The sequence below is a fragment of the Phalangium opilio genome, unplaced genomic scaffold (assembly GCF_054372755.1).
Source record: "Phalangium opilio isolate 3A_F unplaced genomic scaffold, DU_Popi_V2 ptg000031l_1, whole genome shotgun sequence".
NCBI classification, from domain to species: Eukaryota; Metazoa; Arthropoda; class Arachnida; order Opiliones; family Phalangiidae; genus Phalangium; species Phalangium opilio.
The window spans coordinates 2,204,421-2,273,459 of NW_028324158.1; the positions used below are offsets into that span (position 1 = coordinate 2,204,421).

Consider the following 69,039-nt stretch of genomic DNA (forward strand, 5'->3'; position numbering starts at 1 on the left):
TTTTGCTTGAGTAGTTGTTATATTAAAATTATAAAAGTTATGGGCCGAAAATAATAATTCCAAATACTAAATGTATGTCAGTATTTGCTTAAACTATACATGGAGTATGAAATAGATTGGCAGAAAGTTTTTGTATATTGGGACATTAATTTGCTGCTACATTTGAGAGAATTACGCGAATGCACATTTAGATATTAATATAACGTAATCGCATTTTTCTGCTAGTTTTTTAACCATTCTGATACAAAAATAAAGTTTATTAACAGATTTCTGCAACATATTCTAGCCTTAAAAATGTACTGGTTTAAGTGGAAACTTCTGGGGCATTTAAGTTTAACCAAAAGCTTTTAAACCAAACCCAGTAGCATTGATTGCCGGATTTCTAATCTTTTAAGTCTTCACAGAATCGATAACGGTAGTGTGGGATCAGAGGTGTCTTAAACGCGAAACTTCTCCGACTCTAAAATAGTGAAACAACATTACATCCAAATATTATACTGAGCTACGTATAGCCGGCTCAAAAACTAATATGCATTGAGCAGTTAATCTGTTTTGATAAATCTACCTGTCTTCAAAACCTCTTTTAATCCGACCACTAAATAAGTTTTCCTTCTCTAATCAATTTACAACCCACCTGTCTAGTTAACCGGTTCTACATTTTGCAGTGATTGGCTAGTGAATTTAGTCTAAGGCTCCTACTGTATGAACCAGTATTATCGTAGCCGGCCCAACCATGGAGCAAACCAGGAATGTCGACTCTGGCAGTTTCCGTTAATGTCCGGTAGAGGCATGGCAGACGCGTTGCAGAAGCTAGTGCTTCTAGCGGCCTCTAGTTTTCTTACAAAACATAATTAGATGTGCGGAGGGCAAGGAACTAGTTTCCCCAATCTTAATATCCCCCCGTACGAAAAATGGGGCGCCAAGGTCGCGTTTCGAAAATCGGTTATCATAGGCAAAAGCAATAAGTCGACTCTCCCGGTTTCCTCCATGGCCCAACTGTGTTTTACAATAAGTTCATAAGATATGTTCCATAAGTTTGTCACTGGTTACTGAGATCTTGTCATGAAGTGACGAAGGTAGTGTCATACTTATGGAACATATCTTATAAACTAATGGTTTTACCAGAAGTAATATAATAAACCTCCCTACGGGAGGGAAGTATGCAAGACGCCAAAGGCGTAACGTTAAAACACGCGAGACATCCTCGAACCGAAAAATACCATATTCAGACACTATTGCGCATGGACAAGGAACGGTAAATCTTAGTCCTTTGATATGGTCGTTGGAAAGGGAAAGAGGAAAAAGCGCTTCAATCTAGTGTAGCCTGCTAAGATTTCGAAACGACAATTCTACAGGGCCGGTAGGCCCTTGTAGATATGACTTAATACCGTTTTGTAACGTTAAAGTAAAATTCACATGCTTTTGTTAAATTTCCTATGGAGATTAACATGGGGTTTTTCGTGATTTTTCCCCACCGATAACTTAAAAACTACAGCGAAGATACTTTTCGGAATTGTCTTAAATTAACAATTAAGTATTCAGGGTGTGCTATCAGCCAGTTTGATCAAAACAATTAAGTCTAAGTATGTTAATTTTAGTTAATTACAGAAGTACGGCTTTGACCATCGTGATTGGACATAATAATTAGCTAGATCTCTTGGAAAACTCAGTGCTAACACGTATCTATGGTGCAGTGGTTATCACGTCCGCTTAACACGCGGAAGGTCCCAGGTTCAAGCCCTGGTAGATTCATGTTTTAACCATCGTGATTGGACATAATAATTAGTTAGATCTCTTGGAAAACTTAGACTTACCACGTGTCTGTGGTGTAGTGGTCATAATAAATATTTAACAATTATTTCACTTCACTTGGTTTAATAATGTGATATAGGTAGCGTACTTTTTCCCTACTTTTAAAACCATTAATCTAAGTAATATTAGAAGTTCAACAGATTGTTTAAAAAAGATGTTAAGAGCCACTGTAAGCGGTGCATAAATGCCTAATATTTCCAGAATACTTGCAAATAATATTAGTAAATGGCGTGAATTGATCATAGAAATGGGGTTAAAGTACACCCTAAATTATGTCTTTTTTGGCACTGGAAAAAACAGCATATATGGTGTTTGAATGCACCATTATATTTTAGAGTGCAAATGTATGACGGTAAAGCAAACATAATTATTCAAAATTTAATTACATTAAGACTGAAGTGACAGATATTATATAAAAACGTCTTGGTTTGGACCAAGGCCGAAAAAACAAACGATATGTGTGAGGTTTATCAATTGACTGAAGTTTCAGATATTGAAGTTTTTTTCTAGTTATTTTTATCCACTCAATCCTTAATAAATATTTAATTCAATAAACTGATTTTACTGTTAATCGATCTAGTCCCTCTAAATTAATTGAAAAAATTACATATCTACGCTTTTTCAAGAACAATTAATTTCATGGTAAAATGTTTTCGGAAAATGGAATTGTTCTTGAAAAGGCGTAGATATGTAATTTTTTCAATTAATTTAGAGGGACTAGATCGATTAACAGTAAAATCAGTTGATTGAATTAAATATTGATTAAGGATTGAGTGGATAAAAATAACTATAAAAAAATTTCAATATCTGAAACTTCAGTCAATTGATAAACCTCACACATATCGTTTGTCTTTTCGGCCTTGGTCCAAACCAAGACGTTTTTATATAATTTTACTATGATGTTCATGTGGCTCCAATTATGATATGCACCAATTTTCATAATTTTTGAAGAAGAATGTGGAATACATTGTAGATGGCATTCCGGGCGGCCATCTTCCAAGATGGCGGTGAAAGGTCGCGCTCTATAGCAGGGGACTTTTAGTATATTTTTTGTTGGGTCAAAAACAACACATGTACCAATTTTCATCTTTATGTTCAAATGTTCTAGGTCAAGCCCTTTTTTAGCCTATCTGTCCTGGCCTATAATGCTAGTTGCGAATAAACAGTCACACTGTCACATTTGAGAATTTAAGCTGACACTACATTTAGCAGTCCTTACGCGTACGTGTAGCTAGTTCTGCAGTGAAAGGATCTCTTTATTTTAAATGCGCTGTTTAAATTTGCATCACGTACGAGTAAGTATGTGATCATAGCTTACAGTTTCTACTATTTAAGCGATGATGGAATAAATATTTTGTTAAATTATTGTAGAGGTCATTCTCACGGTGGACTTGGAAACGTTGTGTTTTTTCTTCTATAACAAAAGGGTCAATCGAATTCTTACTGACTTCGTAATAAAATTAGTTTTAAATGTGACTTCACGCATCGAAGGACCCCACCCTCCCGCTCGTCACGGACCGGCACAAATTTGCAAACCCCCTCCTCGCCATAAGAGTGTGACGTAGCTTATGGACGGTCCCTAAAGATATTAATAGCAAGTGTTAAATAAGAAAACAAGAACGCATAATTTACATCTAATATATTTTCCAAAATTTACAGCTATTTAATTTCATATGTGTATACAAGTAACTCGAACCAATTTAACGTAAGTGATTCTAACATGTCTGTGATTTATAATTGAATGCATTTTTTACTTGTTTATGTGTTAAGGCTAGTTTCTAGTATTCCACATGACCACGCTCATTTCATAGTGAATAATAACGTTTTACGTGAAATGGGAACTAGCCTTGAATGGTTTAAATATATTAAGGGAATAACAAAAAAACATTAATTTGCAATGTGTTACTTTGATCATCTTAGTATTAAATTCCAGTTTCTTTTGGTGTTCTGTTACTAGTTAATGATTAATTTAAATTTTGTTATTATCATGATGTATATATATATGACTTGCATACGAAATGAACAAACATTCGAGTTTAAAATTTTAAGAAATTGTAAAATAAAAATATAGACCATAAATGGCTTCCAATAAGAACTTTTAGGGTGTAAAATCAAACCCCATAAAATATATGGTTTATTATAAAATATTACAGGGTTATTTTTTTGGTCAAAACTGACCTACTCAGTGAGTGTTACGTGTCAAACCATTATTTTATACAGTGTAGTGCTGCAATGGGGCGAAAAAGACTTGTAATCGCGGTGCAATTGGGTAAGTGGCTGCGATGGGGCAGGAGAGACCTGTAAGTGGGCTGCGATGGGGCAGGAGAGACCTGTAAGCGGGCTGCTGTGGGGCAGGAAAGACCTGTAAGCGGGGTACAAAAGGGCTGGAGGGAACTGCAACTGGGGTGCAATGGGGCTGCACTATAAAAACTAGGGATCTAAAAATGGAGAGGTAAAAAAACAAAACTAAACAAAGTTTTTCGGGAAACATTAAGTTTAATCTACAGCTTGATAATATTGACTGATAAACTTAAGAAAGTGAAATTTTATTCTTTTTTTGATCTCGCTTTTATATGCAAAATGAGAAAGGCAAGTTACCCATTTATTTACAACAGAGAAAATAATGTTTTCATTTGATTGGTCTGTTCCGAATAGTATTTGGAGTCTCGAAGACAAAAATGGGGGCAACGTGCAAAGGAATTCAAAGGATCAGTGGTTAAGGTGAATGGTGTAAGAAATAATTTTCCTCCAGTGTATTCATAACGTTTTCTCAATTATTATTTAAAGAAGTTGACAAAGATCTAAGTCCTATTACTGTAAGAATATGGTAAGACTCGGATTCTAAAATAATCTTCCCATGTTAAAAACAGTTCATATCCCTATAAGACTCAATACTACTTAGTTTGCAATAAAATATGCCTTAGTTATTTTCTCGAAAATCAAACATTTGAAAGACAAGACCCGCAATATTCAGCAAGGCAGAGAACTTTGAACACTGCTTGAGAAAACTCTTTCCGAGCTTGAACTTTCCGAACTATCGCTTGTTAGTTTTACTTTTAATTTCCAGCAACAATGATTATTGTAGCGTGTCGATACCATTAAATATCAAATTTTATTGATACAATGGTCTAGCTAAGTGACTCGCGATAGAAACACTAATTATGCGACGAAAAACTGTCTTTTTTTGTTGTAAACGCAATAGTTGATGCTATGATCAAACCAACTATTGGCCTAGTTGAAAATACTCAGTAAACAGGAGAATGGTTAATAAGGGATTCTGTGGGTGATGCGTATGGTTTTGTAGACACTGTTCTTTTTCTTATATTTTCTATTTATGGAGTAATATCGTTCTAAAGGACTTACACGCATAAGCTATGGTGCTACCATGATAACTTTCAACATGTGAACGTATATTTCGAGAACGAGAGTGACGATGGATGCGGAGAATCCGAAGAGACAGACGCGGAAAATGACCATAAAAGCGGAGACGTTGATGACGACGAACGCATCAGGGGTTTCTGTTCTCTGACAGGGATGCAATTCGTTTTTCAGAGACGGGTTCAGATCCTCGAAGCAATCGCCCTCGGTCAGTTGGCGCAATCTGGCAAATATGGTCTTTAAACCAAAAATCTAAAACTTCGAGGAAGACACTAACCTCTTGTTGATGGTCTTGAAAAGCGTTTCAGAAATGTTTTTCTTGAAACACAACACCCCATACGTTATCGTTAAAGGCTGGCTAAGTTTCATTTTGCAACTTCCAGTCTTTGCGTACCGTGTCTTGATAATATTCCAGTGAAGAATTTCTGTAGAAACGATAAATATTTCTCGATTTTCAATTCCTGAGTGAATGTCATCGTTTTCCATTAAAGGGCCATATGTCTGGTAACAGAAATCTGGATTGGCATCTGCTCGTTTTACCACTTCAGCATATGCCGTGTTATGTAGTGCATTTTTCTAAATCGACAATAAAAGAATTAAAAAAAAAAGATTTTTTAAACAAGAGATAACCACAACGAAACCACGTTTCCTATATTTTATAGTTTTTTCAATTTCTTCCTTTGAGTTCCTATAATATCGATAATATTCCTATTTTTTCCTTTTATTATTTTAAATATTTTGTGCGCTATCACTGTTGGTTTTATTACATTTCACTCAAACAATTTGACAGACAGTAATGCCGTTTTCCATTATCTACTAACAGTCAGCGACCATGGGTTTACAATACTAGTTAACGCTTCTGTGATTCAGATTTTCCGATCGTGTTTTTAGTTTTATTTTAGTATTCCATGAGGTATGTAGCTAAAGCTATGAAGTCCTCTAAAATATTTGTCACGGATCCTGTGACGTTTTAAAGTTATAACAGAATTTTTTTGAGATATGTTGCATAAGTATGACGCTTCCGATATTTCGAAATGCTAGTGACTTAATGAGAGCTAGTTCAAAAACGACGGGAGAATTGACTACACACCGTTTTCTAGTCAATCTTCCTGTTTAGTCCGAACTAAGCTTTTGACAGCGCCTCACCAGGCGTCGCTTTACGAGAATCTATGCCGTTTCACCTACGCCACCTTATGTCAAGCTCTCAGTAACCAGTGATAAACTTATGGAACATATCTTATGAACTATCGGTTTGTAAATCATGTCTTATTACTTGCAAAGCATTTGCACCCTATATTTTGCTATTTTTTCCATGGAAATTTTCCCATATTTTCCTGTTTTTTTTAATTAAACATCTCCTATAATTTTCTATAAAGCAATTGTAAATCCTATTTTCCTATAATTAATGCAAGGCTGCAAGGCTGTGACGTAGTCACCCTGCGAAGGACTTTTATTTACCGAATAAGAAAGTAACACGGAAATCTTGTATTAACCTGACCTGAATGAAACTAGTAAATGCCGTGTTTTTCGACAACAAGGGCTTCGCGCTGGGAAAGTGAAATACATCGTCGATGGTGTCGAAGGGAAGTGCTTCAGATATGCTCGAATACTGCGACGTCATTTCCGAAGATACGAAAACCAACAGAACGAAAGACACCAGACTCCACGAGACCGAAAGAAAACGAGCGACCCCGTTACATTTTAAACTTTGAGGACCTGAGATTGAAATTAATTTTAGTTTTGAAATGTACAGTGTTACCTTATTACTTCTTACTCGTTCCCAGAAGGCATTGCAGCAAAAACATGAAGGGCAGTTCGGATTTCACTTTGCCATATTGAGAGTTTAGTTTACCCGTCATGTAAATAATCAGAACGACACCAACACACCCCACAATTATCTAAATTCAATTTATATCAACGCCTAAAACTTGTAAACTTAATGAAAGTGAAGCTTTACGTATTTGGTTACAATTTAATTGTGGAAATTGGGAAAGAAAAGTTACCCATTTATTGACAACAGAGAAAATATTGTTTTCATTTGATTGGTTTGTTCCGAATAATATTTGGGTTTTCGAACTCAGAAAGGGGTGCGAAGTTACAAAGGAATTGAAACGATCTGTGGTTAATACCAACGGGATAAGTGAAAAATCTCCCTCCTGTTTATTGGAAACATTTACTCAATTATTAATGAATAAAATTGACCAAGCATGAACTCGTATTACTATAAGAATATGGCAAGACTTGGATTCTAAACGAATCCTTCCATGTTACGTGGCATTTAACCTCGGTATAAGACTCAAAGCGAAATTATTTTCGAATCAGCACGCCTTAATCATACTCACAATAATTAAACCACAAAATAACATAGTATGCTATTTACACTATATAAGGCTTAACACAAAACCGTATAATTTCGCTACAAAGAAGATTAAACCTTGTTAACATATTCTTATTATCGAGAATGAATTCTATGTTCAGAATTTATTTGGAATTATACATTTCTCTGGAGCATTCCTAGTAGCCCATTCCACGAATTATTAACTTTCGATCCCGCAAACTTTTCAACATTCGGGATAAGTGTAACGCTAAAAAAACATTTCCATGATTCTGGCTACTATGAATATCATAAACGCAGACCACTAATTACTTAAAATTGTGAAACATTTGCAAAACATGCAGAAATTTGATCATGTAACCAGATTTCTCTCCTCGGTCATTTAAAATCAAATATGGTGGGAACTGGTAAAAAAAGTTAATGTACTCAGCTGTAGTGTATGAAGGGCAAAGGCTGAAACTAATCTAGTTAATTATCTTAGTTCAAAGAAGTCCTTGACTAGTAACAATATCTTTGAACAACATTGAATTTTGAAATGTTTTTACTTACTTTACCAAAGGGTGCTCTATAGTATTTTGCTGTTTCGTCGTTCATCATTATTACTTTTTAATTTCCCAATTGTAGTCGACGCAGTCTCGTATAAGGAACAATTGCAGAAGAATGAACTTATTCAGGTAATTTCATTCCTTCTCAAGTTGCGCCGTATTTTAACATAGCAACCACACAGTATTCATATTGCGTGTAGAATTTAGGGATTGTGCCTCGTACAATGTGAGCAGCCAAATAAATAATTTGAAGGAAATCTTAATAAAATCCTTTGCGCGTTTGAACTCGTTTTCCGAGCTTTAGCTCAGGTATGTTAGTTTTAATTTGTGGCATGAGTGAATATTGTAACCCGTTGAACCATGAAAGTCTAAGTGGTTTTCCTAAGCTACGAAGGAATTAGAGCAGGGATAATGGCTCTCTTTTTCTTTGGAGGAAAAACATACTTCGGGATCGATGACTTGTCGACTGTTTTTGAAACTCGAACCACTCATTGCTAAGCAACCAGTTTTTATTCTCATTTGTTTTTGACGATTGTAACATATTGGTTTTAAATGCTCGCGGCCTAATATTCGTAAATTTTTCTCAATTTTTCATTCTAGTCCGTGCAGCGTTGTGAGAGAAAATAAATCCATAAGATAGTGAAATATGTTATCACAGTCTTGAGTATTTTTTGGGATGTTTCTCAATTGAGCCCCCACAAGTAGAAGTTGAACATCAGTTTTATTCTTCAGGGCCGGTAGGCCTTTGTAATTATGACTTGACACCAGTTGTAATGTTAAACCAAAAAATAAGCTTTTTAGGCTTAGCGTCCCATAGAAAAAACATAAATTTGAAATGAGACAAGCCTTATTGAAAAATTACAGCGAAGTTAGTTTTTGGAATACTTTTAAATTAACAAACATTTTTTGAATGAGAAACTTACCTGTTATGTTTTTTAATAATTGAAGTCTAAGTATGGGTCATTCACAATTTTTTGTCAGATGTCAGCATAACCTGATAGCGCGCTTAAACCTATTTCTCCATTTAAGTTCTCCTTGGAAACAAGAAGGGCCTTGGTTTGTGCGTGCTTATAGCAGACGAAAGTAACGCAACGCATAATTATTACTTTGTTATTTCATTCGAGCTTGAACAACTTTATTTGGATTTTATATTTAACTATAACACCCATAGTAAAAAACTTCGTTATCAGGTTGAATTTTCGTCTATTAAAGTAGTTCAGGTAAATAAAAGTAGTATTCAATTGTCACTTCTGGCCCATTGCCATGGGCTGGCGTGAGAAATTGGCGTGAAAGTCGTGATGTCAGACTTGGCGTTGACTGGTGGGGAAAATTGGCGTGCAATCTCATGATGGCCACTCAAGATAAGGTTATCTATCCCTGTTGGCGTGTCTTATCATATTTTTCGAAGAAAAATTAAATGAATGGTCTCAATGATAAGGGATCCACTGATAGGGATTTTATCTTGTTATTATAATATATGATTTGACTTCCTTATATACTACGATTTTGGGGCGAGTTAAAGTAAATGCATGTGATTATGGTGGTTGAAACCCACGTCACGTGTTCGGGAGGTTAGGTATATGACTAGATGACATAGCGTATGAAATCCCTTTTATTATTAACGAAGTAAGCGGGAAGCATAAAAGTAGACGGTAAAAAGAGAGTACATATTTCAGATACGACAGTGTACCTGATTCCTCACGAGGACAGGAGAAACCACGAATTTCGTAACCTACAACGTTTTAGAATGCAAATAAAGTGTAAATACGAACACATACTTTCTCCGATATTGAAGTTGAAAACTGAACGTATCGCAAGCCTTGTCATGGCCGGGGTTTTTAACGCCATGTTGACTCTACATGGAAGAAAATCGCGTTAAGCCTATCATATCTTAAAAGAACGCCATGTTGGCGCGGTTAGAATCCAATCATACCATAGAAGGAGGTCACGTGACGATACAGTATAAAACATGAAGACAGTTTGAGGATAGGACTTTCTACAACCCGTTAACCTTCCTTGATGTAAGGATCCAGATCTGAAATTTAAAATCTAAGTACAATTTTCAAGTTCTCTTTCAATATATTTATGGTAGTAGGTTAAATTCTCTACCATTTGTCGATATAGATTGAAGTATGCAACACCGGTTTACCCGAGGGGCTATCCACTCCTGTAGTCTGGTGTACAAAATATTTGGAGACCGAAATGAAATCCCAAAAAAGTCTTTAAAATCAGCTGAAGTCTTTTGAAATATGATTTTTTTGGGTGAAGTCTGAAAACTTAACGGATATTTATATTCTCATGTGAAGTCCGCAAAATTACCTTGAAGTCTGTTGAAGTCCGTGAAATTATTGAGAGACTTCTCTGAAATCCGTTTCAAATCTTATACGTATAGAGCGAAGTCTCAATTATCTCGTGTAGTCTCCTGAAGTCCGCGTGAAGTCCCAACATTATCGGCCTGGCAGTTTCATACCACCAAGGAAAAAGCAGCGAATTTTGAACTGATGACGTCAAAAAGGGATTTTTTTTCGGGGAACTATTGGAGCCACGTGTCCCACCCCCGAGAGCCCACTTCATAGACTAAAAGCAATCCCTCACCTTCTACCGTATGAAGCTAAACGGGGAAATAACATGGGGTGGCACTCTCTTTAGTTACCATTGAAAATATTAACTTTTAGGCGCAAATCGAGAGCAAAACGCAGAATTAAACTCAGTTTAAGCATGGTTTAAACATACGGTAAATGTTACAGGAATTCTTACTGAGATTCTTACATCATGCCGACTGAATAAGAAAGAAACTTAAGTGCTGTTAAACAGGTGAATTTATAAATACCACCTATGATATGTTTCGCGAAGAGTGTCTGGTTCTTTTAGCGATGCATTCGCGAGTGTATTCGCAATTAAAGCAATTAAATATTAGCACTAAATCGTGATTATTATGATGGACCGATTCAAATTAAATTTGGTTTATGTCAATTTCGAAACTTGTTCAAGAATTTGGAAACGTGATTAATAAGCGGAGCCTTATCATGATTAATAAGTTCGAATATAGAGCTTGGCATTATCCATCCGTTACCCGAATATTAGTGATTAACTGATATTTACAGATAAAAGTTGTGGATACAATGCGATTTAACATAAAACTTTTGTGGATAATTCTCGAGTTTGGATGAAGATAAAACAACGCGGATAATGGATAGATGCCAAGCTATAGTTAAATAAGTCTTTTCGTGATTAACAAGTTGGAAATGTGATTAATAAGCCTTATCGTGATTAACATGTTCGAAACGTGATTAATAAGCCTTATCGTGATAAATAAGCCTTTAAATAATACCAAATAACGATTTAAATTTAAATCGTAATTTATGAAATTCGTGGTAAAATTAAATCGTTATCAAATAATTATTTTGTCAAAAAACTTCTTCATCTGGGATTAATCGTTATAAAATAATTTTTTTGTCAGAAAACTTCATCTGGGATTTGATCTGTTCTTTCGTTCTCATAAGGAAATTGACAAGAACTATTTATACATCCCGTCCTGAATAAATATCATTAATTTCAGACTGGAATAAATCGGCAAAACATGGACGATAGGTTTTGGGAAATAATTAGGTGCGATATGGGTGTTGACGTTCCCATTTATTTAAACAATTTGATAAAGATGACGGGGTTCGACAACCCTTATTCGATAAGAAATATGTCGTCAAAAGATATAGAAGACATGGAAGCCTTTGGCCGGGACAAAAGGAAGCATTTTTTAGGTCCGAATGCTAAGCTTGAAGATCATTATGGCATGTTTTCTGTAAGGCCTGAGAGTTTCAGGATCCAGCCAGGTCATAAGCGTCTTCTTGATTGTATAAAGAAATATGTCGAAGATAAACAAGAAAACTATTTTGGTAAATTCCATCTGTTAGGCCAAAATAGTAACGCCCATCGCAAACCTATGGAAAAATCCAAAAACAATATTGCACAGCTACGTCAAAAAAAAATGGGGTAGAGGTCAATTCAGAAGGAGATGAACCAAAGAACCAAAATGACATGTCTCATTCAAAATTCGAAGAAAAGGTTAAAACCTTACTGTGTAGTGCTGTAAAAAACTGTTTATTAACCGACCCTCAAAATGTTGCACTTTTTTCAGAATTTCATTTCTCAATAATGGAACTCACACCAAGTAATGGAGTTGGAGCTGTTACTTGCCCTGTCTGCGACATTGGTATCAAAATTTCAACATCAACTAGCAAGAATGGATGTGTGAGGTGGATTACTTCGAATTACACAAGGCACATTAAATTTCACCTCAAGAAAGCAAATTTTAGTCAGGTCAACAACAACCAAACCCAGAAAAATACTATCTTTGCTCATTTTCCTCATCTGATAAGAAGAAATTATACAACAATTTATCCAATTCGAATGCAGAAGACACTTCAGAAAACTTCACAACAGACCAGAGCTCGTGCGACAGTTCCAGAATAAATACTCTTAAGAGACACAATGAAGGGATTTCCGAGCACAGTTCTGATTCGTGCAGCGAGAACAGTGCACATCCGGCCAAGAGAAGCAATGTAAAAGCTTCGGGGGAAGAATTAAATGGCATGGTGAAGGGATCGACCATGCCCCTGACCCCATCGGTAATTCGCCAAAGGTCCCAAAAGGAAAGTGGAAACAATTTAAATACAGCAGATCGGAACGAGCACGACGAAAACTAGAAATCCATGATCCTAATCAACCACCAATCACAGATTATTTTGATGTATTAAACGCCATTCAAAACTTGATAAAGAAAAACCACGAACTGAACCACTGCTTCATGAAGCTCTTGAACCGCGACCAAGACGAATGTGAAACCCGGCCGGATAACTGTAGTTCAAAGTTAAATATTTTTTTGGTAGGTATAATTAAAAATGCCGATGAAAATAGCAAAAGAAGTAAAGAAGGAAAACGGTACGATGAAACTATAAAACTATTCTGCGCGTATCTTTTCATGATTGGAGGACGACTGCTTTACGAGACCTTACAGGCTAATCTAGATTTGCCAACGGTTACTACAATTCAAAGGTGTCTTAATGAAAAAGGGCCCAATATCATCGAGGGTAAACTTCGAATGAGCGAGCTTAAAACCTTTCTAGTTCAAAAAAATCTTAAAAACAAAGTATGGTTAAGTGAGGACGCAACTCGCATTACGGGAAGAATAGAGTACGATGTTAAAACCAACCAAATAGTTGGTTTAGTCCGACCGACAAACAGCGTGACTGGATTTCCGGAGTTACTCTCTTTTCCAGCTGAATCAGCGAAACAAATCGAAACCCATATTAAAAATCGGAGCTCCGCATCTCTAGCGTATGTTATTATGGCCCAACCGATAGAGGAAAAATCACCCTCATTTTGCTTATGCCTTTTCGGCACTGACAACAAATTTACAGCCGCAGACGTCATTTCAAGATGGAGAACAATTTTAAACAGGGCCAAGGAACACGGCATAGAGGGGGTCGGTGTGTCTTCGGATGGTGATAGCCGCCTTCTTAAAGCAATGAGATTTGCGACTAAGCTGCCAGTGCCAGTATCACGCTGCCCTAAAGAAAGGCAATGGTTTCTAGAAAACTGTGACCCAGAAATCGTTTGCGTTCAAGATACTATCCACGTTGGAACACAATTCAGAACCAAACTGCTGAAAAGCTCCAACATTTTGCCATGTGGCGAGAAATTAGTCTCACTAACACATCTCAACGTCCTCATGGAAACATTTCCGAAAGATCAACATGGGCTCTCTAAGAGTGATCTTCAACCTAAGGATAAAATGAACTTTCGAGCAGTAGAGAGAATAAGCTCCCAAAGAGTTCTGGATAGTCTAAGAAGTCTGCCTGGTACCGAAGGCGCCGCGCAATACATTGTGTTAATGCAAAGATCTCTCAATCCTTTCTTGAGTAAAGAAATTTGGTACGTGGTTTTCTTTCTGCGCATTTGGAGGTCCTGGATTTTGCAACACTCCAAATATACGCTCAAGGACAACTTTATTTACTTACAGCACCTATGCTTGTTTAGAACTGAACGCCCATGCCTTGGCTATTTTAATGGAAAAGTTTAGGGAAGACGAAGACTTTTTCTTACCTTGGTTGTTCAGCAGTCAAACCTGCGAAAGCTTCTTCCGAGCCACTCGTTCCATGACAAGCACTTTTTCAACCGTCGTGAACTTCAGTTTACTGGACATTTTACATAGACTGAAGAGAATACAGTTTCAATTAGATATTATAAGCCAGTGTAGCGAACAAAACTTTAGTTTTCCTCGTAGAAAAGTAAACAACCGACTTTTAACCAGGAATAACGCATTACCTACCAAGAAAGAAATTGACAGGCTGGTCCTTGGAGCTCAGTCGTCTGCCATTGCAGATGCCGCTGCATTGGGTATGTTTTCTCCCCAGAAAATTATTTGCCTACTACCAGCTGTGCCATTAATTAGGGATGAAAGCAGAGAAGTTAGTGAAGATGAAGATGGTGACGGTCAGTGCATAAATATCGTTTTAGAAAATGGCGATTGTAGTGTTGGCGAAGATTTAAGTTTAATCTTAACATCAGGCGACTCTAATTTAAAGGATTACTCTAAAGAGATCGATGTTGTTAATCTTCCCAAGGATAGTAGATTTGTTTCCTTGAAAACTAATGAAGGAAGGATAATTGCTGTCCGTAAGACGTTACTTTGTTGGCTCTTAAGAGCTACAGAAAATCAGTTAAGTAGCGATCGGCTACAACGTGTGTCACAAGCGGTATGTCAAACGAATACTGGTACTGTTGTTCAAAATTCTAATGTTAATGCCGCAGTTAAAAAAAACGATGTCTTTATTGGAGAATGGGTTGCTTTTCGAAAGAAAGATGAAAATAGTTTGCTAATTGGTTTAACTCTGGGGTTTAGCTATCTGAAAGGAAGCGGTAAGGACCGAGAGTATTCGAAAAGCAGTGCCCCTGTGAAGGGACCCGCTGAAAACTCAAAAGGCTTGGGAGTACTATGCAACTAGTATGACTACGACAAAAATGGGCTTTTGCAACCTATGGATATGATTTCACATGGATATTATAGCATCGAGTATTACGTTTTTACAATTCAACAATCCAAGTTCGCTAATGGCCGACTGTGGATATCCCAAATTAGTTTGAACGCTTTAACTAATGAAACGAGAAATGCGAATAGCAAATTAAAATCGGGACGTAGAAGGAAACCATGTAAATAAAATACCTCAATAAAATAAATTTTTGTCCTGGCTACTCGTCATTATCTGCTTTGAAAGGCTTAAACAAAGGCACGTAAATAAGGTGTGCTCTCCTCCAACAACTAACCAAACGTTACCTTTAATTGAAACTCCACACAGAATTTAAATGAAATTCCATATCTTAGTAAAATCCAGAGAGTCTTTGTGAAATTCAGAGTCTTAGCGAAATCCAGAGAGTCTTTGTGAAATTCAGAGTCTTTGTGAAATTCAGAGAGTCTTTGTGAAATTCAGAGAGTCTTTGTGAAATTCAGAGAGTCTTTGTGAAATTCAGAGTCTTAGCGAAATCCAGAGAGTCTTGGTGAAATCCATAGAGTCTTAGTGAAACCCAGAGAGAGTTATTGAAATCCAGAGAGAGTCTTAGTGAAATTCAGAGAGTCTTAGTAAAGTCCCGAGTCTTATTGAAATCCAGAGAGTCTTAGTGAAGTCCCGAGAGTCTTAGTAAAGTCCCGAGAGTCTTAGTAAAGTCCCTAGAGTCTTAGTAAAGTCCCGAGAGTCTTAGTAAAGTCCCGAGAGTCTTAGTAAAGTCCCGAGAGTCTTAATGAAATCCCGAGAGTCTCAGTGAAGTCTGTAATCTGGTGTAGAGGTTTTAGCTAAGTGGTCTGCCCCTCGGGTTAGCGTGCATTTAAATACATGGTGAAATCTTAATTTACCATGCAAGTAGATAATAGAAGAAGCAAGAATAGGATGGATCGCTATAAAATGTTATGCACTTTTTTGATACGCTTCATTTAGCCATAAGCTAGCTGATAGCGAAATAATATTATAGAGAAGTTTAACAGCAAAAGTATATCTCAATAACCTAAGTAAATCTCTATTTTTTTAAGTTTAACTCAATATCATATTTGTGAGACTACTTTGAGTAGCGCTCAAATATAAAGTATTTCCTATATAAGTGGAACGGCATTTGTAACTAATCTTTATTTTAACTAATGGTTCACTTGCGGAATCATCATTTTTGCTATGTTCAGTGAGATGTTTTATATTACACTTAGCGATTTCAATACTGATTGCCGTATCGGCAACTGTTGTAACGGGTAAACTGTCATTTCGGGAAACCGCTATTTAGGGAACTGCTGATATAAGGACCGTTATTATGGAATCCGCTCATACGGGCACCGCTCATCTGAGGGCTTCCCCGCTTGGACATAGACACATGTATTTCATTGAATTCTGAGACACTCTGAAACATTTTGACCAAAGCCACTAAACCGAGAACGCTTGGGCAGGGACACCTAATCCCGCTTGTATTTAATTCAAGTTTATAGCTGTCCCACGTAGTGCAATGGGATTTTGGCCGAAGGGTTGCCCAAGAGTGGGAGAGCTAAGTTTACTTTAAAATTTGAGGCTGAAAAAGAACTTAAAAGTCAACTTTATTCCTTTGAATAAAATTAAAGGGTTGGTCGAACTAACGTCGATCAGCAGTAATTCGTCGGATTAATGAACTGATTTTAACAAACAAAATTATTACATAAGCGTGACTCACGCGAAAGTGAAATAGAACTATGGGCAAGAGAAACCCAAAAAGACTATTGATAAAACTTTTTATTTGAAGGGTTAGTGAGTTAATTGTAAAGGGCTAGTATTTCAATATGGAACTAAACATTTCTAATTAAATTTTTGTGCAGAGTTATGACATACATTTACAGTTCACAAAACAAAATAAGGTTAATAAGCAAAATCAGTTTAGTTATTTAGTACTTAATTTCTTTAGTTAAAGTTAAGGTCAACAAAAATCATTAACACTTACTACTCGGAAACTTACCTCATACAATATTTGCATTTCGTGACACGTTTCATTTTATAACCGACTGTTTCACATAATATATCAAAGTGATGCCAAACATTGATGCGGGTATAAGGAAGCCACGATGCGTTAACCTATACCGGAATATTCGACATGATGACAATGAATAATGAAACGAAAATGGATCGCAACTAAGTTATGAAACCATAAACGAGTAGCCAAAATGTTGGATATAAAAACATGAAGATTTTAAACTGTCAATGAGTTCTGCGGATATTACTTCAGAATATAACGTATTGTTGATATATAATTTCTATTAGTTTAAAAAATTCTTATGAGTATTAAAAAGATGCGTAATAGGTTGCAACGATTTTTATGGATAATAAAGTATATGACGAAATTATTTTCTTTTATCTTTAAAAAACGCTATATACGAATGAACGCCGACATTTATTTGTTGATACGCCTTGTTAATATTTTATTGGTTGTTATCAAGTCTAAAGTTACAATAATTAAACTGATAACGTATTTCGATTATCACTGTTTGTAACAGTAAATTGAATAAATATATACTTCTTTTGTTTGTTTATAGATATTTGAATATAAACAACTTCATCGTCTATTTCAGTTACAATCCATTAATGCATATCATATTATGTATAATGACATGATAGTCATCATTATTCAAATGGCTTATATTATAAAAACTCCGAGCCTGACATTCAGTCAAGTAATTAACCTTGTTCTTATCGATACTGTTTAGGTCTTGGTTAAATCCAAGACGCGTTTTGATTAATCTAGTTTGTTGTGAAGCCAAGAAAATGAAAATGATGAGTATAAAATTTCGAGATAGATAATAACACCATTTTAAAATTATGTATAATGTTAGGCATATAACTTAGCTAGGTAAAGGCTTAATTTTATGCAAAATCTATGAAAATCCTAAAATCTAGTCACTGCCTGATTATTAATGATTGATTATCATAAAAATCTAAAAATACTGCATGAATTACTTCTTTGGAAAAGTTTAAAATGCTGTGAGATTTACTAACTAAGCAGCCGACGCAATCACGAGATCAGAGAATGTATTCCTACGTTCTACGCGGCCCTATTTTTGTAGCCTTGTTTACGGCCGTATAAGTGCGCGCGGACTTTCGCGGTACGAGGATGACTCGGGAAAAATTCGCCTTTGTACACTTTCCTCCCGTAGGGAGGATTCTTATATTACTTTTGGTTTTACTAATATGTATACCAAAAAACTCTACTGATTGCCTGATAATAAACGACCTGTATTAAGATGCTAAATTTTGCAGGGGCGTTACAATTAAGAAATAGGTACATTCTTATTTTTAAATTCGCGGTTTTCTTTAAAAATGGATGTCATGAATGTAGAAATGGTTCATTGCAGAATAACTTCCGTACTTTTCAACCTATTACAATAATATGTAGTATCCAGGTTAACCATATTTTATAGGCGGGATTTAAGGAACAAATTTGCTGCCATCTTTTAAAATGTCGGCCCGAATAGTAACAAAAATATTGTGACGTGTGGCTGACGGTAAATACCGCGTCCCTTTGCCGCTAGTCCTTCTAGATGAAAATAGTAAATTAACCAATCGGTTTGGTATTAATTGAACTATGCAAGTAGACCTCCGAAACATTTTTATTTTAAAATGACCTTTTCAAGCAAACGTTTCGTATGTACACTCGCATAAACTTTGGTAGAGATCCAAATAGCTTTTATCCCCCTTAGATTCTTAGAACCGAGTGATTGATTATGATAGTAATTTTAAACTGATAAAGATTCTTCAAGCGCAATGTTAGGAAACTGTTCTACAAAAATCAAATTACGTTTTAGGAGCCTAATTGTCTCAGTTATATAGATTAGCTCATTTCATAGAGTGCTTAAAAGTACCAATCTTATTTAAAAGATGCGTATGGTGTGCCTTTGTTTTTGAGAACGTACCGTTGGTATAATATTGCACGGTTGTGGAGAAACTTTAATGTGATATAGAAGATTACAGTTACTATCAGGAAATTATGCTGGTGAAACAGGGCAATCTTGTTTCCCCATCTCGACTGTGTTACTGAAATAATTCTCAATGTGATCGGGTACTTTAGTAAGCGCATAACTCAAGTTATGACCCAAACTATCCAATATCTTTAAATACCATGGTGGGATGAGAAACGTTACCCGCGTGAACTCTATGATTTCCTCGTGCCTTTATAAGCCTACAAGACTTAACAATAAGTTAAAGAAGACGAAAAATACATTTTTTTTTATATATTTTTCTCAACTCCGGGTTACACGAAAACAAGGTAGGAAAATATGAAAAAAATTAAGGCTTGACTTTTTAGTGCTGAGAGAACAAAGGTTTGGAGAAATAGAATTTTTTCGGAGTTTGGTCTACCAAGGTCTCTTCCTTTCGAGCAAGGTTTTCTGGCGTGAACCAAAAGATAAGAAATAATAAGAAAAGAAGTTTATAAGTTGCTGAAAATCCCAGGGCATTTTATCTAGAAACGGAAACCGTTGATGGCAGCTTGCGAAAGGGAATAAGAAAACGCAGGCCGAGACGACTAGGAAATAGTGAAGGGACAAAAAAGGGAAACCCTACTATATACGTAGCTTCACTAGACCCTATATCCAACCCTAGTCTCGGCTGCCAATTCTAGCGTACTCAAGCAGCCAGCCTAGAAAACGTTAGTCTTGTCTGTACTACACCACACATTTTTCAATTCCAAGGGGACTCGAGGACACTATTTTCTTGAAATTGTATATACGTGTAGTCACAAATAACACGATTGTATAAGTGACAAAAAAGAAAGATAAAAAACGCTTCTTTCATGGACAAAAAAAAAATACTTTTCGAAAATAAGCGTGCAAAGGCATAGATCATCCTCAAAACAGAATTACAATACTAACTGAAGAAATGATTATCTTTGAAAAACGTTTTTCTCATAGTCAGTAATAGGCTCGCTTCGAGATTTCATTCGATATCAAATCTAGCAAATAAACGGATATGAATGAAAAAGCACAGATTTTCATCGACTCTTCTAAACGCTAGCTTCTCAGAAAAACATCCAGCAATTATCTTCAAATTATTTTAAATATATATCATCAACTATTTTAAAACATGTAAAACTCCAAATGGATCAAGATTTCATCAAGTTCAATGCTTCAGAGATAACCACAGAGTTCGAAACTTTAATTAAATAGTGAATTTTAAACTAACTTGCGCTTTAAAACTTTAGCATGTTTTATTGTGCATAAATGTAAAAAATTTCTTAAATTAGTCAAACCATGGTCAATAAATTCAATTTATATGATTAATTAAAAAATATTATTACGCTTAGCAGTCTAGTTAGTTGTTACTTAAAATTAGCATTTAAGATAAAGAAAAGCATTATAATCAGTTATTTCTTAAAAGTATTATTATCAGTTATTAGTTAAAAAGTCAATTGCTAGATACAGAAAAGTATAATTATCAATTATTACATAAAAGTTGAATTCTAGATACAGAAAAGTATAATGATCAATTATTACTTAAAAAGTTAAATTCAAGATACAGAAAAGTATAATAATCAATTATTACATAAACGTTGAATTCAAGAAACAGTAAGGTGATATAATAAGTTATTACTTAAAAGCCACATTTTATGTACTGAAACGTTTTACAATCAATTCATTACTTAAAAGTCACATTTTAGATACAGAAATTTAATATAGTCTGTTACTACTTGATAGTCACATTTTATATAAAGTATTATAAAAAATTTATTACTTAGAAATAACACTTCAGATACAGAAATATTACTAAAACTAAAAAACTATAGATACAGAAAAGTAATATAATCAGCTTACACTTATTAAATAAAATTCCAGATACATAAAACTATTATAACCAGCTATAACTTGGAAATCCCATTCTAGATACAGAAAAATTATAAAATCAGTTTTTACGTAAAAGTCACCTATTTGATACAGAAAAGTATTATAATCAGTTCTTATGTAAAATTCATTCCATTCTAGATAGATAAAAGTATCACAATCGGTTAGTACTTAAAAGTCATATTCTAGACATAGAAAAATAATATAATCAGTTATTATTTAAAAGTTACATTTATATACAGAAAAAGTATTACAATCACTTATTTCTTAAACACCAAATTTCATACACAGAAATGAAATTATTCTTACTTAAAATTCATCTTATTCTAGACAGAGAAAAGTATTTTAATTAGTTATTACTTAGAAGTCAAATTCTAGACACAGTAAAGTATTATAATCAGTCATTACTTATAAGACCCTGGTTTTCCACAGACGCAGAAGAGAACAGCCATCATTCTGCGTGGAGGCGATTAATATGTTGGGCAGCGGCGAATATCCTCTTCCGCTTATTACCACTCTGACAAGTTCGAACACATCCATGAGGCGCGGCTTAATGTAATTAAAGAGTTTCCCATGGGAAATCATTCTTTACCCCCGCCCGCCAAAGTCTCGGCCAAAGTATTGCTTTTTATTAACGGTAAACATATTTCCCCTTAATGTAAAAAGCGACGAAAAACCACGCAACGAAGAGTAAACCTAAACAAGTCGTCCTAATGTTAGTTAAATCACTCGATCATCTAACTTATTTTCACTTTTACTGAAACTTAGAAGTTAAGTTGATTGTGGCGCGCAAATGTATTTCTTTCTATCAATGCGGAAAGCATGTACAGTTTACACGGCAGTTTCACGCTGAAAGGATCTTCAAAATTTCCATTTGCTATATAGATTTTTCGTGGACAAACAGGATGAAATCGCAAGCTGTCCACCAATTGGGCACTGAAGCAACTTACATAAGAAGGAGACTAGCATATAGGGTCGCGTGACATAAAGCCTCGTTTTGGGATTTGAAACTTGTTTTCACTTTCATTTTTGAATCTCTTCCAAGTTCTACCATAATTTGGGTGGTAAAATAGTGCGCGAAATGAGATTAATTCCCAAGTGTGCCAAGAGGTTGACAAAAGCTTCTTTTACACACGTTGTAACAAACGTTTTCCTACTTTCCAGTTAGTATTTTTACCATATGTTATCCAGTTTTTATGGCTATCAATATTTTAGTTTTTACATCGCAAACTCTGTTTTCTCCGGGTATTCGTAGCGCTGTAATTAGATTTTTTAACGCCAAATAAATTTTGAATGTAAAAGTCATATTTGTGTGTAAAGATTTTTTTTAATTTTATTAGAATGAGCGTAAATAGCAGTAGTCTTTCAAATTCAGTTAATTTTCCAGAACTTACAATGTCTTTTAATATATTTATTTACACTGATCAGTGAAAATTGAGGAACTTCTAAAAGACAACAATCAAATATCGAAAGGCATCGCGCCAAGAGAGAAATATTCCCAGATATGCATTGAAAAGACGGAGGTCAAAAAGAACAATTTCAAAAGTGCGGGAATTTAAATATTTAGATCATATTTTTGAGAAGAAAAAAGGATAATTGTTCATAATTTTTATAAATGTTGTGATTAAACACAATTTATGCAATTTTTCAATAAATGTGCAAATGCCCCCAGATATGCAGGTGAAATATTATGGACGTACTGTGTGGGCACAGATTATTTTTCACTTCATATGGTTTGAAATAAGCGAACATAACTGTAGTCTTTTAAATTCAATTAACGTTTCAGAATTTATGTTTTTTGATTATTTTTATTTTTGACGCTCCGAGGAGAACCCTAACTTATGCTATGAAAAGATGATAGAAGTCTCCATTTATAAAACTGAAAAAAAAAATCCATTTAATTATTTACATTATTTGAGTAGTATAAAGAATTATATTTGGTAATTTCTATAAAAGTTTTGATTGAAGAAAACTAACACAATTTTTAAAAATGTCCCCGATATGCAGCGAAAATACTGTGTCCCCATATATAAAAATCAGATGTGTGTAAAGATTACTTTTAACATAATATAGCTTAGAATAAGCTAAAATAGCTGTAGTTTTTAAAATTGTGTTAATTTTGCAAAATTTACGATTTTGTTTAGATTATTTGTTTTATTTTGAGACATATATATGGGAAAACTAAGAAACTGCAAAATTTCAACTACTCTATATCGAAAGACAATGTGTCATATGAGATAAGCCCCTAGATATGCAATAAAAATGGGATGGAGTTAGTTCCCACATATAAAACTGAAAAACTATGATGGTGCATTTGGCGTTATTTAAATCCCAATAGTAAAGTAATTTTTAATAAGCGGGTTAAGCAAACGGAAGTACGTGGTAGCCAATGAGGAAAGATCTGTGAGAGAAGAGCGCGGAAGGAAACAAGTTGTTCCATGCATAGATTTGGATTGTGAATATAATAGTAGAAGCCCACTTTATTTTTCCGATTTTAATAAAAAATAATTTGCGTTCTATAGGTATTTCGCGCAATTTTCAAACGCTTGTGTTGAAAAGGAAATTAATATGAATTAAAATGTTCAAAATATCCTTTATAATGCTAGAACATTTTTAATGCATCCCTAATACAGCACTGAGTTTCCACCGATTTAAAGGTTTTTAGTGGGGATAGTTGGACCGATTTTTTACTAATTAAAGGTTATGTGCGTCGACATAGAAATTTGTTTTCCTTTTTTAAGTGTAACAAATTTTTTCAATGCTGTAACGTTTTCCTTTTGCGAAAGATGCTGGTCAATATTTTTCAGTTTTACATAACGTTTTAGTCGCTTACGGTTGAGTGCTTTTAATATCACATAGATCGTGTCCAGATGTGTCTTTCAATTGGGCATGCGACGATTGTAATTAGTTACATTGATCCTAGTCGTTTTTCCTAATTAGCAAAGAAACATAAGCCATTCTAAATCAAAATTATAACGCGATAGCAAACTTCACACTAATTACGACAGTGACGACACTGACGGCGGTCTGACAGCCATTACCATCAGCGGGAACTTCCGTAGGTTAACGTAACTCCAGATGCGTGTTAATGGGAAAACTATACTTGTTCAACTGAGCTATAGATGGCGGACTTGGATGTCTTGGAAGAAAACGCGGTTAACAAAAGCATAACCTACGTCCAGTACTTATAGGGAGCTGTAATATGATCCACTTATGGTTTGATTTATGATTTTATGTAATTTTGTCAGCGATTAAAAAAAAGTCGTCTGGCTCTTCAATTTCACTTTTAATAATCCTTTTAAATGTCAAATCTATTTTGGGAACTACGAGTTATGGGTGGAGTGAAACATTATTTTTCACTTGTTTTAAGTCAATAAAAGCGAGCACTGTAAGGGCAATAATGCAACTACTCAATTTAAACTTTACCTTAATGATAAAACAGTGGGATAACACGTAACCAAGGAAATTAACTTTTTGGTTAATTGCACAGAAAACATGTCACAGGACCATTACACTAAATATTTACAGAGGTGGTTCAATCAATATATAAACGCCTGGAAATAGTTCCTCTTATTCGCAGGCGCTTACCAAATCGAAACCTTATCCGTCATAGCAAATACACCAAGGCTCGTTTCAACGCTGCAAGAAACGTTGCCAAGTTATTCAAGCAAGGTAAGTTTTTTCCCTATACGGTTTCCGCACTTTCAATATAAATGTTTGATCTAAAACAGTTCTTTAATATGAAATTTCCAGGGAAATCAGGCATACAATTAAAGGGTGTATCTCGTTAATGCAGTTCCAAGAAAAACAATTCTAAAATTAGGAACCACAGGTTCCAAGAAAACAGCGGCATAGTTCAAAACTGATGTTTTAGGAAATAGTAGTGTTTGAATAATTCTTAACTCTACTGTTTACTTTACTTATTAAAGTGAGGGTAAAGTGGAAAATCAAGTGATTTTTATCGATTATTCTTCTAATTATAAGACCAGTCTGCATAGTGAAACATTCTGGAAATACCCCCGAATGATTTTAAAATTCTAATTAGGTTCAGATTTTAATGATAACCAATCGCGTAACCCCCTGCCTTTTTATTAAAAGGTATGAGAAGCTTCGTTTGAAAAACCTCTGATTTATATAACAAAAGATAGAATTAATTTCTGTGAATTCAAAAATATCAAGCTTTTAATTCTCCGATGTCTGGTTATTTGGCAATATGCATTTGAAAAACTATATCTATATAAATCAAAGTCCTGACTGACTGATTGACTGATAATCAACGCCCAGCCCAAACCGCTTGCCCTAGAAGGCTGAAAATTTGCAGGAACGTTACTCATAAGTAGTAGGCGCGTACTAAGAAAGATTTTTCCAATCCGCCGCCATCTTAAAAATGGCGCCCAGAAATGTAAAAAATATTCCCTATGCAATTAAGTACACGCGTTTCAACCGATTTCACAAATATTTAGTACACTGGTTTGCTTTAACCTTAAGACGGGCTGAATGGTCTTTCGGGTTCGATTTTTCGCCATCTTTTAAAATGGCGCCCAGAAATGTAAGAAAATATTCTCTATGGAATAAATTCCGCGCGTTTCAACCGATTTCACAAATATTTAGCACAATGTTTTCCTTTAACCAATAGACGGGCTGAATGGTATTTTGGGTTCGATTTGTTGCCATCTTTTTAAATGGCGGCCAAAAACTTAAAAACCCTTCTTTATGGAATAATGTCCGCGTGAAAAATAATAAAAAATATCCCGACGGGCTGACGGACTGTGCCGAGTGCCTTCGCTCCTAGGGTGCTACAAAAATATTAGCAGGAGTTCATAATAACCCCCCTTCGGGGGGGAAGTATGAAACTGGCCATAGAGCTAATGGTAAAAATCGCGAACAACAAGATTTTGTCGTTGCGCATAGAAAGGATTAGCCTGTTTATGGACATACAACCTTACAGTATATCGTAGTGGTATCTATGCTCCTTGGTTTTCGCTACAAAACTTCCGTTGGCTGGGATCTCCGTCGAAAAGAAAAATGGCGATATGGTGGACGTAGAAACACGTTGCAATTCTTATATTAATGATACTGGGAATAAATTTGTCCTAACCGTTTTAATTTAACCACGGAATTCTCACTCACACATATCACAACGAAACATCATTGACGATCGTTTAAATGTTTTGTAGAAAACTAGAAACCCCGACTAAAACGTCTAAAAGCCAACTTCTTAGCCAAGGCTTAATTTACACCGTTCCGACAGAAGCAGACGTGAGCCATTTTCGCTCCCAAAATCGCAAGATAAAAATAGTGCTAAACCGGAAGTGTGTAAGTTAATGCGCGTGGGCGCTAAAAAATGAGGTAACTATTTCTTTGGGAGTTAGGCGGTGTATGAATCCGCTGAGCTTTATGGCGAAACTTTGTTGTTACGGGCTTTTTAACCAGTTTCGTACTTCGGGTTATTATGAACTCCTGATATTAGTCATCAGTAAAATCTACACATTCTTTATATCATTTTAGATGGAAGTTCTTATTACACGCGGGCGACGCCGCGGGTAACGGCTAGTCCGTCATATGAAGAGTTTAGGCAGGCCGCATTGGCGAGAAGCGTATAGGATTCCCGCGCTTTTTTCCTCACGTCATATAGCGATTTCCACTGACTGCACTAGAACACTCTAAGTGCACTCTCGGCGCGTTTTCGTCCGCCACTGGGAACACGAGTGCAACACTCGCCCATAATCGCGTTTTCCACTGACCCCAAAAACTGCCCTAGAATTGCTCTTTCGTGCTCTGAAAAATTCGACGGAGCGACGGTGCTCGAGTATGACGTAATAAAATTAAAATGGCGGACCATGCGGTATCTCATAGAAGACAGGTTCTCGCTTATGCTTATTTATTTCTGGAATCGTCTTCTGAAAGTTCTGAAGATGAAGAATTCGAGGTTTTATCATTACATTAAAGATATTACGCCTCATCATAAAACCAATAATTATATCAGATACGTTGTCGATCATTACTCAAAATAGATTTTTTGTAAATTAATTAAAATGATAAGTCTATTAATTGGTTTCAGCCCATTTTGCGTCAAGATATATACAATTTATTAAAATTTCTTCTCCGCACGGTGCCAATTTTGATTATTCAGAGCGTGCTCGGACCTCTCGATCGTGTTCCACTGACGAAACTATTCTCTCCAAAACTCGCTGAGGGCAGTTACGTCATCCTAACCCTGAGAGCACTCTTTGGAGCGGTCAGTGGAAATCTCTAATAGTGATGTCATAAAACAGGCAAACAAACTCGACAAGACAAAATTGTTGATATATCGAAACTGAGTTTTCGTGATTTTTCAATGGATTTTAAAAACAGAAATATTGGTTCAATTATATTAAAAACTCGATATTTTGAAAGTAGAGACTTGAAAGTGTAACATAATACCACTTTCGTGGTAAAATTTGATATGAAATTGTAAATTCGCATACCCTTTAACAAAATTCTCATGGCACTACATCCCTGTAAATTGTACTTGCTCATTAGGGAATTTGTGTAACGGTAAAGAGCGATTGGGGGGACCGCTGTACAGGGAACTGTCGTAACGGGTAAACTGCATTTTCGGGAAACCGCTATTTTGGGAACCGGTGTAGTGAGAACCGCTATTAAAGGGTCCTCTCATATGAGGGCTTCCCAATCAAAACATGATTTAAAAGCTGGTTTCTCTGTAAAAGCTTTAATAGGAAACAGCAACCTATTTTAACTTAAAAGCAAGATTATACGTTAATCCTGTCATCGGGTTATTTTCTTACGCATTTACTTAATCTTATTTAATTAATTAAAAACGTTATGAGATTTCAAGATGATTAATGCGCCGTGAATGGAAAGCTGAAATAAATGGGAAAATCCATATTCTAAAGCTAGAATTTTGTTTGTATTCCAAAGGTCAATATGTTACGATTTCTTAAGTTTTTTTAATTAGAACTATAGCGATTTTTTTATCATCAATCGTTCTGGAAATAGAAGAAAAGCTTTTATTCTTCAAATGCACGCTTCGATTTTATCTTGACGATAAATTGTGGCATTGTGTTTAGGAATTAAGTACGATCTTGCACAGAATAGTTCACAAAATACTTTTAGGTCAACACTTCTTAGAAATATCGAAAAGTAGATTGTAGATTGTAGAATTGAATTTTTTTTTCTTTTTTTTTTTAATTTTGCAAGAAAGCCCCGTTTTCAAGACAGGAATTTCCGAGATAAAAACCAGAAGAAATCGCCTGAGAATTTTCTCGCCGGTTTTCATGTTTGAGAGAATTTTAAGACAATAGCGAGAAAGAGCCTGCGAGATCAATTTTAGCGACATCGCAAACGTCTGTTCTGTTCTGATTTCTTCGTTCTAGCTTCAGCGATTTTCAAATTATTCCTCTACGTCAAAAGTTAATCAGCCAATAAAACTGAATAAAAATAGAATAGCCTTTTTTAAATTATTTACCCACATTAGGTAACTACAGAACTTTTTTCTCTTTGACTGCGTCGCAGTGACGTCGCTAGGCCTTTTTGGGGGGGCTATAGCCCCCCCAAATTCCAAACTTAGCCCCCCCCCCAAAAAATAATCCGTAAACCCTACCAAAAAATTGCTGTTAGCAACCTAAAATTCTGTAGCAATATATAAAAAAAATTCAATATCAAACAGTAAAATTTTGAAGGAAAAAAGAGATGGAGACAAGTCAATTGTTTCATCTTCTTTCGAAGGGAGGAATAGTGTGGGCTAAAAGCTTAGCAATACTAAAAATAAACCCAAGATGAGTGAAAATCCTTCATAATCGGTTCCGTAGTCTTTATCAATTAAAGGTTGTATATCTTTAAAATACGAAAAATTTCACGTTGACACAAATTTACGGATAGTTTTATACACATTTTCCAATGAACCCATTATGCAATTTTTTATATTAAGATCGTATAACAACTTTCAAATAGTTTGCCCAGATTTAGCCCCCCCCCCCCAAATTTCAAACCCTAGCGACGCTACTGACTGTTAGGCTTAGCTTTATGTTTTAATTACATTTCAAAAAAATCTGTCGGAAAAAATATCATATTTTCAACTCTGTTGAAACTAGAGATACTACTTACCAACGTTTCGTTATGTCCCTTGGGTTTTCTGGTTCGCCATACTGGGTGAACGCAGCACCCATCATCTCTTTTTTGAATACGTACGCTTTTAATTTTTGTTTAAACTATTAAAAATTTGCAAAAACTATACTTCCTCAAGAGGAGAGCCTTCAATTTAGGTCGAACCGCTTAATATGTTTGAAAATCGCGCGTTCAATCACGTGTTTATAAAAGATCTCTCTTCATGAAAACGAAAAAGTACAAACGAGAACTTGAACCAAGTCTCGCTAAAATCTTGATGTTTTATCGCTGTTTGGAAACTCGCTCTCGCTCACTTGAAAACGGGGCTTTAAGTGTACCACCTTAATCGTGGTTTTTAATAAGATCCTTAACACTAAATAAACTGTAATCAATTTCGTCAGACATTTCTTGAAGCCAACTTCATTTCCCTTGAAAAAATCTTGTTATACTCGGTTTTTTGACTACGGACCAGTCATGAATTGTCAGAATATGTTTGGAATGAATTTGACCAAAGTTATTAACAGCGAAGACCGTTTCTACAAATACAAGTAATAATTCATTTATAACTTGTTGTTAGCACAAAATTCATTGAATACTTTTCAGAACGGCAAATTGCACAAGTGTTCCCATTGTAGTATGCGAGGTAATTCAAAATGAAGACAAATTTAACAATCGATATAATAAGATGTAAAATAATTGTTTATAAGGAACTTTTAACTCAAGAATCATTAATGCTATTATTCAATTTGATGGACGAGTTTTATCTCAAGGTGTTCAATGTAAAGTAAGGACTTAAATTGACTATAGTTAAATTTAAAATATTACATAGTTAAAAAGGAACTTTTAATGATACATTATTCTGATAATACAAATTGAATAATGGTCTAAATATCGAATATTTAGATTGGAATACGTTCCTATTTCTTTTAATGAACTGACTACAAGTGGGAACTCCATACTACAAGTTGAGGTAAATATTTGAAGGAAAACACTGAACTGATTCGAAGAATTTAATGACTCAGTCCAATATTATATCAGTGCGAGCCAATCAAAAAGGGGAACCGTTTTGTCAAGTGCAATCCCCTTTATGAAAGCTGGCTCGCTCTGAAATCTCGATTAAAAACATTAGGGCCTAATTGGTTTTTAGTTAGGTGTGGTTATGTAATCACACCTAGTACTTGCGCTGATGGATGTGGTGTGTGATTGTGAGTTAACCCCGGTTACACGAAAAACAAGCGTGGATAGAAAGTGATTAAGGAAAATCCACTACCACCTTGGAGGTCTTAATATGAAAGAACTGCGAAAGGAAGTACATTAGCGCTATGGTATGATTTAACAGCAGTTTTCCGACTTCGGATGGACGTAAAACAAGTTTGTCGGAGCGCTTTTTAAAAAAAATCCTCTTCGGGCTCTTCGAAGTATTGGGAAAGAACCAATATTGGCATTGTGAAATAATTCATCCCCTTAGATTGCGAAAACCCCCAAATTTCGGTTTAATTTGATTGACAGCTTGGCGAAGCCCATTTGTTGAAAGCGTTTTAAATTAAAATATTTTCTCTTTACTCCGATTTTTGGGGCTAGCACGGGAGGAATAGGGATTGCGGGCAAGGTAGCTATGTGTAAAGGCTGGATCTTTGTTATTTATTTATAGTTGTCGTTGAAAACATCTCCTGATCCTTCAATGTGTATATAAATATCTAGTTGTTATAGGTTTTAATCTAAGTGGTGAGAGGCATACTGGCTTTTACCATTATGATCTGTGAGTGTGTATGTTTGTGGTATGTCTGTCTGTGGAGGCTGGATAAACGAAAAGACCATTTTAGGCTAAATTTTTAGCTAGGGGTAGTAAGACCTTAATGTACTCCAACCTTACCTAGCGAGTTAGAAAACACGAATACTGTAATACATTAGCACATACGAAACTTACAGCCTCCGCACCCCAACCACACCTAGCTAATTCGTAAATGTTTTTACGTGACTTGCTTAAGAATATGTCGAGCATAATGTTTCCCGTGGAACTTTCGGACATTGCGAGGGACGGTTTTTGGTACTATTCACCGGTGTTCTTGACGTCGGAGCTCCTATTAATTACTGGGCCCCCAACTGAAGTTGAAAAATATTCCATGTCCTTCTTGATCCTCGAGAGTTCGGTACGCTATTATTTACCTGAACAGTTTTCACCAAATAAGTGGCCCATAAAAAAGTATTATCCAGGTTTCATACCTGCTTGTATTGTGTATCTTCGCTCTACCACTCCTGGCAAAGCTTTCTGAATTTGTTACCAACACGGGTCAAAAAAGGCGTCAACCGAAATCATCAGTTCGTCAAAAAGTTCGAAATTTTTTGAATTTGTCGTGGGATTTCGTTTGCATATTTTTCTATGAGCGTAAATACTTCTCTATTCTTAACCCTCATGTGCATATCCATCACTAAAGACTAATTTGAAAAAACTAATAATGAATTGTTTCAGCCTTTATTCGAGTTCCGAAATGCATTTCATGGCGGATCATTGTCGGCTCGTGGTTGATAGCAATTTTAATTATATCAATATTTATGGGATCAGCCTTAAAAACGAAACTATACTCAACCGAACACATCTTGATCGACACTCTAGAAAGTTTCAGCAAATACACCAACGCAAAAATTGGATTTATCCCTAGCGATAACGCCGCCAGCTATTTTGAACAATGGGTAAGCTTTTTGGTGTTATAGTAACGTTTTGTGGTAAAATAAGTTATGCATTAGGAAAAGTACATCATGGAAAGTCAACCCAAATTGTCCCTGGCTTGGAGAGCTAAACATATGGCTATATACGACGTCCTAGACGTTGAATACTACCAACACGTATTTTTGGGAAGAAGTGGATTGTTTATACCACAGTTTTACCTGTACAATTTACTATCAATTCTTCTGGCTGAAGAACCTGACATAAGAAAATTAACCTTTTACTTCAATGCAAAGCGTATCAAAAATTTGCTTTTCGTTTTTCCTGTCAGTAATGAATTCAAAAGGTGCGCCGAGTTTATTGAGCAAATTAATCTTGGGTAAGTAATACGTAGCTTCGTGCGCTTCACTTGCTGCAGGGAGGCATAGACATAGAGTCGGAATCATATACACCAACAACGGTAGAAAAGGTGAGTGGGGGAAAACTTCGTTAGAACGTATCACAGGGAAAGCGTCATAAGATAGCTCATAAAATTACAGTACAAACTGATCTGTAGTGAGAGTCTTCATAAAAAAAGCGTCTGTTGGCTGTAGCAGCATCAATGAAATGCTTTGAACACAGTGATGAGATTTAATGTCAACTGTCTTGATAATTTCCCGGTCAATAGCTTTTATTCATATAAAGAACTTTCATAATTTTTTGGTGGTTTTGGAACAGGGAAGAATCATATCCTGAACGCGAGAGTCATTAGACATTTCAGATTTTTACCCGACCTGAACACCATTTTCAGAAGTACGATAAATCTGCATTTTTACTTCTGCCACGATAAAAAAATTATTTTCTATTTTCACTATTTTAAGTAAAATTCTGGAGACTGACCCCTTTATGCCTTAACCTTGAACTAATACGGGACGCTTTTTTCTTATCAAGATTCTCACTAGAGTGAAGTTAAGCGCGATTTGCAGAAAATCTGAAGCCGTTTGCCACATGATAAGTTCTAACGAAGTTATTCTTCCATCATTATTTTATCCCGTTTGAGAGTGTATTTTGAAAGTTTACAGAATAAAAAGCGCGTACAATTCTTCTCCATGTCTACTCCTCCCTGCTTATTGTTACCTTCTCCTTGTCTACTCCTCCCTGCTTAATGTTACCACCTCCTTGTCTACTCCTCCTTGCTTATTGTAACAATCTCCTTGTCTACTCCTCCCTGCTTATTGTTACCACCTCCTTGTCTACTCCTCCCTGCTTATTGTAACTACCTCCTTGTCTACTCTTCCCTGCTTATTGTTACGACCTCCTTTTCTACTCCTCCCTGCTTATTGTTACGTATTTAAAACCAAATAATGTCTCTTTCTAGAATGTACGTAGCCACCGAGACGAAATTGGCGGAATACTTGTTTTTCAAAAACGATTTCTACATTTCGAGAGTAGTCTGGAAAAAGCCAACGAAAACCCTTTCAAAGCTGACCATGAACGAAACATACGGGACATTCATGTTATTTGTCTACGGTGTGGGATTAGCCACAGCCACCTTAGTTTCTGAAGTTATTATCAAATTAACTTGCAGCTGCTACAAAAGACGTTTATTTTAAAAAAGTTTCGATATTATCACCTCTCCGAATGATGTGTATGACGAAGCTGTTCTGTTACTACCTTGTCTATCAGAATGTCTATTTTTACACCCCAGGGGACCGCGGTCACAGTTTACAAATCGGAGCAAACGTGTTCCCGATTTCCGAACTGCTATCACACTTCACAGAGCTTTCTAAAATTGCACTTCACTGCGTTAGCTATTCCACTTGAGTTCCATCCATAGTTTTACTGACCCCTATTCCATCGTCTGTGTAGTCTGTCGTCCATTCCTCATTAGGGTATTGTGTAATAAAAGTTTTACAAATCTTAATGAACAAAACAAAGCAAAAATCATAGGTATGACTATCAAGTATCAAGATTAAACATTTAAACAATTAAGCATAGATTTAAGTATTTGGAGATATCATTCTTACATAATCTAATACACACTTTTGAGAATTACTCTCATTTATTAAAGAATGTAAATTTTCACTCTCAACAGAAAACGCGGGAAAACAATGCCTTCTATAGTATCAGGGATGGATGTAATTTTAGAAGCAGGAATGGAGAACGGTTAGTATTTACTTCAGCCCGACTCACAGAACAGTTTAGAGCACCTCCCTCCAACACGTAACGAAAATTTTAAATTATCTATATTGTCTCACTTATAGTACGTTTTGATGGCGTTGCTGACGGGGACGGCCAAAAATACATTATTCCTTTTTACCTCTGTCGTTATGACCCGACTGTTCTTTCATACCCCCCGTCCCAGGAAGGGGGTCCGGGACTTTGACGTGCGCCCAGATTACTCTGTTCTCCGTTTCTGCTTCTAAAATGACATCTATCCCTGATAATACAAATAAAAACCTCTTGAAAAGAATACAATATACCCACAACAACCTAAATAACACGACATATTTAATTCTAAAAAAATGTATATTTCAGAAAGACCTGACGAAATTCTTTCAAGATTTTAATTAATATATTTTAGACATGTAAAAATTGTTTTATTATTATGATTTTAATTACTATTGTTATTTTTATTAATTATATTTGTTTTAATTATTATTATATCTGAAATACATAAAAACGGCATTCCAGATTTTTACACCTTCATAGCTGTAGGGAATATAATTGATAATCTAGTCTAGCTCTCTTGTTACCATAACCGTCAAACCCCTTGTGATTAAGTCAAACCCTTATTTGTACCAAAAAAAACAGGAGCTACCTTCATTATGGGATTTTTTTCTCTAAAAACAGCATGGAAATTGAAGAAAAAGTTCCTCTCAGCTCCCTCAACCCAAATATAAGTCATTTTATTCTCCGAAAAACGACGGCAAAGTCAAAAAATGATTAAGAATTATGTGAAATTTGCGCCTCCGAGGGGACTCAATTAGAGAAGTGAAGGCAAACGATCTTTATTTGGGAGGGATACTAGCATTCGTGAAGTTTGGCCGTCGGTTGCGCTATGTAAGCTTTTTTCCAAAAAATAGAGAAACGTGGAGGACTTATCGTGGCAATTTGATACCACGAGGAAAAAATATAATGAGATACCCACTTCACTCTCCTCGGTGTAAATCCTGGAACAAAAAAGACCTAACTCAAGTATTAACTAATCAGCGAGTAAGATTTTCGAAATTTTAAGGGTTTCGATAGAACTAGTAATATTTTGAAAGAAGTTGTCTAGAGGGTTGTGAAGTGTTTTTTTAGTTTTTAAATAGAATTTCATGCTTGAAAGTACTTTTGATTTGGTATATGGTATTCGATACTCGTGCATAGAATTCGGAATTATCTATCCATTATCTGCAAATTAGTGAATAATGAATCATTTATATAAACATTTTGTAGATATAATACAGTTTAACATACAACCTCTGTGGGTAGTTTTTGAATACGGATAATGATACTGAATAATTGATAGATAATGACGAGCAGTATACTATTTTGATAGGAACATTTTTCAACATTTCTATTGACACGGAAACTTGACTTTTTACGACATGAGTTGAACTTTGTGACATAGAGGCTAATGTTATTCGGCATTGGTTTGAACAATATGAAAGAAAACTTGAGAAGTAATTTGTACAAACATGGCCTTAAAGTGTAGTAATGAAAAAGAGGGCGGCATAGTTGATTTTAGATGTGAACTCGCCTATCGGCATTCATGTCTCTGAGAACTTTGAACTTTACCTAAACACGTCACGATAGAAAGGTAAAATGTTTTTAAAAAACACGTTTAACTCCGGTCTTTTTGATCTAATGAATATAAATATTTCATTAAAGTTTTGTTACATACGTCTTTTATCAATCTCTGTGCACTTAACTAATCTTTTTATATAATATTGAGTTGATACTATTTTGCACTTAAGATAATCTCATCGTAAATGCTTGTGCCCAGCTAGGTCTCATATTAGGGTAAATTACTAGCGTATGGCCCGAACATTTTGCCAAAAGATACGCATTTCTGCAATCGAGTTTTTTTTTTAAATTAGAAACATAAAAAAGGCCATGAAGAAACAGCAGCTTATTTTTAAAGAGTCTTTCTTTATTTCTTTCAACGCAAACTTTATCTCTTTGTATTATTCTCAGTTTCCTATTTTCTCTTAAATAATAAAGAAATTAGCCGGATGAATAATGATGGCTTGATATGCTTCTATGGGCGAAGATATTAATGCGAGGCCTTTTTTCATTTTAAGGATAGAAACAAAGACGTATTTTTGGCCTCACGTCTCTTTCCCCTTTTAATTTTTTTTTCTTCTGTTTTATGAAAACTTATAACCGTATATTTTGCGCTATTTTAGGTCATTTCTTAAGTGATTGATTATGGTAATTATTTTGTGAGTTAAGTTTTTTCGTACGAGGGATTGTAGGTATTCATCGATCTACGTATGATCGTATATTTCATATTAGGGGTTTTAGAATAATTTTATAATTCTCAAATTAAAATTTAAGTAGGCACAATAAACTTTAAATTTGAGACGCACTGTGCGTTATAAATTGTGCGACACAAAACTAAGTAAAGGAATATGGTAATTTGCAGACTAAAATGGGTCAGAAGTAGATATCAATTAAATTTACTAAATCAAAGTAATAACTTTTAAATCATAATTAATTTAGAAGACTTCGTGACTAAAAATCCCAATTTTCCGTCTTCTCTTTGACGGGAAATATTTAATTTAAATCCAAATTATCCGTGAATTTTTGCCCCCCCCCCACACTCATAAAGTAAAGTTAAGCCTTTGCTAAGCCTAATACTATTGACGCGATAAATTGGGACGAATGACGTTGGAATACGTAATACTTTTAGACCCCACATATGGCTCGTGTACAGCAAACGGTGACTGAAAATGAATGTTCCGAACATAACATGGTTATTTGCAAATATAATAGATAGATAGAAAGTTAGGCGCAAAAATCTCTATTTATCTTCATAGCTACTTAGAGCATCAGGGATTAAATAATCTTATACCTTGATTGTCCGTTACAAAATTGATAAAGAACATGAAGAAGATACCTTGTAACGTTGCCCGGATATGTTAACGTTACCATTCTCTCTACGAGCGCGATTTTAAGTAGCGAATGTAGGAGATGTTAAAAAAGTGACTCTTCGTTTTGAGGGTAGGAATAGAACTGATTTTTATTAGTCATAACAACAGAATCCCCCAAGTCAACCCTGTCATAAAACCATTCGGAGAGTTTCTTCTCATCTCTCCGCCAGGTCATCAACCCATAAATTCAGGTAGATTCGTGGAAACGCCAATTAGTGCCTAATGACATACTAGTCCGGGAGGTCAGGGTCACGAGGACCACCCCAGCTAAGATGACAATAGGACACCCCTAAAGGCATAGAGGGTTGGGGAGTATGGAGACGCGCGGCTTTTAGCGCCTATACGGCGAGTGAAGTAGCCGGCCGTTACAACCTGAACCTCCTTGCAGCGCGGAACTCACTAAAAGTATTACTAATGACTTCAAAGTATACAGTTTTTATTCGTAATTACAAGCAATGGTATACGAAAGCGGACGCGCAAGTTTACAGTACTTTGTTGTTGCTACAGTTTTCAAGGCTTGCACCATTCAAACAACTTCTTTTAGCAAGATTCATGGGTGCAATACCAATAGAAAACTAAGAATTCAATAACGGTAAACCGAAGTAAATTGAAAACATAAAAATAAAAACCCATAATAGAAAACTAGTAATTCATATAATAATAAAAGTATTAAATGATATAGTATGCCGTGGATCATACAAGATATTATATCTAAAAGCTAATGATCACTTTTCTGCGCGATAAGCAACTGGACTTCGGCTTCGTCCTTATTCTTTAAACGAGCTATTTTTGCTTTGTCCTCCGATAACATATTTTTAATTTCTTCGTTTTCAATCGTGTTTAAATCAAGTTGGTCAATCTCGCCAATACCGGCACCTTTATCGAGTAGGAATCGAACAACTTCCAAATGTCCAAAGCGTATAGCCTCCGATAAGGGCGTCCCGCCTAATCTATCCGCGTGTCTAACTTGTGCTCCATTTTCTACGAGGAATTTCACTAAATCTAAATGCCCCTCAGCGGAAGCCTCTAACAAAGGCGTTCTTCCAGAATTGTCCGCGGTTTCAATTTTAGCTCCATTTTCTACTAATAATTTCACCACATTTAAATGTCCAAATCTGGAAGCCGCTAATAACGGTGTTTCTCTGTCATTGTCCGCTCTTTCAATTCTAGCTCCCTTTTCTACTAGGAATTTGACTACATCTAAATTTCCACTTCTGCAAGCCCAGAATAACGATGTTTGTCCAAATGTGTTAGCGGTTTCAATTTTAGCTCCCTTTTCTACTAAGAATTTGACGACATCTAAATTTCCACTTGTGCAAGCCCAGAATAACGGTGTTTCTCCAAATGTGTTAGCCGTTTCAATTTTAGCTCCCTTTTCCACTAAGAATTTAACCACATCTAAATTTCCACTTATGCAAGCCGAAAAAAACGGTGTTAGTCCAAATGTGTTCACCATTTCAATTTTAGCTCCCATTTCTACTAAGAATTTAACCACATCTAAATTTCCATTTACGCAAGCCCAGAATAATGGTGTTAGTCCAAATGTGTTCACTATTTCAATTTTAGCTCCCATTTCTACTAAGAATTTAACCACATCTAAATTTTCCTTTATGCAAGCCCAGAATAACGGTGTTAGTCCAAATGTGTTCACCATTTCAATTTTAGCTCCCATTTCTACTAAGAATTTAACCACATCTAAATTTCCACTTTTGCAAGCCGCAAATAATGGTGTTTCTCCCCGTTTGTCCGCCACTTCAATTCTGGCTCCCTTTTCTACTAAGAATTTCACCACATCTAAATGTCCATTACTGGAAGCTATAAATAACGGTGTTGTTCCGTCATTGTCCGCCGTTTCAATTTCAGCTCCGTTTTCTAATAGGAATTTGACGACATCGAAATGTCCGCCTTCTGAAGCCGCGAATAATGGCGTTTGTCCATCATTGTCGGCTGCTTCAACTTTCGCTCCTTTTTCCAGCAACAATTTGACCAAGTCCAAATACCCTTTCCGCGAACTCAGGAATAGAGGAGTAAGTCCATCTTTGTCGCTCTTGTTGACGTCTTCCCCATTGGACAATAAGACATTTATCGAATCTTGGAAGCCACTAGAGAAGGTGTCGTTTATAATTGACAACCATACTATTATCCACAAAGCCTTCATTATATCTAAAGGCAGCCTTTCTTTGCAAAGTGGCGCACTTCGGATGTCAATGCCTGCATTAGAATTGCAAAACCATGCGTTATTTAATAATTCCCATAATGCTAGTAAGGTTAAAAATGCACATGACTCCATCAGAGGAACGAACTTTGCAGTTCTATCAAGGCGCGAAAACTGACATATTTTCGTTAGCTAATTAAGGAGTGTTACGTTATAGATAATAATGAATGGAAAAGGTGTTTTTCTACTTTGCTACAATAGAAATCCTTGGCCTTTGAATACCCGTAGCTAAATCTGATAAGAAAGAAAGAAAGAGAATTTCGAAAAAAAATGTTTGGGCAAAAGTTTAAATTTGCTTTTTCTTTTAACTTTCTAAGCTCACTCGACAATTTTGGTCTTTTTGGCTTTTTCCCGAATCGAATCCAAGACTAATGTAATTGTTAATATGGCCTGATATCAACCGGTTAACTTTAGAACTATTGTGATGGGAGCGATTACAAGGGACTCTCCGTGATCGACGCGTCGTTTGCGGGGGAACAGAGGGCTATCGCCGTAAGCACCTTCATTAAGCAACTGATTTAAAGACAGCGAATGTTAATTTTTCGCCTTTACAAAGCTATATTAGCTGTTACGGGCGACTTCGATCGCGTGGAATTAGTTTTATTTTTAACATTTCATCGGATATTTTAGTTCTTACCTTTATATCTAAACTACGAAACGGTTCCCAGCTGCTTGAAACAAGACTTGTCTCTTTAATTCCAGCGGTGTTTGTGTCAAATTTGTTCGCGATTAACTATATATGTTACGTTTATATCAGATAACGGATAAAGCGAGCGTCACTGAGACGTTCAACGTGGCAATCATAGCTTAATTTTAAAGGAAAAACGCATAGTTGGAATTTTTGTTCTTTCATTCCAAAGAGCGTATGGTTTAAATCGGTGCTGTGCATTCGTCTACAAAATTAAAAAATAACGTTTGTATGCTTCTTTACGAGTTATAAAAATTTTGTTTCTTAGAAAAAGTCAACATGAAGCAAATATTTGAAAGGGGGTTGGACCAAAGACTATTAAGTGTTTAGTGTCTATATATAGATAGGAAACTTCCCGGTTTCTACTCCCTTTAAAATCCCGGGAAACGCTGGGTAGCTTAGCTAATATCAAAGACGATACCAACAATTAAATGAATTCGAGGTTGTTACGTAAAATTATATGGGATGAAGTAAATATTACAACCAGAGGGGTATCGTCCAGGTGTCTTCTTCGCGGTCAGCTTGTACCACGTGACGGGTCCCCCAGCTTAGCTTCACTACCACACTATTTGGTATCTTCTTTAACATTGTTAATGAATATTCATTACTTATTTTGATCTTTCATTTTGAAAAAACGAAAATTAAACGATGAATTTTTCCTTTAATTGATAAGATACGATGAACTGAAAACTTTATTCTAGGAAATATTTATTATATCGAAAGAGTTGCGCAAATCATTAAAAATTTCCAAGGATTGAAACGAGAGACGTTTCTATGGGAATAGGACCGGTCTCAATCGAACTGAAAACGGAGTATGACCTATGCAAAGTTGCACGCATTCATTATGAAACCAGGGATACTAGTTGATTTAAGAGGGATTCGAAGGGTGAGGGAAACTGAGGAAGCGTCAATCGTCGTGTCATGCGCACTAGGGTGTACCTTATTTCTTAGTTTTTAGTACTATTCAAGGAGACGGATTTTCCATTAGCCGTCAATCGAGTGGAAGCTAGGAGGCGCAGCATTATCGGTACGTCCTTAACGTGATTAGCGTATATTCCCCTTTTAACCCTAACCCCTATCGGCAATCTGCAGAGTCAAGAATAAAGGCAAGGAAGAAAACAAACTTAACCCTACATTGAACTTGAAAGAAAAGAAATTTGGTTCACACCAGTTATAGATTTCACAAACATATTGGTAAAAATTCATCCACAAGCAGCGCAGAACCTTTAAGCATGGTAATTCGGAATAGACAATTTCGATATAACTGAGAAAAAAAAGACGGCCCAAGGGCTCGTAATAGTAGCCACATCGTACGAGTGAGTAGCCCCTCTATACCCTACCCTAATGAGTGGATAACCCCTCATACCTTACCCTAATGAGTGAATAGCGCTATCTTTTCAATGCTTAAATGATTTACCGTGCATAAAAATAGAGTTAATAGCCCCTCGATGCCCTACTCTAAACGGTGATAAAATTATAACCGTATAAATTTACTTATGCTGTAATTCTAATATTCCAGCGAATCGAAGAACAGATAGTTTTAGTGATAATCCCCTGGATGAGTTTACGACATAGACTTATGCCGATGCACACTTATCGCATCTTATAAATTTCCAACAAGGACTTATGCCCAGAAACCTTTGAAAGAGAAAGTTTAGTTATAGTGATTACCCATTTTAGTGATTATCCCCTCGAATTACCTTTAGCAATGCTAAAATGATCAAACGCATAACGCTCATTTAACACTATGTTAGCTCTATCTAAACCCACATTTGAATTAACCGCAAAACGTTCCAATCAAACATAACATAGATGGCGATAGCTACCGAACGAGAACGAAACACAAGAGGAGCGCGGTAGGAAACGGGGAAAATCGTTATCTATTTAATTAGCACATAAATAAAAAGGAAATAAATATAAAAACCCCAAACATACAAATTCTTAAGTATCCGACCCCACAGATAAAAATTCAAAAGTATCCGACCCCACAGATTAAGAGGTACCCCACCCCACATCACCCTGACATTTTAGAGATAAAAATAAATGATAAAAAACTCGTGGTTTCTATCAAGTCTCTATGGCTCAGTGGTAGAACGTCTGTCTACTGCGTGTGCGACCCGGGTTCGATTCCCGGCTGCGATCTGAAAATACTTTAATTAAAATTAAATCTCTAACCGAGCCCAGTATTGGTGGGTTGTGGTAATATGAAGTTCATTTTAAGCTAAATAATAACGATAACGAAAGCGAAAACACCGGCCACTACTACTACTACGGCTCGGGTCAAACTAAGAGCCTCATCGTATACTACGATATGGCTAAAAAGACCTTAAACCTTTTTAATAGCCAAGAACAACCGAAAATGAATTTAAACGAAATAAAAAATCTAAATTACAATTTGGTTCTTGTTTTATCGGAAATGTTTGTTATATAAAGAAATGTATGTTTGTATGTTTGTCGCGAACATCTGTAATCTGTACTAATCATCCGATTACTATTAATTTTTGGTGAGTTGTTGTGTGCTCGTCCACGAAGGTTTTAGAAGTGATTTGGTTGATTTACTCGAAGATGGGCTCATTAATACCTAGCCATTAAGTCTGTAACATCCACTTCTTGTCTGTAACGATCGCTCCGTTCCAGCCCCTAACATTTTAGCTTTATGGTTGATCCCCAACTAATCATATAGTTTTATTAAATTTGAAAGTGTAAAAGATCATTTAGTGTATAGTATTAACATAGGAAGAAAACTCTTGAACCCGGTAAAACAGAACAACGGGAAGCAAGACTGAAACCGCTCAGGTACGCTTCCATTAAATTCCATTTAGGATAGAGGCGTAGCAACGTGATAAAGCTAGTTGCTAGTAAATCAAGTTAAATATTGGATATATAATTAAACAAGAGGTTCCAAGTGGAAACCCTTACAATTTTGTCGCGCTTTCTAATGTATTTTAGCAATGTATAATGAACTCCATATTGATATAATAGCAAAGGATAATTATTACAAAAACTATATTTTGGCACTGTATAATTAATGCCTTACTTATATACAGTAACATTGCTAATTAATATTGAAATCGTATAAAGAATATCTCCTCAACAAAAGCCGAGATACAACAAACCCCAAAAAATCCTTATTTCTCAGCCTGTTCTCATGCGGCTCTGTCGAGTCGACACAGGCCAGATGACCAGTTTATAAAAAATCCTTATTTCTCAGCCTATTACGGCTACAATGACAGGGAGCCGAAAATAAAGAGGTCACACAAAAGACACGTGTCCTTGGAATGACCCATATTAGTTTAAAACACGTTTCCGCACAATTTAAATGAGATCATAGTGTTTAGCAGACGGCATAATGAATTTTATACTTTTTAGGACGGTCTGAGACAAGGACTAGGCAATATCCCCGTCGGCGTTACAGCGTCACTTTCGGCGAAAATGAGCCAAATAACGATGAAACCGAATTAAAAAATTAAACACCGTTAGCGGAATGCAGTGAGCAACAAAAAATGTCGAGTCCGCACGTTTAATTACCGAAATTCAAAGAATAACAGCGAAAACATGAGAGCGGAGGTATTTTTAGTAAGGTCTCAAACACAGTTATAGAAAAGCCCCGTCATGAGTCCCGAGGAACAAACAATACGAGCTTTTCCAAGACCTATGACAAAACGCTGCCAGTAGGTAAAACCAAAAGACGGCGATAACACGAAAAATAGTTTAAATCACTGAAAATTAAGTTTGATTACCGTTAAAGGAAGGCTTTAGAAATCGTTATGTGCAAAAATCAAACGAAGCCAACTCGATCACGCGCTCAGCAAAAAAATCCTTATTTCTCAGCCTGTTACGGCTACAATGCGGCTCTGGAGCAATGAGATAGATCTCTATGAGATAGATAGAGTTACAATTCAAATACTCGCGTATGCGTATTTTATTTAACACGTTTAAAAACTATCTTGACAGCTTGTTACCCAGATTATAGCAGCAGACGTTAATAAAAAAGTTCTTAGGGTGGCGCCACCCGTATTTGATAAAGATTCATGCTCGATAAAAGGTGTATTGCGAAACGTCGATCTCGAGATCTCACGTTGTGACTCTAGGTTTCATATATATATTCTATCTCATTGCTCTGGAGTAGTTTAAAGAGAGCGAAGGCGAGACGACGACGAAGGCGAGACGACGACGAAGGCGGAGCTGACGACGAAGGCGGAGCTAATCTTCCGTTTTATGTCTCCGTAATATTTTTTCTCCATCATAGATGGCGACAAAATAAAAAATCAAACTTGCATTACTTCATAGTTTGTTTCCTTTCAGAGTAATTAGATGTTCACTTTTATAAATCTATATTAATTCGCTACATGGTAATTAATGACTTTAAATTCAATTTCGATTGGAGGCGTACCAATGTGCCCGGATAGAGCTAGTTACTAATAAATCAATTTACATTTTACATATTAGATATATATTTTTTTCTAATAAATGAAACTTAAATAACTTCATTGTTTGTATCCATTCAGAATATTTAGATGTTCACTTTAATATGAATATTTTTCCGCTACATGATAACATAGAATTCAAAGGATAAAAGTCTTCAAAAAATGACTTAATTGAAAAGCAATTTGGGTTTGATTTCTTCCGGTTCCACAGTAATATCACTGTAAATTAGTTTTGATAAGGTTTGGTTAACATACTCGAAGCTACATGCGATTGAAAGGGTTTAGGCCCAATGGAAGTAAAGTGCATTAGTTCCGTACCATATCAATGAAATATGAAGCTATCATTTTGCAAGAAAAACAGTGTTGTGCCTCTGTTATTCATATAATCCAGACGTTCTTAATACTTCGGATTCAATTCAAGAAACGTCCAAACAAAAAACGGCACCATAATTTCAATTTTGCAATGAATTTTTTAATGTGTTATGTAAACCGTAATTGTTAAAATTCCACTACTTTGAAGGTCAAAATGCAAACTACTTTTTATGTGTACAGTCAGAAGTGAGATGAGACTAGAAGTGAAGGGCTCTAGCATTGATAGTACATCCTGGCACTAGTGAACAAATTTGAGGATTTTATGCCGCTTCCGACGCGCTAAAACTAGAGAGAAAAAAATTGGTCGAGTTCCAAAAACATTTCCTACCCCCTTCCCCTCAACCTAAAGCCGCGGAACACGAACGCGGGTGCTGGAATCTAGTTCGGCCGTCTACCGCCACGAGCGTCTCACGTTTTGGAGGGGAAATTCTGAAACCGCCACTAGAGGGCCAACCGATGGTGTGTTATCAAGAATATTCACTTTCGCCGAGTGAAGAATTTGGTTAGCTCAGTACTTCTGGTCTCATCTCACTTCTGGTACCGTACATCGAAGGTTTGTTTGGAAAACTCGTAATTAAGCGCAATTTTCATATTTAAGAATATATTTTCAAAGATAATGGTAGCAATTCGGAAGTTGCTACTGAACCGTCTAGCAAAAATGAAGCGGTATTTATTTCGTCCCCAAATAATTTATCATTTCTGTATGTATGAGGAAGTACTAGGATAGAAATTGTTCTCTCCCATGCCACTTCTATGGTATTTTCCCTTCCGCTTTTGGCTTTTCACGAAGAAATAACTTCTCTTATGGCGTGCTGTTAGTTCATATTTTCCTGTCGGCTCGGTTCTGGTTGAAATTCTACACATTTTGTTGCTCCGACTACGTACAATATGGGGCTCGAAATGCTAGAGTTTCCAAGGGCTATGAACATCGTTATGCGCCTACCTACTCACGAAAGGTCAGTTGAGTGAAATTACGACGTAAGTTCAGTTTACTGAGGTGTGCTTTTTTATCGGCAATATTTTTATTCACCAAATAGCATAATGGTAACTTAAGTAATTATATTATATTCTAGAGCTCTGTTACCTCTATGTGTAATTTTAACCAACTTATGGTATATAAAAATCATTAACCGTTAAGATTTGTAAAAAAAAATATCATTAAGCTTATAGCTAATATAAGGGAAAGGAATGTTTCTTATTTTGGTTAATTGTAAAGTTGTCATTTGTACATGTAAAATAAAATAAAAGGGCAAGGGTCACAATGGAAATTTTTACTAGATGTATCAAAATATGATTTATCTGTGAAAAATAATTAGAAAAGATTTACTTTCCATGGACGCATCCGTTATTTGTCAAAACTAATTTAATCAATCGATTTTATTAAATGAAAAGTTCAGGTAACAAAACATTATACCTCTAAAGAACAGCCTTGTCCTAAATATAAATGTTATAAATATAAAAGGAAAAATTATCTCTTAAAACAAAATAATTAGCATTTGATTAGTCTTAAAAACGTGAACTTCTGCGCCGCCAAGCCCGCCATTGGTTTAGTGGCGTCTGCTAGATCGAACTACTTACCCCAATTTGATTGGTTCAATTCTCACATGCTGAGAGAGGTAAGGTGTAATGGCGGCGCAGTAGCCCTCGTTTTTAAGACTGACTAAATTATTTTATAAGATATTTTTTTTAATGGTTTTCCTTTTATTTTTAGAAAAAGGTCGTTCTGTTAAGGTTTAATGTTATGTTAGTTGAACGTTTCCTTTGAAGACGCTCAAATGGGCCAAAGTTTGAATTTTTCGCAAATGGTTTATCCTATTTTAGACTACTATAAACAAAGAAGTTTGCCCCTTATTAATTTCGTAAAACACCTGAAAATCATCGCAAATGTTAGCTATCTGAAAAGACAGATCCATGGGTGCAGTAAAATACTTGTAATACAATAGCACGTCATGAAAAAAGGTCAAAAATTTCACCCATTGTAAAAACTTTGATGAAGTTTCAAAATACACATAAGAATTTTATAAGCCGAACAATTAATATTCTTCCCCGATTTTTTCTGTGTTTTTTTTAAGCCTAACATTCGAAATAGAATTTAATGTCTTTTTAAGCAAAACTTAACGGTAAATAATGTTTTTAAGTTACTGTTAACATATTTTTTTGTGTTTCATGTACGAAGCGCGCAACAATTTTACGGAGTTCTATAGTTACAACTTTATTGCATAGAGATGTGTCGGGAACATACCGTTAGAAGCGACTATTCGTAACAACCTGCCATTTTGGCGAAGTCATCTTTCATAATCAGAACTGTGCATCCTTATAATCTGGTGGATAGCTCGAGATAGATTGAGTGGGCTACTGTACCAACGACGATCGTTTGTAATGAAGGAGGTTTGATCCGTTTCGTCCAGACGAACGCCTTCTATGGATATTTCTTTATTGGGATGAAACTAGTTTCCGCTGCACCTCTTCATCGTCTATTGGCTTTCTACCAAATATTCTCGAACAGAGTCTTGCCACATCTTCGACCGCTCGATCAAATATATATAAATAGAGAGGTTTGTCTACACTACTCTATCTGTTTATCAAAATTCCGACATATGTTTCTGGTTTGATAAATTATAAATTATTGTAGAGTTCAATACTTCTAACGAAATAAATAATTGTTAATTCAGTTCGGTTATTGGGAATTTATCTTACTACGCCTTTTTTTCAACTAAGAGCAATTTCTGAATGAGGGTTAATTAATTTTTGTTGTTATTTGTTATTCAAAACACTAACTAAAACCAACGATATTTAATGCACTTGGATGATTTCAAATTGAATTACGCCAGATAGTTCCGCGTTGAAAACTATGGTATACGTTACATGTAACAATAGATGAAAAATTGAACAATAAAAGAGAACTGTCTGCCTCTGTATCTTTTAATTATAAATATTGTATTTTAGGCCTATATTTAACAGCTTTCAAAAGTTTTATCTACCAGCTTGTAAATATTGCAGTAAATATGTGGAATAAAGTTATGGTATAAAAATTATAAATAAATATATACTTAAGTATATGTTCCTTCATATTATCAAAATCATCTCGTATTTACGAGATTAATACTTTAATCAAAATGGCAACGTAATATTGAGAGTTACATTCAGACTATTAAAACAAACGCATAAATTTATTTTTAATAACTTTTGGCATGTGTTTTTAATTCCTAATTATCTTGTTATTTACATTATTACCAGTGGTTTCTAAAACACATTGATTCAAGAAGAAAATTGGAGCATTGCTATAGCCTGTGGTATCATCCCGCTTCCTTCTATTTTGGACCCACCCACAAAATATGCATAGAACGATGGCATCCTTCTCTCTATTTTTGTGGTTAACTAATTTCATACGAAAATTGGGTAAGCGGTAGAAACCCAAAGCGATCAGCAATGCGATATAACGCTCAATTTCCTTGCATCAATTTTCAAACTGTCTATTCTAGGCCGACTTCCAGCGAAAAGGGTTCTAGTGAACTGAAAATTGAGCGTCGAGACTAAAATAATGCAGTTACCGTGCCACTGGGGTAAGAGTTGGAACGGTTCTATCTAAATGAAAGCCGTAAAATGTGGCTTCGGCGAACTAAAGATGCACAATAGAGAATTTCCATCAGAGGAAAGCAAAAACTCGGAAGGAAAAAAGTAAAAGGATTCTATTGTTCATCTTCAGATCGCTAGAACAATTCCAACTTTATTTTCCCCCGTGGTGATTCGAAATCGGCACGGTCGCTCTATTGTTAGTCTCGACGCTCGGTTTTAAGTTTGCTATAACCCTTTTCGCTGGAAGTCGGCCTTTAAGATTATATTTAACTCACACTGGAGTTCTTTAAAGAGAGTTGCTTAACTATGTGGTTCTTCTTGCCATGAATTAAAATATATACCTTTCTTTCTACCGTTTCCATCCATAAGTATGTTGGAATAAGGCCGGTAGATGGCGAAAGGCGAGTTGTGAAAGTATAAGCCACTCTCTTCAATACCAACAAAGTAGTCGATTCCTCGTACAACTTTCTTCTTACATTAATCTGTTTCTGGTGGCATGCATAAAATTCGAAAATAATACTTATTTTTGATTCACTAACATCAACATTATAACTCATGGTTATTACAGTTAAGTATGCTCTTTTGTACAAGAAACAAAAGCTTTACTATACTGAGAATTGACATATAATTCCGGTATCTCAAATCTTTATATAATACGGACTTTATATTGTTGATTATAAAATCGAAGAATCAACAACTGTTGTACAAACCCTAGAACATGTTAGAGTTACTGTAACATCGATCGCTGTTGTTAAGTTCAAGTTTCTTATTTTCGATATAACGTTATATAAAAACCATTCACCCCATAGTCGCTTTCGATTTAGCAATGGTTTTCACTTTCATACGTTTTATAAACGGAGCGTTCGATCAGGTATGGAGAACTGCCCCTAAACTGACCAAAAACCTAACAATACACATCCAAAAAAAAGGGCAAAAACGCATTTGAGCCCGCATAGAAAAAATCATAGGGATGGTTGCCATAATAAAAATAAAATACAGAAAAAAATAGGCAACACTTCCAGTAAATGATAATTATATAGTTCGGGAGTATAACACTCTCCCGCGAAGTGTCCGGACGAAAAGGCTTGAGGGAACAAGGGACTTGTCGGTGGGTGGACCCCTTATCCCGTGTTCGCCTAAACAAATTTCTAATAATTCCTTGATTAACTAGATAATAAAATACTTCAACTTCAGTGGATTACATCCGATCAAGGCCTCTAATAACTATATTTGAAAAAACGTTTTCAGAATTTTCACACTTCATTTTATTATACAAAACAGAATTTCTAGGTTTTAATTATACAAAACAGAATTTCTATGATTTAAATATAGAAAACAGAATTTCTGTGATTTAATTATAGAAAACAGAATTTCTATGATTTAATTATACAAAACAGAATTGCTATGATAAGTACATATATCAAATACAGAAATAAGTAATTTGAGGCGACATTATTTAAACATTAAATTCGAGACTTATTCTAATGAATATAACCGCCACCGGGTATAAAAGAAACTGATAATACAGGGCGTTCCAAAGAAGGGTGGTAGGACCGAATTACATGACCGATTTTGAGTACAAAATGCTCTATGACATTTTGCCCTAAAGGCAACCGTTTTCAAATTGCGATTAGTGTTTTATAGATGACCCCTTAAATTAATTAGCATTATCTTTCAAGTTCTTGCTTCATTTTAAGGGGTCATTCCTAAAATACTTCAATCATAATTTATTTACGCTGGTCGTTGGGGCATAACGTTATAGATAATTTTCTATTCAAAATCGCTCAAACAATCAATTTCGCTCCTACCATCTTTTTTGGAGCACTCCGTATATTAGACAGATCGGAGCAGACACTTTTAAGCTTTTATTATCTTTAATAATATAATTATTGGAAAAACAGTACTACTTTCACAACTAAGAATAGAAATAATTTTGCCATAAGTAGTAATAATTAAACGCAATTATATTGCAGGTATTAAAATAATTACAACGATTATAGTAAATAGGATTTTTTGCTCTATACTAATATATTATACTATTTTCAAGTAATGAGGAAACTGCACGTATATATATTAATAATGCAAATCAGACATAATAGTAACTGCAATCAAAAGTTATTATTTTCTAATGAAATAAAAACAACCATTTTTTAATTTGAATGAGTTAGTAACACCACAATTTCAATTTTTGTTTTATTTTTATGGGACCTATCTTTTGAAAAAACCCATGTCGTTTGGTGTCCTGATACTCTAATAATTAATTGAATTCCATGTTAAAGTTTAGATGGAAGGGCCCAAACATTTGAAATAGCCAATGAGACAACTTGCTAGACGGTCTGGGGTTTTTTGGTTAACCCTTGGCTTACCAATCGAAGCGTGCGAGATTCTAAAACTATGCTAATTCGCTACTATTCCTTTAATTACTACATTTTACGGTCCCTTCATAGTATGAAACCGACTGATGTAATAGGCTCGATTAAGTTTCACGGGGTGGTTGTTAGCCTATCAGGGCACCTTACTTCAGACACTTTCTTATGCTTCAAAGCAAATTTATGACAACGTCAGTAGTTCACAAATCTTCATTTTGAAGTTTCAGTTATTTTTTTTCTTAAGTCGGTGATTTCCTGACAATTTATTACCAATTAAGTTTAATTTACGATATCTAGTAGCTCTCTCGTGAACTCTCTTTTAACGACTGGTAATTTGGCTCCCAAGCTACTAAAATAGGATAAAGAAGACTAATACACCTAAGCTGCAAACATTTCCCTCTGATGAAGTTTTACAATTTCTAATTGTAGATAGTAGATTTACATTGCAACTCGAAGAAAAAAATGTATTTCTTTAATTTCTGGTTGAATAACAGTATACAACTAAAATTCCATATATGAAGTATATATTGGAAGCACTTCCATAACCAGAACACAGGACTGCTTTAAGAATACGAACAACAAATGTTTCATTGCTCGCAGCTAACGGATTGATGTCTAATGTTTTTGTTTTAAATATTTCCAGAAGTGAGATGAGACTAGAAGTGAAGGGCTCTACCATTGGTAATAGATCCTGGCATTAGTGAACAAATTTGAGGATTTTACGCCGCTTCAATCGCGCCTACGCTAGAGAGAAAAAAATTGGTCGAGTTCCAAAAACATTTCCTACCCCCTTCCTCTCAACCTAAAGCGGCGAAACACGGACGCGGGTGCTTGAATCTAGTTCGGCCGTCTACCACCACGAGCGTCTCATGTTTTGGAGGGGAAATTCTGGCCAACCGTTGGTGTGTTATCAAGAATATTCACTTTCGCCGAGTGAAGAATTTGGTTAGCTCAGTACTTCTAGTCTCATCTCACTTCTGATATTACGCTTGACGCTAGAAATGCAGCGATTTCGTTTTAATGTCCGAGTTATAACCATATTGTCGTCAAATTATCATAGTTTGGAACTTTCGACTAAATGTGTTTCATGTGTATGCTTATTGTTTACCGTAATGAACGTATGCGATGCAGAGAAACTGAAGTTAGACAGAGAACTCATAATTCGATGTAAATAAAAATAAATTCGAAAAATGTTATTTTTTTTTTTATCTTGAATTTTTCCACGCATTTGAGGGAAATCATATCGGCAAGGCATGGCCCAAAATTGGGTTAAGAAGTCAAGCTAAATAAAAGCGTGTAAAAAGTTAGCTCATAGTATGCATCCACTCGATTTATTCTTATTTTCAAAACACGAACGCATACGTTGCAATTCAAACCACGCAAGAAATTTATAAAGTTAAATGCCCATTTTATTTAGCATTGAAATGTATTTTACCCAAAAATTATTTGATGCTAATTTTTAATCCTTTATCCATGTCACCAACCGAATTAAAATAAACTTCATGTAAATGGTAGTTAACACTAATTAAAACTGGAAATTAGTTTTTATTTTGAGTTAGTGAGTGAATGGTTAAAGCAGCGCGTCCGCCCTCGGATATCATTTACCCAATAAATAGAAGAAAACCACTACGACTCAGAGTATAAAATTTCAAATCAGGCCGCTGAATTCCATTATTATAAAGTATATTTGTTTCTTATTTAATTATAAAAAGGGTTAATTTTTGGAATAAGAATAGCTCAAACTGTTATCTAGTGTTCGAATTATTCTTTTCAAAACAAGCATTTTTTATTAAGACAGGATCACTTTAATGAGGATGAATACCCTTATGCTATAATTCATTCTGGTTTCATAGTCCAGCAGCCAAATGTATTTGGCCATAACAATAACCCTTTGGACTAATATTATACCGTGGAACTACGGGGATACAAATGGTGGACCACTTTTGAGTAAGCCTACATATCTAGCTCGACATAACAGTCCATTTCATTCGGTATAACGCGAGGCATTGGATGAGGGCTCGCTAGCTGGCCGCTACTTGCAAAATGAATGGGAAGCATTCGGCTTGATTGCTTTTTTTAGCGTCCGGAAAAGCGAAGAGCTCCTTTTCCACTTCCCGAAAGGACAAATTAGACCTCCTAGGTAATAAATCGTTTACTCGGATAGGAAAACCTCCCTTTAATCCTAACCACCTACGCATGACTCTCAACTCGGTTTTCCGCGAGATGGAACTGCTTTAGCCGCCAGTAGACAGAAGCGGGGCATGGAACGTAGGTAGATGGTTTAGGTTCGTATGCAAAATGAACGTTTGAATACATAATATCATATGATATGTTCCATAAGTTTGTTACTGGTTACTGAGAGCTTGTCATGAAGTCACGTAGGTGAAACGTCATTGATTCTTGTAAAGCGACGCCTGGTGAGACGCTGTCAAAGGCTAAATAGGAAGATGGTCTGTAAAACCATGTGTATTCAATTCTCGTGTCATTCTCGAACTAGCTCTCAGTAATTCTCTAGCATTATGAAGTATAGACAGTGTCATACTTATGGAACATAACTTTTAAAGCTAAAATAATTTTGATTTCTCACCCAAAAATTCTACAGAACCAAATTACAATCAAATATTTAAATAACACCACTCCCACAATGTTTTTAACAATTTCTCATTTAAACATAGTTTTCATATATTTAAAAAAATCTTTACGGCCAAATTTAATCAGTTTCCTAGTTATCCATATCAAAGAGGGAGAATGCATGGCTAGTTTTTATTAGGTTTGTACACTGCCACTAGGAGTTAAATTAGTAAAATTACAATTAAATGCAAACGAATAAACAATACGGTCTCATAATTTTCATAATTAAAATGTATTTGAAAGATATTAAAATTTTTATTTTCTCATAAATTTTCTAAGATTTTTACTGTTCTGATCTAGAAATGATAAGAAATATATCAAAGAAAGGATTGCAAGAAAAAAAAGAATTAATTCTACTAGCCGGTGGAGCTTCTAATTACGAAATAAACTGTCAAAATTTAAACCTATTGAGCTCTTGTCGTTCTACCATTGGAATAGGTTTCGCTAATTAAAATGCAATTTTTATCCGAAATATGGCGGTGCGCACTTGCATTCACTCATTTTGGCTTTCTGTTAATTTTGCAATATAAAGTGTCTCAACCATCTCTTATACTAATCCTGACTGAAGTGAAAGCAAACTTAGTTATACGTTGGCTCTGGCTAGGGCGAACGCTCGCTTTTATACCTTCTTAACTTTCCTTGACAGGCTTTTCGTCTTTTTACTGAGGAGACTTTTACTCCGGGCGTTGAAAATTGCTACCTTTTTCGAAACGAATGCTTGGGCCCTTCTTACGCCTTCGTGAGCGGGAAAGACAATTATGTAGAGTGTCCTTTCATTTCCGGTAGACTTTTAACGCTGTATGGATGAGTTACAGTTCTCAGATTTTCCGAAAATGATAGAGGAAATATCAAAATTTTCATTTCAAACCTTTTGTGATTTGAATAATGACTAGTCTTTCATACCACTCGGTGGTATGGAAAATATATTTTTGTTTAATGTCTGTACTTTTTGAACTTTGAAAAATATCCATCGAATATTTTATTAAATCAATTACCTAAACACGTCTGTTGAAAAGCTTATTCTACCCTAATATATGCTTCCAGAATTTGAGTTCGAGATGGGCCAGTAAGTCCGCGACACGAAAAGAAATATATCCGTTAAAATCAAGGCATACGTGTGACACCGGCATCAAACCGATACTGTATTCTTTGTGTGTTCACAAACCAAGAAGACCATTGGGTCATTCAAAAACCCGTTTCATTTCTGAGTTTCGTTGATATTCATTTATATTATATTCTCAAAATAGTGTAACATATGAAAAATTGTCAAGGAATGTTTCGACACACGGTGGTCCTTGTAACTTCGATTACTCGAACGTGTTCCTAATAATGATCGATTTTGAGGGGGTTTTGTTTCAGTGGAGGAAAGAAACTATGACACACAAAAAATTCGAAACTATATAGTGGCGAAAAAATAATTAATCTTTAAATATTTATGTTAATCTTGTTCACTTACCAATAAACCCATTCAGCTAAGCGCCATTTTTACCTCTCCGAGCGACGTATGTCACGGAGAGGTATTACACCGGCCGTGTCTGTCTGTCTGTGTCCGTCACGCCCCACGTGACCGCGTTCGCAGTTTGCGTATCGGAGCAAACGTGTTCCCAATTTCCGGACTGCATTGACAGTTCACGGAAATTTGGGTTTGTCTCTGGCTATTCTACTTGAGTTCCAACACCACCAGCTTTGGTTTTCGTCCTCTCGACATGGACACTAGTCTGTACTTGCTAGCTTCCAAGCACAACCATCTTCTGTTCTTCGTCAATTTCACCTTGACACCAGCTTCTATGCACCACCATCTTCTGTTCTTCGTCAATTCCACATTGACACCAGCTTCTATGCACCACCATCTTCTGTTCTTCGTCAATTCCACATTGACACCAGCTTCCATGCACCACCATCTTCAGGTCTTTGTCCATTCCACATGGACGCCAATCAGTCCCTTGTGGCTTCTTTTCCTTCGTCATCGTTTGGTTTCAAGATATACGCGGTGATCGGCTAGGGTTACGAGAAACGTCTAGCCTCCCAATGGCAGGGCTTCCACCATCGGTTCACGCGAATGCGTTTTTAGCCACATCGTATGTATACGATGAGGCTATTAGTTTGTCCCGCGAGCCTGTGGTGGTGCTAGTGGCGGTGGTGGTGGTGGTCGTCGTGGTAGTAGTTTTTCGCGATTTGGAATGTGGTCAGAGTTACCCAAAGAAATGGTTAAGTCAGAGCTAACCGAGGAAATGGTTATTTTATGCCTTTGGCAGTATTGTCATTGAAGAGAGGGAGAGTGAACGTGAGAGAATTGTGGTGAGGTGATATTTTTCGTTAGTGTATTTTAAAAGGATGGGGATTATAATAGTATGTTTAAGCATTGCATTTTGTACAGGTAAGGTTAAGCTTTGTGAATTGTGATTTACGTTTCCTCGATATATTTAAAGCTAGAGAGAGAGGATTTTAGTATTGCCTTAATTTATATGGAAGGTTTAATACTCCCTTTAAAATTCCGGTCACCCGTGGACAATAAGGATTTCACGCCATCAATCATCCCTCTCCCCGATTTCAAAATTCAAAGAAATCGAGGGGGATTTTTAAGAAGCAAAAGCAAGTAAATACCGACGTTATATATAGAATGGTGTTTATTATTAGAATTTACGTGTATTTCTCCTCAAATCGAGAAGAATTTTAAAAGAAAGTCCGAGCGGGCTAGAATTCTGGAAGCGCGCTTTGGAAATTTTTAGTTTCTTCTTAGCTACAAGGTATCGATGGGACTAATAGTTTTGCCTGAGTAGTAGTGGTAGAAGTAGTAGTAATAGTAATTTAGTAACGGGCGTTGGCGATATTTGATTCTCTTTGTCAAGCAGCCATTGAAAAATTATTCCCTCTGACCGGTATATAAGGGATATTTCACTAGAAGTATATTTATTGTAGTAGGGATAGCGAGAGTACGTAAACGATGTGGCTTAATTATGGGCTAGACCATCTTGTTATCTAGTGTTATAATGGAAACGAATCGTATATATACCCCAAAATTTGAAAAAAGCGGGCAAGAGGGGTACCCTTCACTTTAAACGTCAATATTAGCAAAGTTTCGAAAGATAATAGGAACAACTTTATTTTAAACGATTTAACTATTTTTAAAGTTATTTACTGGCGATTAAAATAATTAATATCATTTATATTTAATTAATTATTTAAGATAAACTTATTTCTATGTAATGACACAAGTGAGAGTTTATATAGAACGAGTAATGAAGATTGCATCCGAATCGAAACACTACACGCACATCAAAGTTAATATAAAGCGAGTATGATGATAAGATCTCTTACAAAACGATAACATTTCCTTTATGCAGAATATTAAATGGAGATATTTTAAATATTTTTCGGCATTACGATTCTTTAAGTAGTTGTGTAGCTATAAAGCTCTGTTTCATCTTAATATTCCAAGAACATCTTTCGATATTAACATTTCAAATTTGGTGTTTACTTTTTAATTCAGATTTACTTCATTTATATATAGTGTAATCGCATTTTTTATATTCATTATATAATATGGGTGTTAATTCTTCATCTATCCACAAGTGTTGAAACGATTGGGTCTGTGAAATAAGATACCCTAGATTTAAACCAGAAATGACCTTGTTTCGCCTTCTCTTATAGGAGGTGTTAACGGTTCAGAGTGAGCCGAAAGTTAAATACACCCTTCAGTGATACATTTAGGTCCTCATTAGAATTATTGAGGATACAAAGGAAATTGTTAAAGACCTTGGCAATATTTCGCCAATTTGAACTATGTATTTGCGGTTTTTCTCATTGGCTGGTGGACCTGTGTTTAGAAAGTAAATTCGTCTCGGCTCGGAGAGGTTTATTTTGGTTTCCCAACTTGTTACCTCTCCGAGTGACGATGACGTCACGGAGAGGTTTTACACTGGACGTGTCTGTGTGTGTGTCGGGGTGGGTGTGTGGATGTGTGTCTGTCCCCGCGTTCGCAGTTTGCAAATCGGAGCAAACGTGTTCGCAATTTCCGGACCGCGTTCGCAGTACACAGAAATTCCGAAAACTTTACTTCATTACTTAATCTATCTTCTTTATCGCCAGTCATTAACTATTCGTTACACCTTCATCTGCTGGCTAACCTCCTATTCTTTCACTCAATACCAATCGGTATTTATTAGCTTCTAACAACAACACCATGTACTAGTCTTTTGTGTATACCACATACACACCAAGCTATCCTTTTTTGTTTCTATCACCGTTAGGCTTAAGATGTACGCGGCGAGCGGCTAGGGTTACGAGAAACGTCTAGCCTCCCAATGGCAGGGCTTTCACCAAAGGTTCACGCAATTGCGCATTTTCTTATCGTTTAGTGTGAATCAATCGCCTTATATACCCTAAATTTACAAAAGTTCTGATATAGGTGTTCCCTAGAAGTATAACGTTAAATATAGCTATGTTTAAATTTATTTTAGGAATTAAGTTTCTTAAACCGACTTAACTATAATTAACATAAAATACTGACGATTAAAATAATTAATATCAGTTATGTTTATTTAATTATTTAAGATTAACTTCTTTCTGTGTAATGACACAAGTGAGAGTTTTTATAGAACGAGTAATGAAGATTGCATCTGAATCGAAACACTACACGAATATCAAAGTTAATATAAAGCGAGTAGGATGAAAAGATCTCTTACAAAACGATAACATTTTTTTGCAGAATATTAAATGGAAATAGTTTAAATATTTTTCGGCATTACGATTCTTTAAGTAGATGTGTAGCTATAAAGCTCTGTTTCATCTCAATATTCCAAGAACATCTTTTACATTAACATTTCAAATTTGGTGTTTACTTTTTAAAACCAAATAATATTCTTGGAGTTCTCCAAAATGCTCATACCCCTATTTGATTTGGTTTCATTTCTCGATTTACAAATTTACGGGATTGCTACGCAGAAACTGACTCCTTTACCAAGATAGATATTCAGGTACATAGTTGAAATCCTAATGTTAATAATTTCACAGCTTTTTGTAGTAAATGTTTCTGTTCTATTTAAACCTAGACTCGGTGGTGGAAGGGGGATTCCGGTTATTTAAAGCAGGGTGTTTCCGACCGTCGTCCAAATGAGAAAACGACCAAAGCAACTCCGGACGACGGCGATTAAACACCAAACCAAATTCTCTTTCCTCTTTCTCACCGTCCGTAGCTTTCTCATTTCTCAGTTGCACGGACTTTTTCCCTTTTACTTCGGGCCTAACTCTATACATAAATGAAAGTACACGGAAATAGTTTCGTTGTAATTAACGATCTTTAATCTGGCCTTTTCTCAAAAACTATTGCGCTCTTACTAAGACCTGTTTAATGGAAGCGATGAAAAGAACTGCGGCGTGACCAAAGGGTTAATTGTACTTTCATATCGGGAACAATGGTATATGAGTATATGATTTATACAGCAATGAAAGTGAAGAAATAACTTTATCCAGAGTTTATTGTCCACTTACACAGAAAAAAATGTGTTAGGAAATTGAACACAATCTCTGAACATCTTCATGCAACACTCTCCTATACATGTTCAAAAATGAGAACATGTTCAAATAGAAATCTGTTCTTTTTTCTAATGTATTCAAGCCATTTTGTGTTTGATTTTGAACGTCTTTTTATTTAAGTGTTCTGCCTCTGAACATGTCAATTATGCAGAAAATGTGTTCAGGAGCTGAACACAATCCCTGAACACCTTCATGCGACTCTCTCTACTATACATGTTCAAAAATGAGCACATGTTTAAGTGAAAATATGTTCACTTTCTAAAGTGTTCAAGACGATTTTTGTTTCGGTTTTGAACGTCTTTTACGTGTTAAGCATACACTCTAAGAAAATGGAGTGCGCTTTAACACCTTTAAAAGTAGTTTGGGTCCAAATTTGACATCATTACAGGTGTTCATTTACATCCCTGAAAGGGTTTAATAACACTTATTGAGCAATTGGTGCTATAAATTGGCGCAACAGAGGTGCAGTTTAACACCTTTTTAACTCTTATATCGAACTAAAACTTAATTTTTACTCTCACATGAGTGTTGTGCAATTCCTTAAAGGGTGAGGCATAGCGCCTTTCAGAGTGTCGCATAACACCATTCAGAGTGTCTCATAACACCTTTCAGAGTGTCTCATTAACACCTTTCAGAGTGTCTCATTACACCTTTCAGAGTGTCTCATTACACCTTTCAGAGTATCGCATAACACCTTTCAGAGTGTCTCATCACCTTTCAGAGTGTCTCATAACACCTTTCAGAGTGTCTCATTACACCTTTCAGAGTGTATCATAACACCTTTCAGAGTGTCTCATAACACCTTTCAGAGTGTCTCATAACACCTTTCAGAGTGTCTCATAACACCTTTCAGAGTGTCGCATAACACCTTTCAGAGTGTCGCATAACACCTTTCAGAGTGTCGCATATCACCTTTCAGAGTGTCTCATAACACCTTAAAGAGTGGGTGATTTATTAGCAATCAGTGCTATATTCACAGCAAGGTTCCACTTTGAGTTAAATTAAGAGGAAAGTTCTTACATGCAGAACTATACCGCTTTAAGCAATGCTTGCAGGGCCGGATTAAGAGGGGGGCGAGGGGGCACTGGCCCCCGGGCGCAAGTCTTGTTGGGGGCGGATAGAGTTAAACTATTCCCCCTTAGGGACATTTGCTGTTCTGTTTTTTCCGACTTAAGGGGGCGGCCCCCGGTGCAAAATTGCTTAATCCGGCCCTGAATGCTAGTTCTCGCATGCAGTGTGAAACTGCATAAAATAGGCCACTTGTTCGACTTTAAATCGAGCATAAAACTGCATGAAAAGTTGGTAATTTTTAGCGACTTAATAGCCTCTGAAAAAGGCAGAAAGTTTTTAATTAGTATAATTTCATCGGGTATTAAGTTGGTTTTGGAGGCCATAATATCCAAGCAGTAGACATAGACGTACTCCTTAAATTTACTAATCTCTTTTCACTAAGAATTTTTCGAGCACCAGAAACGCGTTTGACCTAATCTACTCTACAATATTTAAAAAAATTTCATTTTCTACTCTAATGCTTCTCAAAATAAAGATAAGACATGTCACAAAAGTTGGCGTCTATAGTCGCCCTACTAACATAGTCTCGTTTTTTTAGTGTCGCACAATACTTTTAAGAGTATCGCTTAACACTTTCAAGAGTGCAGTAGCGTTGCTAGGGTTTGAAATTTGGGGGGGGGGGTTTAAGTTTATTATTCGTATATTAAAGATTTACAAACTGTTATTGATAAAGAGAACGGAACCGATCAGTTAGTGACTATGAGACAAATGTGGATGAAAGAATTTCACTCGTCTTTTATAAGTTCAGTTTCTGTTTGCTTTTAGTCCCCACTACTGTTTGATATTGAAATTCATCTCTACAAAGATGAAACTGAACGAACTTATCATAATAATTTTTTACACTATATTGCTACAAAATTTTAGGGGATACGAGCAATTTTTTGGTAGAGTTTACGGATTATTTTAAGGGGGCTAACTTTGAAATTTTAGGTGCGCTAAAGCCCCCAAAAAGACTTAGCGACGCCACTGCAAGAGTGTCGCATAACGCTTTTAAGAGTGTCACCTAACACGTTTCAGAGTGTCGCCTAACACGTTTAGCAGTGTTTTACAAAAGTACAATACCCTCTGATTACGAATTTCTTTGTTAATTTTATTTAAAGGATAAAAATATATTCTTTCATGAATATCATCTTTAAAAAATGCTTAACAATCAAGTTTTTCAATAATTTTTACTGTTTGGATTGACTTTAATATTAAAACATTAATGAAAATGAAAGAACTTATTTTAAAAAACCCGCAGTACTATAATTTTCCATTTTTAATTTCAAAACGGTTTTTAAAAGTTTTATTTTACATCGAATTTACACCTTAAATTGGCCCCACAAAAACTAAAGGTAATAAAACTCTCTTTGGGTGTTTTTACGGTGTAAAAAATGTGTTTTCTTAAATTACACTTCCCTTTCTTAGAGTGTACGAACATGTTAAGTACAGTCGCCGCAATTAAAAACTTTCTCCCTCGCGACGTCTTGTTTCAACAATAAGCCGCAAATTATTGATCTGATACAATTGTTAAAAAAAAACTTATCGTATATTGTTGTTTTAATAAAGATTTGCGGCTTATTGTTGAAACAAGACGTCGCGAGAAAGAAAGTTTTTAATTGCGGCGACTGTACCTCTCTCATTCTACAGTCCAAGAGAGATATGTACGAGAATTTATTACTTGTAATTAATAATTAATAGGTATTACTGTACTGAGGTTTAAGTTATTTTGCTAGTAAAAGGACTATTAAGTATTGAAATTTATTTTTGTCACGTAATAGTTACTTAAAACTTACCCACGAAAAGGATTACACCTTTAATATTCTGAAGGGCCAAGGCTCAAAAATCCTGCCCAAAAAATATGTGCTGTTACTTTCGGGATCGGTTTTCTTATTAGCACTTTAGCAGCAGTAAAGGTTGCAGACGAATTTTAGGGAATATTAAAATTTCCCAAACATAAGTAAATGGTCTCTCCTCCCTGATGCAATTGCAAAAATGCTTTGTCAGAGAGTTCGTCTCATCGTCTGCGCTTTGCCAAGAAACGTTTTCAAAGCGTAGTTTAATTAAATTCACATTCCAAATATTTATTATTTAAAAATATGCTTACAAGTCTGGGGATTATTTTAGAGGGTTCTAAGTTTGAAATTTGGGGGGGGGGCTAAATAGGGGGCTATACCCCCCCCCCCGAAAAAAGGCCTAGCGACGCCACTGATTCATTGAATTGTATAATTACTTCAAGTTTAAATTCATTCTTGGGCGACAAAGAAAAACCATGGATATAAAGAATGCGCGTGAGGAAATAGGTTTTCACGCTATATGATAAGCAACTTCCTATCTCCGACGGGACCTTATTCGATGTATACTCTGTTCCAGCTTTAGTCGTCATCACGCACAAAGCTACGTTACATAGAGATCTAGCTTAGAGTGTGCTGAGAACCAAAGCTGGAACAGAGTATATATCGAATAAGCTTCGTCCAAGTACGCCTTCAACTACAAGGTTACAGAACATGAAAACAAATGATCGCGTTCGCTGTTCCTAAATTTTTAACGCGTTCATTGTGAAAGTGTTAAGATTTTGTGTTCAACTGTTACAATTTTTTCAAATAGAAACAAAAATTAGAAGTTGAGCGCCAAAATTAAGCGAAGTGTTCAATAAATTACACTTTTTCATCACTTAAACATATCAAGAAACCAAAATCTGATTTTTGAACACTAAAATGTGTTCAAATCTTTAACACACTTTTTTCTGTGTAGAGTAGAAGTAAATATATGAGTTGGAGTTAAACAAAAGTGAGTAGGGTTATGGAACTGAATTTATGAATACTTTCTTACCATAAGTATACGAGACGATTTAAAGAAAATTAGATTAAAGTTATAGTTTGTTTTAGGATATCACTCCACCGGTATTAGTACAGTCATTTTAGCCCAAAAATAGAGGGAACCCGCAACAAATTGAAACAAAGCTGAAAATTTCAGATCTAAAGGTACCTTCGCAATCGAGCGTAAAGTGAAAACTGAAAGCGGTATCTGAAGCAGATTGAAGAATTCAGTTTCAGCGTGGCCTTTCGCATACTAGACTAACGCGGATTTGTTTAAGCGGTTGTGCAAGCAGGCGCTGAATCCCATTTTCAGCGAATATCTGTTTCAATTAGATATTCCAGTTTCCTCTTGAGGCCACGTGATATATTTTGACCATTTAAGAGTTAATTTAGGGAAACCACATTCGATTTACATCATTTTTTTATCTTGTTGTCCTGTCATTCTTCAATTTAGTTAGTAGAGCTATTTTTCTGCCATGAAATCGGCCAAAACATAAGTACAAGAAAAAATGCTAAAAGCTTGTCAAATAGTATGTGACACATCCTTGCGTGGTTCTGAAAGTATCAAGGATCGTGTTTCAAAACCTTTCATAGCAGAGAATATTCTATATAATATGGAAATCCCATTCTTTCTTTCTATTTCGCAAAATGGAATGAACCCACCAACGAAGACTGTTCCTAGTTTTCAATGTTTTTAATACAGTGCGTTAACATAAACAAACGCTTATCTCTTGCACTAGCCATCTCTACAAACTATGTTCTTTAACTAGATGGCGCGCTGGACGGCAAACTTTAATATCCTTTAAATTAATTGCGCCTATGCGATAGGTGTATTAAAGAATCAGAAACGAATTTCCGATTCTGAAGCACAAAGCTGAACTCGAAAGCAGAAAGTGTTCAATCAGTTTAAGCTTCTGTACACTGTAAAAAATTACTGTTGAAATTACGGCAATTTTACTGGCAGAAAATTACCAGGAACGTTACCGTTAAATTACAGGTTTTTTTTACCGTTAACATCAACATTAATTTTATCGTGAAACTTGCAATTAAAAACCTGATATATGTACAATTATAGTATAGTTAGTTTAACAGAAACGTTACTGTGGTGTCAACAGTAAATTGTACCTGATCTCTACTTTTATTTTAAAATAAAATGACGGTAAAGAAACCACAACGTTATTTTTCACATAAATCTTGCAATTTCATTTGTAAAGGTTAAAGTGTCTAATCCTTTACTATATATCCTCATTATTTCTATTAAAGGGCCAATATATATCATTTAAATGTGTATTTAACTTTCGGCTCACTCTAAACCGTAAAGACCTCCTCAAGGAGAAGATGAATCAAGGCTAATTTTGCTTTAGCCCATGGAATTCTTAATTCATGGATCCACTTCGAACAACAGTTACTTAAAAAGTAAGCGTTAACATCCATTGAAACTATGAAAGTTAAATTTTTCGTTTACCCTATATATAAATGCATTGAAGCTGAATTAAAACGTAAACACAAAATTTGAAATATTAATATCAAGAGATGTTCTTGGAATATTGAAATGAAACAGAGCTTTATAGCTACACAACTACTAAAAGAATCGTAATGTCGAAACATATTTAATAGATTTTCATTTAATATTCTGCATAAAGAAAATGTTTATGGTTTTGTTAGAGATCTTTTCATCCTACTCGCTTTATATTAACTTTAATACGCGTATAGTGTTTCGATTCAGATGCAATCTTCATTACTCGTTCTATATAAACTTTCAATCGTATCGTTCCGAAGAAAGAAGTTTATCTTAAATAATTAAATAAATATATCTTATATTAATTATTTTTATCGTCTGTATTTTAGATTAATTATAGTTAAGTCGATGCAAGAAACATCATTCCTAAAACTATTTTAAACATAGCTATGGTTAACGTTTGACCCCTAGCGAACACCTTTTTCAGAATTTTCGTGAATTTAGGGTATATAACGTGATCGATTCACAGTGAGGTATATAAAATGAGCCTAGCCGCTCGCCGAGTACATCTAAAGGCCTGTCCAGACTGACACATTTTGCGAGTTCGCATCTTCGCTTTGCTTGTTTGCAAGATCGCGCTACTGTCCACATTGGGTTTTCGCTACTTTGCGTCCTCACCTCGCGAACATACAAATTTCTTGAGACAAGGCCAAGAATTTCGCGCCTTCGCGAGAAAAGCACCAATCACAGACGAGAAGAAGGCTGGGGCGATTAGTTCCGATTTTCTCTTTGGACAACGTCGCCATCGACAGGCAGATGGCGCAATGATTGCTCAAACTTTATTGGCTCTCAGAATGGGAAAAGCAAAATATTTGCGTGTATCAGGACAGAAGTGCAAATGTTTTTCGTGATCTGTTGCGAAGATGCGAATAGACGATGGCGCGAACACGCGAGCGCGAGTTCAATGTGGACAAAGCTTTAAACTTAACGACGTAGACGCAGTAGAAGCTAATGTCGCAGATTGGTGTCTATTTGGTATAGACGAAAGACTAGTGCATGGTGTTGTTGTTAGAATCCAATAAATATTTATTGGTATTGGGTTAAAGAGTTCGCCAGCAGTTGAAGTTATAACGGCTAGTTAACGATTGACGTTAAGTAAGATAAATATAGCGATGAAGTTAAGTTTTCCGAATTTCTGTGTACTGCGAATGCGGTCCGGAAATTGCGAACACGTTTGCTCCGATTTGCCAACTGCTAACGCGGTGACAGACTGACGGACGCAGAGATACGTCCAGTATAATACTTCTCCGTGACGTCATCGTCACTCGGAGAGGTAAAAATACATTTTTAGATAAAAAGTTTTAGGAAAATGAAATTCTTGTTCAAAAATCCGAGATAAGTAATTTTATTGCAATGAATTTTAAGGAAATAAATCCAATACCAGTAAAATAAATTTCCCTAGATATGGAAAATTTCCCTCAATCTGGCATCACTGAATTACGCGGAAGAATGCTGGTTAATCCGATTTGTTACGCTTAGTTGTTGTCCAATGTCGTAAATTGTAATAATAGTAAATAATATCCTAACAGATAAAAAAGGTGAACTTATTTGAATTTATTTCATTTGGGGTAGTACGAAACCCAATGCAAAGAATACCATTGTTGATATACTATTCCTAACCTAACAGCATCCTCACAGTTGATCACTGATAATTTATTGTTGATGTTACGATATTTCTAAACGACAATGTTTCTACTATTACTTAGTGTTGATTTTACAGTATTTTTAATCGACAGTATTTTTACTATTACTTTATTGTTGATGGTACGGTATTTTGAGATAACAGTAACTTTCTTGTTATTTATTGAACATTTACTGCTAAATGTACAGTTACTAAAATTATTACATTTTTACTGTTGCTTATAGTAAATATCCTGTTAATCCAACGGTAATATCTGGTATTGGATGTTACTTGTTGAAATTTTACGGTAATTCAACAGGAAGAAACAGTTATTTTTAACAGTGTACAGCGGATTCCGCTCGTTTGCGAAGGTACCTTTATAGATTTTTGGGCGCTCTTTAACGTGGTGTGGTCTCTCACACACTCCCATTGGAGGAATTTCCACCATATTGGAAAATGGCGGACAAAATCGAGAAAACGTTTAATAACTCTGGTTCTGCTTAACTGATTAACACGTAATTAGGCTTCAATTGTAGATCACCTTCAAACACATAATTCACCTCTTAAAATATTTTGTCCTACAACTAACCGGAAGTTCACAATCTGACTCTGAAGATTAGCCTTATATAAAAATGGGAATTTGAAGCATTTTATGGTTTCTGTATTCAGAATGCATTTCCAAAATCGAGAAAAAGTTTAATAACTCTGGTTCTACTAATCCGATTAACAAGTTATTAGGCTTCAATTGTAGATTACTTTCAAACACATAATTCATCCAAAAGATATGTTGTCCTACAACTAACCGGAAGTTCACAATCCAGCCCGGATGGTAAGGCAAATCAAATTTTTGAGTATTTCGAAACGGTTTCAAGTGAAATAAATGCAAAGAGGGTTTTAAACCTAAAATATATTATTCCCACTATATTTTTACCTCTTTAAGTGACGATGACGTCACGGAGAGGTATTATACTGGACGTGTGTGTGTGGGATGGTGTCTGTCTGTCTGTGTGTTGGTCACCGTGCCCGCAGTTGGCAAATCGGAGCAAACGTTTTGCTTCTACTCCCAACGTTAGGATCAAGAAGTGCGTGGCGATTGGCTAGGGTTACGAGAAACGTCTAGCCTCCCAAATGCAGGGCTTCAACCAAAGGTTCATGCAATTACGGATTTCTTATCATTTATTGTGAATCAATCGCCTTATATACCCTAAATTTCGCAAAATTGACAAAGAGGCATACGCTAGAATTCAAACGTTAACAATAGCTATGTTTAAAATTATTTTAGGAATTAAGTTTCTTAAAACGACTTCAGTAGAATTACGTTAAACTACTGAAGACTAAAGTAATTAATATCAATTATATTTTCATAATTATTTTCTTAATATTATTAATTGCGTCTCGTATCGGAGATGTTTATTTTGGTTTACCAACTTGTATATTAGTATATTTATCAATATTGGTTAACCTTAAGTTTAATCATAGTCCTCTACTTGAGGTTGGCCTCAAAATCTCTATGTTCATTTGAACAAGATACTCCCTTGCATTGTCTACAAATTGAAGAACAGACTGGACCAGTTTTACCGCATTCACATTTCAAATCACAGACTTCCTCGCATTTACGAGGGATCATCTGCAGAAGCACAGCTGGAGCATGTTGTAGAGTGGTAACGATTGGTTTGAGTTCAGATCCTACCTGTCTCCAACCCCATTCTCTAGCATTTAGGCTGCTTCCAAGCCACGTTTGAACTTGGTGATAAACTCTATTTGAATGTTGCTTTGCTGCCGCACTTGTTGGTGGAAGAGAAGCTAATTCAAAAGCTCAATTACATAACCTTCCTTTAAAGTATACACTTGGTTATGTCAACTTTGTTTCACACGCTTTAACTCAACTTTAGCCGTATTGACAAGTGTGGGCGAATAATGGTATATATTAAAACATTAAGTTTTATGATGGTACAAAGGCTGTTTTACCCTCTCCCGTACTATACATTATAGCTCTTCTCAGAAAAGAAACAAAATTTGTCAGTAATAGGAACTATGTGTTTAATTTTGGAAACGTATTCTGAAAATAGAAACCAAAATGTTTTAAATCCCCATTTTTTATATGAGGCTAATCTTCAGGGTCAGATTGTGAACTTCCGGTTAGTTGTAGGACAAAATATCTTAAGAGGTGAATTATGTGTTTGAAGGCGATCTACAATTGAAGCCTAATTACGTGTTAATCGGTTAAATAGAACCGGAGTTATTAAACGTTTTCTCGATTTTGTCCGCCATTTTCCAATATGGTGGAAATTCCTCCAATGGGAGAGTGTGGGAGACCACACCACGTTAAAGAGCGCCCATAAATCTATAAGATCTGAAATTTTCAGCTTTGTTTCAATTTGTTGCGGGTTAAAACCTATTTTTCCTGTACTATATCTTATGAACAGGGAACTTGGAATTCATAAAGTATGAATGTATGAATATATTAACAGTTTCTATTCCACTCATGAATTTCAGAATTGAAGGTTTCATCAGGTGAAGGAAATACATTTATAAAGAAAGGCTACATTTACCATAGTTTTGTAGTGACGACGGCATTTACTTTAAGTGGATAGAACACTTTTGTTCGACAATAAGGTTAAATGCTTTAAAATATGAAAATTAAGCCTGTTAACTTAGTTTTTTATCTAAAAATATTTCAAAAACTGAAAACATAGTAGGTCGTCTACCTGGCGGGAATGACATGTAGCTCGTGACTAGCGAGAATACACGTTTTTTTCTCGCGATGCAACACGCTTTCTCAAAGGTAGAGGAACCCGTTCTGATCTGCTCTTATTCACCGACTATAGATCCCATTGTCCAAAATAAATATGCCCTGTGTTCACGCATCCCAAAAAGAATCCACTTTATTCAGTGTCCTGCAAATGTTGGCCTGCCAGGCAACGAGGTGGCAGATGGGCTGGCCGATGCAGGTGCCAAGACATCCAGAGAACATGTGATTAGGTGCTGCACCTAGCCGGGAGACCTTATCGGAGCAACCTCCTCAATTGTCTTCATCTTTCTGCCCAATGGTGCCGCCGTTAAGACACGCGTGATCGGCCAGCGGGCGCGGCTATCGCCCTTTAAGCAGGTGACGAAAGCGTCACACCGACGGCGGCGAGATAGGAGATCGGCGACACGGAATGACGAAAGCAGCAGAAGGCTCGAGAGGAAGGGAGACATCCTTCCGAGCACAGCAATGCCATACGGTCCAGGAATGTATCCTCGACGCCAACGGGGTTACACAGAAAAAAATGTTTTAAAGATTTGAACACATTTTAGTGTTCAAAAGTCAAATTTTGGTTTCTTCATATGTTTCAGTGAGGAAAAAGTGTTTTTTATTGAACAC

General features: G+C 35.7%; 4 protein-coding genes and 1 long non-coding RNA gene across 6 annotated transcripts; 3 read left to right on the plus strand and 2 right to left on the minus strand.

Annotated features, from left to right (window-relative positions):
* Positions 1-3,397: 3,397 nt before the first annotated feature.
* Positions 3,398-9,371, minus strand: LOC149687480 (putative glutamate receptor). Of its 2 annotated transcripts, none has more exons than XM_089869567.1 (9): positions 8,994-9,371; positions 8,075-8,872; positions 7,838-7,929; positions 7,688-7,775; positions 7,194-7,346; positions 6,965-7,088; positions 6,689-6,906; positions 5,468-5,766; positions 3,398-5,413 (listed from the first exon to the last, which is right to left on the minus strand). In XM_089869567.1, the coding sequence occupies exons 2-9, from the start codon at positions 8,120-8,122 to the stop codon at positions 5,185-5,187; spliced, it is 1,251 nt and encodes a 416-aa protein (XP_089725693.1). In that variant the 5' UTR covers positions 8,123-8,872; positions 8,994-9,371; the 3' UTR covers positions 3,398-5,184. The 2 variants fall into 2 exon arrangements, with proteins under 2 accessions (XP_089725693.1, XP_089725692.1); XM_089869566.1 differs by having other exon boundaries at positions 8,075-8,916.
* A 237-nt stretch (positions 9,372-9,608) lies between these two features.
* On the plus strand, positions 9,609-12,928 carry LOC149687481 (uncharacterized). The gene is made up of 3 exons (XR_016383854.1): positions 9,609-10,123; positions 10,195-12,132; positions 12,206-12,928. It is a non-coding gene; the product is annotated as an uncharacterized LOC149687481 (long non-coding RNA).
* A 120-nt stretch (positions 12,929-13,048) lies between these two features.
* Positions 13,049-15,256, plus strand: LOC149687482 (uncharacterized). The gene is made up of 2 exons (XM_089870455.1): positions 13,049-14,001; positions 14,090-15,256. Exons 1-2 carry the CDS (start codon positions 13,049-13,051, stop codon positions 15,072-15,074), a joined length of 1,938 nt encoding a protein of 645 aa, XP_089726581.1. The 3' UTR covers positions 15,075-15,256.
* A 16,362-nt stretch (positions 15,257-31,618) lies between these two features.
* LOC149687483 (uncharacterized) lies at positions 31,619-33,322 on the plus strand. The gene is made up of 3 exons (XM_089870456.1): positions 31,619-31,756; positions 31,811-32,109; positions 33,088-33,322. The coding sequence occupies exons 1-3, from the start codon at positions 31,619-31,621 to the stop codon at positions 33,320-33,322; spliced, it is 672 nt and encodes a 223-aa protein (XP_089726582.1).
* A 4,174-nt stretch (positions 33,323-37,496) lies between these two features.
* On the minus strand, positions 37,497-38,385 carry LOC149687484 (uncharacterized). The gene has a single exon (XM_089870795.1). The coding sequence runs from the start codon at positions 38,322-38,324 to the stop codon at positions 37,569-37,571; it is 756 nt and encodes a 251-aa protein (XP_089726921.1). The 5' UTR covers positions 38,325-38,385; the 3' UTR covers positions 37,497-37,568.
* Between the last annotated feature and the right edge of the window lie 30,654 nt (positions 38,386-69,039).

Bases quoted from the DNA above. Each gene is read 5' to 3' on its own strand.
- LOC149687480 (XM_089869567.1), bottom strand. From the start codon at position 8,122: ATGATGAACGACGAAACAGCAAAATACTATAGAGCACCCTTTGGTAAA. The intron at 7,930-8,074 runs GTAAGTAAAAAC...TTTTTTTACCAG, and splicing joins ATAGAGCACCCTTTGGTAAA to TTCCCACCATATTTGATTTT. The intron at 6,907-6,964 runs GTAAGAAGTAAT...TTTCAATCTCAG, and splicing joins GCAATGCCTTCTGGGAACGA to GTCCTCAAAGTTTAAAATGT.
- LOC149687482 (XM_089870455.1), top strand. From the start codon at position 13,049: ATGATTGGAGGACGACTGCTTTACGAGACCTTACAGGCTAATCTAGAT. The intron at 14,002-14,089 runs GTACGTGGTTTT...ATTTACTTACAG, and splicing joins TTCTTGAGTAAAGAAATTTG to CACCTATGCTTGTTTAGAAC.
- LOC149687483 (XM_089870456.1), top strand. From the start codon at position 31,619: ATGGGATCAGCCTTAAAAACGAAACTATACTCAACCGAACACATCTTG. The intron at 31,757-31,810 runs GTAAGCTTTTTG...GTTATGCATTAG, and splicing joins CCAGCTATTTTGAACAATGG to GAAAAGTACATCATGGAAAG. The intron at 32,110-33,087 runs GTAAGTAATACG...GTCTCTTTCTAG, and splicing joins ATTGAGCAAATTAATCTTGG to AATGTACGTAGCCACCGAGA.
- LOC149687484 (XM_089870795.1), bottom strand. From the start codon at position 38,324: ATGGGAGCTAAAATTGAAATGGTGAACACATTTGGACTAACACCGTTT.